The sequence below is a fragment of the Sus scrofa genome, chromosome 2, assembly GCF_054392235.1.
Source record: "Sus scrofa isolate SSC_HxYL_T2T_F1_AM1 chromosome 2, Sscrofa_HxYL_maternal_Yorkshire_Landrace_v2.0, whole genome shotgun sequence".
Lineage (NCBI taxonomy): Eukaryota > Metazoa > Chordata > Mammalia > Artiodactyla > Suidae > Sus > Sus scrofa.
The window spans coordinates 74,301,050-74,373,138 of record NC_139384.1 but is presented as its reverse complement, the minus strand read 5'-3'; the positions used below and the strand labels follow the sequence as shown (position 1 = coordinate 74,373,138).

At 39.6% G+C, this 72,089-nt stretch overlaps 1 protein-coding gene across 50 annotated transcripts; it reads right to left on the bottom strand.

The window, feature by feature from the left end:
* Positions 1-19,462: 19,462 nt before the first annotated feature.
* LOC100516957 (adhesion G protein-coupled receptor E2) lies at positions 19,463-68,163 on the bottom strand. 50 transcript variants are annotated; one of them, XM_021083634.2, is made up of 21 exons: positions 67,538-68,163; positions 64,078-64,134; positions 63,640-63,759; positions 60,968-61,117; positions 59,990-60,043; positions 59,567-59,701; positions 52,753-52,908; positions 52,011-52,280; positions 51,086-51,132; positions 50,889-50,966; positions 50,299-50,476; positions 46,571-46,678; positions 46,169-46,389; positions 45,807-45,986; positions 31,947-32,144; positions 31,427-31,662; positions 30,240-30,306; positions 29,744-29,835; positions 28,787-28,955; positions 28,591-28,701; positions 19,463-21,689 (listed from the first exon to the last, which is right to left on the bottom strand). In XM_021083634.2, exons 1-21 carry the CDS (start codon positions 67,653-67,655, stop codon positions 21,462-21,464), a joined length of 2,973 nt encoding a protein of 990 aa, XP_020939293.2. In that variant the 5' UTR covers positions 67,656-68,163; the 3' UTR covers positions 19,463-21,461. The 50 variants fall into 50 exon arrangements, 34 of the variants coding, with proteins under 34 accessions (XP_020939293.2, XP_020939295.2, XP_020939294.2 ...); XM_021083636.2 differs by having other exon boundaries at positions 67,604-68,163; XM_021083635.2 differs by having other exon boundaries at positions 68,053-68,163.
* Between the last annotated feature and the right edge of the window lie 3,926 nt (positions 68,164-72,089).

Genomic DNA, 72,089 nt, shown 5'->3' with positions numbered 1-72,089 from the left:
TGCTGTGTAGCACTGAGAACTATGTCTGGGTAGTTACATCCCAACACAACAATGGGAGGAAAAACTATGTATACATGCATGTGTAACTTGGTCCCCATGCTGTACGGTGGAAAAACATTTTTAAATAATAATAAATAAATAAAAAGGCAAGTCATTCTGAGTCTAAAGAAGTGCCTTTGAAGCAGGCTCAATCCTCAGAAGCAGAAATTACTATTCTTTGATCAGATTTGAGGTGTTAAACTTGCTCTTTCTATTTATTTCCTGCAATTCCTCTTTATTTGACTTTAACCCTTTATACAACTTATATAACTCACTTGTTGAAGCTTTCCACTCTTTCTGGTGTATAGGCAGGTTCCTCATTTGTTCATTTTCCTACTTTCACCAGTTTTTCCCAACGTTAGGGCAGAAATACTAAAAAATATATGTACATATCCATTTATTTCATGAGGCAACATAGATTACTTAAGAATAATTACTTCTGGAATTTGCCATTGTGGCTCTGTGGTTAATGAATCCAACTGGGAACCGTGAGATTGCAAGTTTGATCCCTGGCCTTACTCAGTGGGTTAAGGATCCTGCGTTGCTTTGAGCTGTGTCATAGGTCGAAGATGTGGCTCAGATCCCACATTGCTGTGGCTCTGGCATAGACTGGTGGCTACAGCTCCGATTAGACCCCTAGCCTGGGAATCTCCATATGCTGTGGGAGTGGCCCTAGAAAAGGGAAAAAGCAAAAAATATAATAATAATAATTTCTCCTCTGGAGTTTTCTGGTGTCTCATCAGGTTAAACATCTGGTGTTGTCTCTGCCATGGCTCTGGTTAATGCTGTGGCATGTGCTCCATCCCTGGCCCAGGAACTTCCCCATGCTGCAGGCATAGCCAAAGTAAATAGGTAACTTCTTCTCACAGACTGTGATTGCCAAGGTTAAGAGTGTTAGGGGAGGGATGGAATGGGAGGTTGGGGTTAGCAGATGTAAGCTATTATATATGGAAAAGATAAAAACAAGGTCCTACTGTATAGCACAGAGAAAAATATTCAATGTCCTATGATAAACCATGATGGAAAAGAATATTTTAAAAGAACGTATATAAATGTATAGCTGAATCACTTTGCTGTTCAGTAGAAATAAACACAGTAGAAATCTACTCCATTTCAATAAAAATGAATTAAATAAAATTAAAGAATAATTTCTTCTCAGACATGTATTTTCCCAAATATACTTTTCTCTAGGTTTCCTCGGAGAATAGTCATGACCTGTTCAAACTTACATTGAAAAAAACACGTGACAACTAAGCTCATGTAAATTCATTTCGGTGAAAATCTGAAACCAAAATTTTCACTTTGGGTCAGTAATTCTTTTCTGTTTCATAACTTCCATGCTCTTACTGACAACATACATTTTACATCCAACTGGTATCTGGATTTTATTATCTTATTCTACTCAGGGTCCACAATGCCTACACAATCAGGAGCAAAAAGTAGTTTTCAAATATACATCTTCCAGTGGAATCTACATGAAAACTCATATCTGAATAAAAGGATTGTCCTAATATTATCTTTGTGTCAGAGATGACCTTAACATGAAGAAAAAATTTTAAAAAATTTTAAATCATATATTTTATTACTATGAAAATATTTCACAAATATTTCAGAAAATATTTCTTTTTCATGCCTGGAACAAACCTCTGTAGAGTCACATGATAATAGTTACTGAAATAATCTTGAAAAACAGAAAAATCTTAAATTGTATCTCCAATATCAGAACACTTGGTAAAAAAAAATTTTTAAGTAACAGATTATTACAATTGCTGTTAATTATTGTGTCACTTAGCTAAGCTGCAAACAAGTGGTCCTAAATTAAATGGTTGAATATAATGCCTTTATTATTGACTTAGATTATATGGTAGGGAGTTATTCTGATATCTGCTTGAATATTCATGAGTCTTTAGTCAGCCATGACTCTCCACATTGTGCCCGTAGCTTATTCATGATGTTGTATGAGACTACGGTTCCTTTCTGCCTTGAACCAATTTGTGTCAGTTTACTCTACTTATATGTGTAGGTTAATCTTATGGTTTAGAAAAAAAGGAGCTTATCGAATATGAATTGTCTCGATTTAATGCCACTGGTATTATAGTCCACATATGGCATATTGCTTTCTATCCAATTAGAAGACATATCTCCCATCCCTATAAACTGTGATGCAATAGAGCCTACCTTGAGTCTTAAATTATGACGTCTTTTTAGTTAATTTATTGTAGCATAACAATATGCAAAAATTGCACATGTTAATATACTAAATTTGCTGATGAAACCTTACAAAAATTAAGTATACATATTGCTTATTTTCATTGACATATAATTCAAGAAAATGCACAAGAGTTTTAATTAACTGGTTTTATTATACAAAGGGATACCTCATTTTGCTATGGTTCACTCTATCTTGCTTCATAGATACTGCTTTTTTTAACAAATTGGAGATTTGTGGCAATCACTCATTCAGTTTTGTTAGTGCTATCTTTCCAATAGCACTTGCTGATTTTGTGTCTCTGTGTCACATTTAGGTAATTCTCACAATATTTCAAATGCTTTCATTATTATTATGATGTTATGGTTATCATGATTAATGATCTTCAATGTTATTATTGCAACTGTTTGATGTATCCATGAACTACACCTATGTAATACAGTGAATAAATGTGAGTTCTGACTGCCCAAGAAAACATATATTTCCTGATCTCTCTGCCTCTCCTTCTATCTTTCTTTTCCCTGAGACACAAGATAATGAAATTAGTCCAGTTAATAACACTACAGTGGCCTCTAGATGTTCAGGTGAAAGAAATCCTCATGTCTCTCAGTTTAAATCAAAAGATAGAAATAAATAAGCTTAATGAGGAAGGAATGTCAAAAGCCGAGACAGACAAAAAGTTAGTCTTCTTGCACCAAATACCTGGCGTATTTATTCAAAGGAAAATTTCTTGAAGGAAATTATAAGTGCTAGCTACAGCAATCAGAAAAGAAAAAGAAATAAAAGGAATACAGGGTTTTTTTTTTTAAAGTAAAATTCGTACAGTATTTTTCATGTAAAAACATCTAGTTTTATATTCCTATTTTGGATCAGTGGGTTGAAGAACTCAACTAATATCCATGAGGATGCAGGTTCGATCCCTGGTTTCACTCAATGGGTTAAGGATCTGGCATTGCCACAGCTGTGGCATAGGTCACAGATGTGGTTCAGATCCTGCATTGCTGTGGCTCTGGTGAAGGGTGGAAGCTGCAGCTCCAATTCAACTCCTACCCCAGGAAGTTCAATATGCCACAGGTGTGGCCCTAAAAGGAAAAAAAAAATCTATTTTCCGCAAAAAATAATTTGGTTGTTTTTCAGATGCATTGTTGATTTTGTAGGCCAAAGATGCCGATGTCCAAACATCTTAAAAACCATAAGAAATGTCTTTCTCAGACAAATACTGTATGATATCACTTATAACTGGAATCTAATATACAGCATTAATGAACCTTTCCACAGAAAAGAATATCATACACTTGGAGAATAGACATGTGGCTGCCCAGAGGGAGAGGGAGGGAGTGGGAGGGATCAGGAGCTTGGGATTAACACATGCAAACTACTGCTCTTGGAATGGATTTACAATGAGATCCTGCTGTGTAGCATTGAGAACTATGTCTAGATTGTTACATCGCAACACAACAATGGGAGGAAAAACTATGTGTACATGTATGTGTAACTTGGTCCCCATGCTGTACAGCAGAAAGAAAGAAAGAAAGAAAGAAAGAAAGAAAGAAAGAGAGAGAGAGAGAGAGAGAGAGAGAGAGAGAGAGAGAGAGAGAAAGAAAGAAAGAAAGAAAGAAAGAAAGAAAGAAAGAAAGAAAGAGAAAAACAACCCACTAGCAAATCATTAGAATAAATGAGAAAATTTTTTTAAAAAAAGAAATGTCCTTCTCAGTGTATCCAAAATTATAAATGTTCTCATCATGGTCTTAATGATATTTTGGGAGTATTGTCTTGCTTCAGAAATACATTAAAATGGATGAACGTCAAAAGATTTCTTGGTACAATGAAACAGTAAACATTGATCAATTTATTGCTAGATTTTTTTTTTGTCTTTTTAGAGCCACGCCCATGGCATATGGAAGTTCCCAGGCTAGGGGTTGAATCAGAGCTGTAGCTGCTGGCCGACAGCACAGCCACAGCAATATGGGATCCAAGCTACATCTGCAACCTACACCACAGCTCACAGCAATGCCAGATTCTTAACCCACTGAGCAAGGCCAGGGATCGAACCCATGTCCTCATGGGTCATGGTCATGTTTGTTAACCACTGATCCATAATGGGAACTAAAAAAAAAAAAAAAAAACCTAGATTTTAAGGCACCTGGTATCTATGAAAATTTTTTTATTTTACATTACGTATTTCTGAATCCATTCTCCTGTGTGTATGTTGTTTTATTCTTTGGTTTATAGATTTGTGCAATATCTGGTACTAATGGGTCATCATCTGGACTAGGGTCACCAAGTAGAGAACACGAGAACAAACAGACAATGAAACTTTTGATACAGCCAGGGGCTGGTGACCTCTGTGACCTCGGGATATTAAGCAAATGCTTCCATTACTCTTTGTGTTTGAATGGTAAATTTTTGCTGTGAAAGCAATCTTTGATGGTTTAAAAGAATAGTCTGTCGGTGTATGTACAGTGAAGAAAGGACTCTGCCTTGATATGTGCTATCAGGAGGCTCCATAATAGTTTCTTGCCTGTAGAACAAGTCATCTCCCACAAGTCCAGTGGAAGAATGAACAGGTGGGTCACTTTGTAGATCACTTAATTACTTCTGAATCCACTTCAGCACCATGGGTCAGGGAGGACATCAGGGACACTGGCCAACACAGGGGCAGCTGCAGAACTCAGGAGCATGGGATCATCACAGGTTCAGCTCATCAGCTACCAGGCTGGCTCAGCCTGTTGGGTCCCTGGCTTCCTGCCCTCTCACTGGCTCAAGGCATCAGTGCTTGTTTTTAAGGAAAAATACTGTATGTGTTGCCTAAGATGTCAGTTTTAAAAACCTGTAGTCATATTTCATTCTCTTTAGTTCACTTTATAATTCATATTTTTTTACTCTAAAGACTAAATATATTCTATTCACATGTATGTCAACTTATTAATTTTTTCCTGTGAACAGTATTGAAAAACCCCAATAGCTAAGGATGAAATGAATTAATTCTCTCCCTTGTCTTAGGGTATTTTGTAGATTGGCTACAGATTTCTTAAACCTGAAATGATCTTTACACTGTAATTCTCATTATACTGATTATGGAGAAACCCTTGTTTTGAATTTGTTATGCTTAACTTTATTACATGTGAATTATTTGCACTTCTAAGTAGAAAGAAGTGACATGGAAACAACCCAAATATCCACTGACAGATGATTGGATTAGGAAGATGTGGTATATATACACAATGGAATATTATTCAGCCATAAAAGAGAACAAAACAATGCCATGTGCAGCAACATGGATGGAACTGTAGACTCTCAGAAAGAGAAAGACAAATACCATATGATATCACTTATATCTGGAATCTAATATATGGTGCAAGGGAACCTTTCCACAGAAAATAAAACAATGGCCTTGGAGAATAGTCTTGTAGTTGCTAAGGGGGAGGGGAGGGAGTGGGGTGGATTGGGAGCTTGGGGTTAATGGATGCAAACTATTGCCTTTGGAATGGATTAGCCACGAGATCCTGCTGTGTAGCACTGGGAACTATGTCTAGTCACTTATGATGGAGCATGATAATGTGAGAAGAAAAGAATGTGTACATGTATGTGTAACTGGGTCACCATGCTGTAGAGCAGAAAAAAAGTTGTATTGGGGAAATAATTTAAAAAATAAAATAAATACCAAAGAAATTAAAAAAGCAAAGTTGGAAGTCTCCCATGTATTTATTTCAAACCACATTACAAAGCTATAGTAATCAAAGTAGCATGGTATTAGCATAAAGATGGAATATAGAAAAAGGGAACAGAATAAGCACCCATATATTAACCCAAGCATATGTGGTCCAATGATATCCAAGAAGAGCCTCAGTCTGGGGAGTTCTCATGTGGGTTCAGTGGGTTAAGGATCTGGCATTTTCACTGGAGTGGCTTGGGTCACTGCTGTAGTGTGGATTTGATCCCTGGCCCTGGAATTCTGCATGCCACGGGTACAGCAAAAATAAATTGTTTTAAATCACTCAATTTGAAAAGAACAGTCTATTCAACAACTTGTGTTGGAGTAACAGGGTGTGGACTCCTACATTACAACATGCACAAAAATTAACTGCAAATTGACCACTTAACCACAAGACCTAAAACTATAAAACCCAAAGAAGAAAACAGAGAAAAAGAGTCTTTGTGTTATTCTTTGCAATAATTTCTTGGATATTGAGAAATGCAACTCAAAACTACAAAGAGATATTACGTCACACAACCTTGGCAAGGATATAAAGAATTGGAACACATGTGAAGTGTTGACAGGAGTGTAAAAGGTGCAGCCACTATAGAAAACAATATGAAAAATTCTCAAAATATTAAAAATAGTTACTATGTGATCCATAAATCCAAATTCTGGATATGTATCCAAAATAATTAAATGCAAGGTTTTGAAAAGATTTCTGTCCACCTTTATTCATGGTAGCATTATTCACAGTAGTCAAGAGGTGGCAGTAACTCAGGTATCTAATGATGGACGAATGGATATACAAAATATGATATAAAAATGCAATGGCATATTATTCTGCTTTAAAAAGGAAGGAAATTCTGTCATATGCTACAACATGGACGAACGTTGAGAATATTATCCTAAGTGAAATAAGCCAGTTAGAAAAGGGCAAATGCTGAATGATTCCACTTATATGTGATATCTAAAACAGTCAAATTCATAGAAACAGAAAGTAGAATGGTGGTTTCCAGGGACTGGGGAAAAGCGGTTATGGACAGTTGTTGTTTATTCAGTGTAGAGTTTCAGTTTTGCAAGATGAAAACTATGAGGATCCACTGTCCAACAAGAAATATATATATATATATATATATATATATATATATATATATATATATATATATATAAAACACACTTATTTTAAAGTTGTTTTTAAAAAAGGTAAAACTACAAAAGGGAATGTTACTCCTTTTTTTTTTTTTTAGGGCCACATCTGCAGCATATGGAAGTTCCCAGGCAAGGGGTCAAATCAGAGCCACAGCTGCTGACCTATACCACAGCCACAGAAACACCAGATCCAAGCTGTGTCTGTGACCTACCAGACCTTAACCTCTGAGCAAGACCGGGGATTGAAACTACATCCTCATGGATACTCGTTGGGTTCATTTCCACTGAGCCACAACAGAAACTCTGAAATGTTACTCAGTTGTACTTTATTAAGATGAAGGATTTCTTCGACTCATCAAAAGACACCACTGAGAGAGTAAGAATGAGGATGTAGTTTCAATGCCAATATCCAAACTAGAACACCAAAATACACAAATAACTCTTGTGAACAGAAAATAAATACAACCAAAGGGAAAGTTGAGAAAAGCCTTTCTTCACAGAGGAGGATATACAAAAGATGAATATATGTTTTAAGAAAAATGTGAAACATCATTAGTCATCAGAAAAGGGAAAATGTAAACCGCAAGGAAAGCTCTAAATGCAATGTAGCTTCTTGTATTTGATTCTGAAAGAGGAAATAAAATCAGTGGGAGGAAATGGTGAAATCCAAATTAGGTCTGCAGTTTACTTAGGGGTAACATATTTCCCATGGTTTTATCAATGTTCATTTATTTTTTGCTTTTTAGGGCTGCACCCATGGCATATGGAAGTTCCCAGGCTAGGGGTCAAATCGGAGCTACAGTTGCCAGCCTACACCACAGCCACAGTCACAGCATCGAGGGATCCAAGCCACATCTTTTACCTACACCACAGCTCAGAGTAATGCCAGATCCTTAACCCACTGAGGTAGGCCAGGGATTGAACCAGCATCCTCATGGATCCTAGTTGAGTTTGTTAACTACTGAGCCATGAAGGGAACTCCCCAATGTTAATTTATTATTGACAAAATTATTATAGTTATGTAAGAAGTTACACAAAAAAAAACCTGAGTGAAAGACATATGGGAATTATTTATACCCTCTTTGCAAATGTTCCGTACATGTAAAATTATTCCAAAATTATGATTATTTGAAATTTTAACAAAATGAGAAGCTACCACACACCCACTACACACCCAAAAGGATAGATAAAATTTTAAAGATGGAATGTAGTAACCATTAGAGAACATGTGGGAAACTAGTACTCACATATTGATGATAGAAATAAACACTTGTAGGACCTCTTTAGAAAAATGTTTAGTGCATTTACCAAAATTACATCCACCCTCTCATCAATCAATTTCAATATTTTTTGTTGGAGTAGGGTTGCTTTACAACATTGTGTTAGTTTCAGGTACGCATCAAAGAGATTCAGTCATACGTATACATATATTAATTCTCTTTCACCTTGATCTCCCATATAGGTCATTACAGAATAGTGAGTAGCGTTCCCTGTTCTATACAGTAAGTCCTTGTTGGTTATCTATTTTATACATAGTAGTGTGTATATATTAATCCCCAACTCCTGGTTTAGCCTTTCCCCACATTTCCCCTTTGGTAACCATAAATTTGGTTTTAAAACCTGTCTGTTTTGGTATTGTAAACAAGTTCGTTTGTCCCATTTTTTTTTAAATTCCACATATATGTGATGTCACATATTTATCTTTCTCTGCCTCATCAGTTTTACTCTTATAAACCAAAAATAACTGAGGGAGTAAGTGCACAAAAATGATAAATGAGTGTTCATAGCAGCTTGATCTATGAAAATAAAAAGTAAAACTGGAAAAAATCTTAATGACCATGGACAAGATGAATACATAAATTGTATTGTTTTCATGGAGTGTTACACTGCAAAAAGGGGGCAAACAATAGTACATGTTAACACATGGGTAAATCTCACAAACATAACACTTAATAAAAGAAACCAGACACAAGAAACACATTACATTCAATTGTAATAGGTTAAACAAACAGGCATATTCTATGGACTTAGAAAGGAAAAACATGGTGACCTTTGTGGGAAAAAAAGGACAGAATATGCATTAAAAGGAGGAATAAGGGAGTTCCCATCATGGCACAGGGGAAACACATCTGACTAGGAACCATGAAGTTGTGGGTTCAATCCCTGGCCTCACTCAGTGGGCTAAGGATCTGATGTTGCCGTGAGCTGTGTTGTAGGTTGTAGGTTGCAGACACAGCTAGGATTCTGCATTGCTGTGGCTGTGGGGTAGGCCAGCAGCTGTAGCTCCAGTTGGACCCCTAGCCTGGGAACTTCCAAATGCTGTGGGTGCAGCCCTAAAAGGCAAAAAAAAAAAAATTAATTAAAAAAATAAAAAGAGGAATAGGAAGGGCTTCTTGGATAGTGTCCATGTTCTTTTCCTGAAAGAATTTTGATTATGTATGTTTATGATGTGATAACTTGTTAACTTGATACTTATAATACTGACACATTTAAAAATGTAGGATATATTTAAATTAAATTTATTTTTATTTATTACATTATTTTTATGTGTACAATATTATATTTCCACTTCTGTATATACTACAATGTGATGACCATTTGTTCTCCACACATTACCGCACAGCTGACTCCCTTTACATACTGCACCCTCCTCCTCCTCCCCTTGGTAATCATTACTTTATTTTATGTATCTATGTGTTTATGATGGTATTAAACTTTATTTCAATAATTTTAAAAAAATAAATAAATGAAATAGGCAAATCTTAGAAACCATGATTCATTACAATTAATACAAAACAATATAGAGAATTTGCAGCACTATAATTTTCTCCAAACTTATTGAGATATAGTTGACAAATAAAAATCATATATATTTAAAGTGTAAAACATTACACTTTGACATATATGTACATTATGAAATGATTATCCCAATCAAGGTAATTAACATATCCATTGCCTCACATAGTTCCTTTTTGAGAACAAATAAGATCTCCTCTCTGGGCAAATTCTAGGTGTACAATTATTAAAAAACCATAGTGTACATCACAAGAACTTATTTTCCCTGCATAACAAAAACTTTACACTCTTTAAAAAACAAGATTTCTCCATTTCCACAATTCCCAGTACCTGGTAACAACCAGGAATTCCCTGCTTCTAGGAAGCGGAAATATTTTTTAATTTCATGTATAAGTGAGGTCATGAAACACTTATCTTTCTGTGTCTGGAATATTTCACTGAGAATAATGTCCTCCAGATTCATCCATGTTGTCAAAATTGACAAAATTTACTTTTTAAGGCTGAATAATATCCCACTGTGTACCACTGTGTGTATGAGTGTGTGTGCCCAACCTCTGAACAACATGGGTTCAAAGGCACTGAGCTCACACAATCAAAAAAAAAGAAAAATGAGAAAATGAGAAGGCAAAGGAAGTGTCAATTAAAAGAGCAAGAGAAAAGCCCTCTTGAAGAAAAAAAAATAGAACACAAATACGAAATCTGCCAGATAAAGCATTCAAAACATTGGTAATAAAAATGTTAACTGGGGGGAAGAATCAAGATGATGGAGTAGTAGGACATGGAGCTCACCTCTTCCTACAAATACAGTAAGAATATATCTACATATTACAACATTGTAAATCAGCTATACTTCAATAAAACTTCTAAAAATGAAGAAAAAAAGCATATGTCTACAAATGGGACAATTCTCCACAGAATACCTACTGAACACTAGCAAAAGACTTCAAACACCTCAAAGGATAAGAAATAGTTCCGTGTAACCAGGAAGGATGGTAGGAAAAAGAGGAGGAGGGGGAGTGGGATGCATATCTGGGAGGTAGCTGAAGGAGATAAACTCATGCGCCCTGGGAAGCCCTTTCTCTGATGGGGAAAACAGCTGGGACAGAAAAACAGCTTTGGAGGCTCAGAGGAAATAACAACAATTTGTTTGTGGCAGGCAGGACAGAGTAAGACCTACACAGATGGCCCATGCCACTAACTTGCACACACAAGCCTAAGATGCATGACCACTGGTACAGGCAGGGCCTGGGTGTTGGAATGTGGGGTCAAGAAAACAAACCTGGTGAGGAGGGATTTACCATCATGGCTCAGTGGTAAGGAACTCAACTAGTATCCATGAGGGTGCAGTTCAATCCCTGGCCTTGCTTAGTGGGTTAGGGATCTGGCATTTCCATGAGCTGTGGTGTAGGTTACAGATTTGGCTCAGATCTTGCATTGCTGTGGCTGTAGCATAGGCCAGAATCTATCTACAGATCTGATCTGACTCCTAGCCTGGTAACCTCCACATGCCATGGGTGCAGCCCTAAAAAAAATAAATAAATAAAACTGGTGAGAGGACTTCTGTTGGCTGCATGGAGACAGCCTGGAGGAGCAGGAGTGTGGAAAACTGCAACTAGGAATGTTTGCAGAAGTCTGGGCTGCCTTGTAAACAAAGCACCATTATTAAGTGGCATGCAAAGAGTGTGACCGCCATTGGATCCTCTTTTCCCATGCTCCTGCCCTGCCACCAAGGTGTCTAGAAAAGGCTCCTGCCTGGGTGAGCATGTGCACCCCCAGGCGCTGCCCAGTTGCCTCCCACAATCTGCTGGGGTCCAGCCCCAGCAGCCAGGAGACGAGGAACAGGAGGAGGGGCTACAAACAGGCGCGGAAAGAATTGGAGCCAACTCCCTCAGCAAGTGCTGCAGATGACCCGTTTATTGAAAGGAGAGCATCAGCTTTTATACATTTTACTTTTATGCATGATTATACAAACAACAATATATGTTAATTTATTATTCCAAACTATTCTTTTAGTTTTAGATTTTAAATGAAGATTACGTACAAACTGTACTTTTATTCTTAAAAAATAAGTAAATAGCAAGCAGAATAATAGGTATCTAATTTTTACTTTAACAATGATTTGGCATAAGGTGATAAATATTCTTGCCTAAGCTACCTATTGTGCTCCTCTAGCAGGCATGAATAGCCATTGATGGGGAGCAGGGTATTCACACGTGGCTTGCTTTCGAGGTCAGGCTGACCTCAGACCATTAGCAGGTTGTGCGAACATAAACTGTCTTAAATAAACCTTATCTATTATAAAAAGCTTTATTAATTATAAAATTTATATATCAAAAGAATCTTGCCAATTATAATAATAATTTCCACCTGCTGGGTCCCAACAGGTAGCGTTTATTGTGAAAAAACAATATGTCTGGTCTTATAATATCCACAATTGTTGGGCCATGGGCAACACCCAAACCACCCCCTAATCTGTCTCCATGGGGACGGACCAGAGTCCAACAAAGATCTCCAGGCCTACGTGGCAGTTCTGCATAATATTTACTATTACTCCTCTGAAGGGAAACTTCCCATTCTTAGGAAAGTTCTTTATGCATGGTTCAATTGTTTTCAACCTATTTAACAAGGGCTTAGGTTTATAAGTAAATAATGGCCCATACTTGGGTGGAAGCTCAGGAATTTGAGAAAGTTCCCACATTATGAGCCAAGAATGACTCACAACACACATAAGCATCAGACAGAAAAGAAGCGCAAGAATAGAAGAGGAAACATATTTCAGAAATTTTTACTAAACAGGATCAGCTGGGGGATTCTTCGAAACTGCTTTGCAGCTTCAGTTTCTTCAGCATCTGCTGTAGCTTTGCTTACAGTTAGGCCTCACGCAGGATTATTCTTCTTAGCCACTTTGTGGCTCCCAGCAACAATCTCTGGCTGCTGCCACTTACATACTCCCACCTGGGTGGGCTGAAGCATGCACCCTAGATGCCACTTTGCTCCCTCTCACCTGGGCAAGAGAGCTTCAGTTATATCAGAAGCAGACACTGCTGTTAGGTTGCCCATGCACAGAGGTGGGAAGGAAATCACACCGGAGTCTCAAGGACCAAGTGACTTGGGAAGAAGTGTTGAAATCTCTCCTTGTGGATACGTGAACTATAGATTTTTACTTTCCCTGCTGTCTCAGTAAATTCAGTGCCTGTGGCGTATCCAAATGGCCAGTGAGTGCTCCCACAGCTGGGACAGGTCTAGCATTAGCAGCTGTGGGTTTCATGGGCATGTACACATGGAGGCTGGGCCAGGCAAGTGTCTGAGATGCCACCATCATGCCCACAGTGGGCCCAGGTCCATGAATACTAAAGTTCTGTGACCTGACCTCAGTGGATCTGTGCTGGTGGCCTGGTGAAAATGCCTGAGAGACACGAGGGCTCATTGTCAGCATAGACATGGTTGAGGTGGGGCCAGTGGCAGTGACAGCAGTGTATTTTATGAGTTCAGATAGCAAGTGAAAGTTGAGAAAAGAGAGCACATTCACAGCTCCAGTGAAGGAAGAGTCAGTAGCTCCTCTCCCAGGGGGAGCACTCAAATACCACCTACTTGCACCACCAATCACGGATGCACCTCAGAAACATCATTTCTGAGGGTTTCTACACTCACAATTAGGGAGAAGATGCTGCCCCTCACAGGCTGTGACAACCATGGAGCATAGAGGAGCCCCACTTAACATCCAGTGCAGGCTCTGTTCACAAAACCTCAGTCACATGTTGTATCAAGGGGATAATGTCCAGCATACACTGAGGAAAGAGATGGTAGGAATCCATGCTAAAAACAGCCCTCATGGCAAAAAATATAAAACACACGCTGGCTACACACTGACGTTCCACGTAAAAATAGCCCTCTAAAACAATCTGATGGTTTGGTATTGGGAGAAGGAACTCCCAGAGCACTTAGTGTTGCAAGCTGGTGGGACTTGAGTGTAGGACATCCACAGAGCTGGGGAAAGCAGGGACTTCACTCTTGGAGAAGCCACACAAGATTTCATGAGACACACCACAAAGCAGTAACTCAATAGGAGCCTAAGCTAGATCTTCTTACAGGTCCAGGAGGATCTCCTGGGGAGGAGGTTCAGCTGCAGTTCACCGCAAGGACAAGAACACTGGTGCCAGAGGGCTCCAGGGATTGCTGATGAACATGAGTTCTCTCAGATGTCTCTGTTATGGCAAGTAAATCTGGCCACATCCAAGAGACGGCAGACTCCAGTGCTGGAACACTTCAGGCCAAACAACCAGCAAGATAGAAACACAGCCCCATAAATCAGCATGGCTGTTCAAAGTTGACCTGAACTCACATCCACTTCTTCTTTTTTTTTTTTTTTTTTTTTTTTTGTCTTCCTGCCATTTCTTGGGCTGCTCCCACGGCATATGGAGTTTCCCAGGCTAGGGGTCCAATCGGAGCCGCAGCCGCCAGCCTACGCCAGAGCCACAGCAACTCGGGATCCAAGCCCTGTCTGCAACCTACACCACAGCTCATGGCAACGCTGGATCGTCAACCCACTGAGCAAGGACAGGGATCGAACCCGCAACCCCACGGTTCCTAGTCGGATTCGCCAACCACTGTGCCACGACGGGAACTCCTCACATCCACTTCTAAACACACCCCTTGAAATGACCCAGCTCCACCCACAAGTGGGCAGGAACCAGTCCCTCCAAATAGGAAGGCTAAACAAGCCTCTGGAAAAATCTCACCTACCAAAAGGAAGACACCAGAAACAAGAGGAACTATGACTCTGCAGCCTTTGGAAAGGAGGTCACAAACAGAGAAACTTAGACAAAATGAGATAGCAGAGAAATATGTTTCACACAAAGGAACAGAATTTTTAAAAAACCCACAAAAACAACTAAATGAAGAAGAAATAGGCAATCTACCGGAAAAATAATTCACAGTAATGATAGTAAGTAAGGATGACCCAAGAATTGAAAAAAGAATGCATGCACAAACCAAGAAGTTACAAGAAATGTTCAGCCAAGAGCTAGGTTTAAAGAAAAAACACATATGAACAATGCAATAAGTGAAAGGAAAAGTACACTAGAAGAAGTTAATAGCAGAAAACTGAAAGGGAAAAATGAATAAGCGAGCTGGAAGACAGAGCAGTGGAAATAAATGCTATGGAAAATAGTAAAACAAATTAAAATAAATGAGGACAGTCAAAGAGACCTCTGGGACAACATTAAACATGACAACATTCACATTAGAGGAGGACACTGAAGGAGAAGACAGATAGAAAGAATCTGAGGAAATATTTGAAGACATCATAACTGAAAACTTCTGTGACATGGGTAAAGAATCATTCACTCAAGTCCAGGAACTGCAAAGTCTCACACAGGATAAATCCAAAGAGGAACATGCCAAGACACATATTAATCAAACTGACAAAATTAAAGAGAATCAAAGAGCATTCATTCTAAGATAAGGAACAAAGCAAGGATGTCCACTCTCATCACTTTTATTCAACATAGTTTCAGAAGTCCTAGACATGGTAGTCAGAGAAGAAAAAGAAATAAAAAGAATCCAAATTGAAAAGGAGAAGTAAAAGTCAATGTTTGCACATGACATTTTACTATACATAGAAAATGCTAGAGAAGCGCCCAGAAAACTACTACACCTCATCAATGAATTCAGCGATGTTTCAGGATATAAAATTAATACACAGAAATCTCTTGCCCTCCTATATACTAAAAACAAAAGATCCGAAAGAAATTACATCAACAATCCCATTCACTCTCACATCAAAAATAAAATGCTTAGGGGTCTCTTCTTCTCCTTCCCAGCTGTGCTGGGAGCTGTTTGCTTTCCTGTTATGAAGACTTGCTTGCTTGCTCCCTGTGTGTTCATGAAGTTCATTCTTTGGCTCCCTGAACAAGAACCCGGATTCTGGTAACATCTTCCAGTGTCATATTTTGGGGTCTCGTCCAGGATCCAGATCCAATACACCAGCAAGCACAGGGTAAGCAGCAGTCAACTTGTGCTTTTGCTTTCTGCTTTATTCAGTTTCATTTGCCTCTGAAAGGAGGGTAAATGCGTGAATGAGTGTGCAAGCCTGAGATGTGTCCTGGACACAAAGCAAATGTGGAGTCCCCATCCGCAGTTCTGTTTTAGCTCCTGAGGGACCTCATAGGGCTAAAAGCAGCCCTCCTGAGTCCAATTGAGCTAGGAGTCTGGTCATGGTTTTATACCATCCTGCCACATGCCAAAAAGCACCAAATGGAGTGTTCCGAGAGAGATAGCCAGAGACGGATGAAGCAAGTCATGAGGCAAACTTTGCTTCCCATTCCCCCACCCTGAAATCTCCTCTCTATTTACTCTAGCCTTTGAAAAGCATTTGTGAAATTACAGGTCACCATATTTCTGAAGGTTAGCAATTTTTGAAGTGCATGTGAGAAACAAAAATGTTGTTTTTGTGAGTTCTTGAAGGGTGAGTTAAGAGTAACCATCTCTGACCCCTTACAAGACTCTTGACTCCACCTTCACTGCTTCCTACAGCATGTTAGAGACAGCATTTCACAGTAAATTATGTTAGTTGAGTGGCTGGGGTCCAATTTTTTTATGGAAATCCATCTTTTATTGGGGTCCCTAAGAGGACAAGATGCAAGGAGACCTCTTGCACTGTGTGGGGGAGGGGGGAGACATAAAAGGCTTTATGGCCAAAAGTCCTCATAATCCAGTTCTGTAAGCTTAGGGATTTTCCCTGGGCATGGTCAGTCTTGCTTTTTGCTATTTACTTTCACCCTGGTTGGAGAAACTGACAATGGATTCATCCAATATACCTATTAACTCTAGCTTAGGAACTTTCCTAACATTAATAGAGGGACGTCACAGTGAGCGTCTTAGGATTCCGAACCTTGGGACACCTGCATGTCTGGGTTAATTCACCTCTGTCCAGAGAATGGTAATGGACCGACACTATGGGAGAAAAGGCTAAACTGGTAAGGGAGTGGTTAATTCCAGCTAAGCTAAGGTTGGATGGGACATTTTACCACTAATGTCTACCTGCTCCTTACAAGAGAGGGGATGCCCTCACATAACTGAGAAAGGACAATAGGCGCTGGACACTGGTCTTTTCTCTTTTTCAAATGGGAGCCACATCCTCGAGCCTGACTTAAGGCTCAACAGCAACTCCTCTGACATGTGCCTTGAAAAATGGGAAAATTTGACCCTCAGGCTCCAAGAAAGAAATGTTTAATTTTCTTATGCATGAAAGCCTGGCCTCCATATAACCTGTCAGATGGAGAGTGATGGCCATCTGAGGGCTTTCTGGCTTATAAAACTATTCTCCAATTAGACCTATTTTGTAGATGAGAAGAGGTGCTTTATATTCAGATCGTCTTTACAATGAGGGAAGACACTAAGCTGAGGAAGGCTTGTGGATATCCCCAGTGCATTATACCAAATCCCTCAGGGCCAAGGTGCCCACCGAGTCCTGGCTAAATTGGGTCAGACCCTCCCAAAGTTAATCGGCCTTCTACAATACTACTCAAGGCTCCTCTTCTCCCCTTCCAGTGCCAAAGTTATATACCTCTTTACTCCCTTTGCAAGAGGTAGCAAATGGACAGTGGGGACCAATGCAGGTCCATGTGCCTTTTTCTCTTCAGGATTTAAGGCAGATAAAAACAGATTTGGGAACCTTTCCTGATGATCCAGATAGATACATCGAGGTGTTTCGGGGTCTCACGCAGTCCTTTGAGTTAGCCTGGAAGGACATCATGTTACTACTAAACCAGACATTGACTCTAAGTAAAAAAATAAATAAATAAGGTCTTAGGAAATGCTCATGGCTGGGGAGATGAGTGGTATGCTGTAAATGCCAGAGGCAGATCAGAAAAGGAATGAACCGGATTCCCCACGGGGTGTCAGGCAGTTCATGATAGCATGCCTGGATTTGATAAATCCATGTGTTTCAAGTGCTCCTACTCTTTAAGTTTACATTACCTTCCACCTTCAATTATTTCTGACAAGAAGTAGACAGAAATCTGTTGTTTCCCTGCATGTGACATATCAATTTTCTCTGGCTGCATTTGAGATTGTCTCTTTATCTTTGATTTTCAGCACTTTGATTATTATATGCTTAGTTGTGCTTTTCTTTTCTTTTCTTTTTGTCTTTTTTTCCTTTTCTGGGGCTGCTCCTGTGGCATATGGAGGTTCCCAGGCTAGGGTTCGAATTGGACCTGCAGCCGCTGGCCTACGCCAGAGCCACAGCAACGCAGGATCCGAGCCGTGTCTGCAACCTACACCACAGCTCATGGCAACGCCAGATCCTTAAGCCACTGAGCAAGGCCAGGGATCAAACCCACAACCTCATGGTTCCTAGTCAGATTCGTTCACCACTGCACCACATGGGAACTCCAGTTGTGCTTTTCTTTGTATTTATTATGCTTAGGGTTTCTGAGCTTCTTGAGTCAGTAAATTACGTCTTTCAATAAATGTGGAGAATTTTTCCATTTTCAACTATTTTCCACTCTGTTTCTCTCTTCTCTTTGAATACCAGATATTTGGAGTCTTGGAAAAACTCTAAAAAACATTACTTTTAATGCAGAAATATATATTTTTCCTTGCACAGTAGATTATTTGTAATTTTCTAATTTAACTGGCATGAATGGCTATCAATGTGCACTCATATATTCATAAAAGGGCTTATATTTTGGACTGGGTTATGGTCTTTTGTAAAGACTCTGTGAGCCTGGTGGTGGGATCACAACCAACACAAGAAAGACCATGTTAATGCAGAAGTTTCAGGGGGCAAATTAGGGGAGAGAAGAGAAAGTGGGATGCCACAAGAGAAGATGTGGGCCCCAGCCAAATTGCTCTACTATTTATTTTTTTAAATTCTTTTTTAAATTTAATGATTATTATTTTTTCCCATTATAGCTGGTTTACAGTGTTATGTTAATTTTCTACTGTACAGCAAGGTGACCCAGTCACACTTACATATATATACATTCCTTTTTCTTACATTATCATGCTCCATCATAAGTGACTGGATATAGTTCCCAGTGCTATACAGCGGGATCTCATTGCTTATCCATTTGTTCTACTTTTTTAAAAGGCTAATATTTTAAGAGAAGTTTAAGATAAATAGCAAAATAGAGAAGAGTACAGTGATTTCCCATATCCTCTTGCCTCTAGACATGTATAATCTCCACTGTTATTAACATCACTAACCAGAGTGGTACATTTGCTACAGTTGATGAATGTATATTGAGACATCATAATTACCCAAAGCCCATAGTTTATATTAGCGTTCACTCTTGGTGTTCCACATTTTATTGCTTATATTTTTTTTAGCCTTTTACTCTTGTAAATTTACTGCAAAAAAAAACCTTCTTGTAACGATCTTTCTATGAACAAAAAAGTTTTTCTTAAAGGTATATCAAAAGAAGCAGGAATTTGGGGTGTGTGTGTCTTAAATTTTTATAGGAAGTAAAAATTGCTGAATAAAGTGTTTATATCAGTTTATCCTAGAGCCATATGGGAATATCCATTTCACCCTGATCTAACCAATACTGAATGTTATTCAGCCCTTTAGATTTTTTTTTTTTAGTAATACATTTTTAGATTTTTTTTCCCACTGTACAGCAAGGGGGTCAGGTTATCCTTACATGTATACATTACAATTACATTTTTCCCCCACCTTTTGTTCTGTTGCAACATGAGTATCTAGACATAGTTCTCAATGCTATTCAGCAGGATCTCCTTGTAAATCTATTCGAAGTTGTGTCTGATAAGCCCAAGCTCCCGATCCCTCCAGCTCCCTCCCCCTCCCATCAGGCAGCCACAAGTCTCTTCTCCAAGTCCATGATTTTCTTTTCTGAGGAGATGTTCATTTGTGCTGGATATTAGATTCCAGTTATAAGTGATATCATATGGTATTTGTCTTTGTCTTTCTGGCTCATTTCACTCAGGATGAGATTCTCTAGCTCCATCCATGTTGCTGCAAATGGCATTATGTCATTCTTTTTTATGGCTGAGTAGTATCCATTGTGTCTATATACCACTTCTTCCGAATCCAATCATCTGTCGATGGACATTTGGATTGCTTCCATGTCCTGGCTATTGTGAATAGTGCTGCAATGAACATGCGGGTGCATGTGTCTCTTTTAAGTAGAGTTTTGTCCGGATAGATGCCCAAGAGTGGGATTGCGGGGTCATAAGGAAGTTCTATGTATAGATTTCGAAGGTATCTCCAAACTGGTCTCCATAGTGGCTGTACCAGTTTACATTCCCACCAGCAGTGCAGGAGGGTTCCCTTTTCTCCACAGCCCCTCCAGCACTTGTGATTTGTGGATTTATTAATGATGGTCATTCTGACTGGTGTGAGGTGGTATCTCATGGTAGTTTTGATTTGCATTTCTCTTATAATCAGCGATGTTGGGCATTTTTTCATGTGTTTGTTGGCCATCTGTATATCTTCTTTGGAGAACAGTCTATTCAGGTCTTTTGCCCATTTTTCCATTGATCGATTGGTTTTTTTGCTGTTTAGTTGTATAAGTTGTTTATATATTCTAGAGATTAAGCCCTTGTCCATTGCATCATTTGAAACTGTTTTCTCCCATTCTGTAAGTTGTCTTTTTGTTTTCTTTTGGGTTTCCTTTGCTGTGCAAAAGCTTTTCAGTTTGATGAGGTCCCATGGGTTTATTTTTGCTCTAATTTCTATTGCTTTGGGAGACTGACCTGAGAAAATATTCATGATGTTGATGTCAGAGAGTTGTTTTGCCTGTGTTCTCTTCTAGGAGTTTGATGGTGTCCTGTCGTATATTGAAGTCTTGTATCCATTTTGAGTTTATTTTTGTGCATGGTGTGAGGGTGTGTTCTAATTTCATTGCTTTGCATGCTGCTGTCCAGGTTTCCCAGCAATGCTTGCTGAAGAGACTTTCTTTTTCCCATTTTATGTTCTTGCCTCCCTTGTCAAAGATTAATTGACCATAGGTGTCAGGGTTTATGTTCGGGTTCTCTATTCTGTTCCATTGGTCTGTCTGTCTGTTTTGATACGAGTACCACACTGTTTTGATGAGTGCGGCTTTGTAGTATTTCCTGAAGTCTGGGAGAGTTATGCCTCCTGCTTGGTTTTTGTTTCTCAGGATGGCTTTGGCAATTCTGGGTCTTTTGTTGTTCCATATAAATGTTTGGATTGTTTGTTCTAGTTCTGTGAAAAATGTCCTGGGTAATTGGATAGGGATTGCATTGAATCTGTAGATTGCTTTGGGTAGGATGGCCATTTTTACAATATTGATTTTCCCAATCCAGGAACATGATAATGTTTGGCAATATTATCTCCTTGTTTTATTAATTTCATTATTTTTATTACATGTATTTTTAGCATGTTGCTTTTCTTTTTCCAATAATTACCTATGAATTTCTGTCTCCAATATTTTGTTAGCCTTGTTATTATTGAATTTTAGAAGTTCTTTGTACATTGTAGATATTCATTACTTATTAACATTGAAAATATTTTACCTTGCCTCCAGGCTTTGTTAATGGTGTTTTTTTTAATCATCCATTATGTCATTTCTTAGGGATGGTTCATTTCAGTGGTTTATGTTTTCCTTTACAAGTCTGCAGCGTGGAGGTCAGTCTTCTTGCACCCCATGCTTCATAGGTTTTAGAGCAGAAACTTCCTGTTGTGTGGTAGATGAACAGCATGCTAGGATTCAGCCCCCTTTCTGCTAATTTCCAGAAGTTGTTATCCTTAGGGTCTGGAAACTGGAAGTTTGAGGCTAGAGGAGTCTGGGAACCAGAAATCCTGACTTCCTGTAATGGAAACCAGAGACAGTGGATATACCCTAAATGGAATCAAAATTGCAGTATTGGTCTTCTGGGGATGCAGGGGCATGGCTCAGGAATCCAAGGCTTAGGCATTGGGTATTCTGAGAACCTGGGAAATAGTGGCTTATGTGAGAAATTGGAAGAATGTAGAGCTTAGAAAGGAGCTGGAAAGAGTCAAAGATTGGGGGACACTATTATGGACCTGAATTTTTTTTTGTCTTTTTAGGGCTGCATCTGTGGCATATAGAAGTTCCCAGGCTAGGGGTTAAATTGGAGCTGTAGCCTCCAGTCTACACCATGGACACAGCAATGTAGGATCTGAGCTGCATCTGCAAACTAGACAACAGCTCACTTCAACACAGGATCCTTAATCCCAATGAGCAAAGCTAGGGGTTAAACCCGCATCCTCATGGACGCTTGTCAAGTTCATTGCCACTGAGCCACAATGGGAACTCCTTAGGCTGATCTGATCAGCTAGATGGCAGTGGAGTCCAGATGAGAAAATGTGAAAGAGTGATGATGAAAAGGGCTAGGTGGGAAAATCTGATGCGGCCCTATAGAGAACTGGGGGAGAAAAGGATAAGGTTAAGGATGAGGAAGCTAAGACATATGCTAGGAAATAATTTGTCTAAGGTGAATAAATGGGAAACAGATGAGCTAGTGCTTAAACTGAGGTCAGTACAAACTGAATTTCCCAGTTCTGAAATTCCATGAGGGTGTGATAGGAGGCAAACTAGGATTACTGCTTGGGCCATTGTTTAGTAGTTCCTTGGGACCCTTGTTTTTAGGAGGTTTGCATATTGGACAAATACTGTGAACTGTCTTCTTCAGAAAGTAGAGATTTTTAAGCAGTGAAGTCAATATAGCATATTGGGTGTGACTGGGTGTTGTTTACAACTTCTCTTCCTTTCACATCCAAAGGATATTGTATGCTTTGGGAGAATTAATGGTTTCTGGGGGAGAGATGAGTAATTGGTATGGAAAATACAAACACACCAAAAAATTGTAAACTTCCCCTATAATCCAGAGAAGGAATCCCCTCTAGATGTGAACACTTAAGTGAGAAGCGGCTAATTATCCATATATACGAATTTCTTTCTTTTTTCTTTGTAACATCTTAGAGTTTTATTTTTATTTTTCAAATCATAAAATATGATTTTTTTGTTAAAGGAGTTAAACAATGTATGTTTGCAGCAAAACATGAAAAGAGTTCCCTACTCCACAGCTGATTTCTTCAACACATGGGCACATGTGGACATACATTTTCTTTCTTGCTTACAAAGGTACTCATGATTTATACTTTGTAATATACCTATTAATTTCTGTAAATTTTAATACAAAGACATGTATGTATCTACCTATTTAAAAAATCTTGAATCAAACTATCCATAAGATTCTGTGACTGATTTTTTTTGCTTCATGTTTTTTTCCCAGAGTTATGTTTTTGTCCTACTGTATTTGAACTCTGATTTGTTTAACTGCTCCTTCTTAGCAAATATTTTAAAGAAAGAATCACAAATTTGGAATGGATTCCAGCTGATTATTTGATAGGTTTATGGACTTGCTCTCTAGAGTAGAGAAGGGCAAAGATCCCATATCTGTCTTGAAATCCTTGCTTGCTATTACCCTGGTATGCAAAAAGCAAGGCCCATGATCGACTACAGAACACAGGGCTTCAGTGTTGGGAGGCAGAAGAAGTTGAATAGCTTAAGAATTCTTCTTAAGGGGAAGGGAGAAGGTGAGCCTATAAATATTCTTATCTTATGGTTCCCCCTCCACCTACAGCATCATGGCCTTGCACTAAGGTGAGAGCAGTGGCTCCATATAATCACACATATAAGACTTGGGGAAAGTGGCACCCCAGAGCTGCCTGTGTTCCAGACTACTTGCTCTTCTTTATAAATTTTAATGTTATACTTTTTTTTGCATTTATCTTTATCTTCACGTCAAACTAAAAATAAGTAGTTATTAAAAAAATTGAACTGTTTATCCAAACATCTAGAAATTTCTTATTCTTTATGCCATTTATTGTGAAGTACACAAACACTATGTGCTTATGCTGTAATTTTAAATACTGCATCACAAATGAGAGATACTGCCAACTTTCTTCTAGACCTCTATCCCAATCCCTGTACCCTTAGCAGAAATATTATTCATTATGAATAGAATGTGTATTCTTCCTTACAGATTCAAAGCAAATCCTTATAACTTTTAAATCACATTAGTAGTAATATATTCTTGTTGCAACATCTCAGATATAACAAAGAAGATACTAAACCTTTAATTACTGCCAGCAAACATAAGCTCTTGACTTTGCAAATCTAAAATATACATTACTCTTTTGAAGAATAATCTAGATAACACTGTGCATGTTATGTTTCAGGTTGCTGTTTTCTTTCACATAACAATGTACATGGGCGATATCTTCATGTCTTTATAGAAGCTATGCTACATTTGCATTTTATTCTTTTTAACTTATACAGATAATACCCCCATTTATTTTGTCATTCATTATGAGTTGATGGTTACATATTTAAAACAAATTAAGAAAAATTTCAATTAAAAATTAGAATCTAAGTAATTGAAAGCACAACCAATTGAAAAATTTTGATGTTTTACATCTGAAAAATCATCCTTTTCCATGAAATCTAGGGAACTTCAATTATTAGCAATATACTGCAATGCAATAACTTCCCAATTTTGATGAAAGAATATGTTATATATGTAAATAAAACTTCAAAAAAGTGAAAAAGCAATATACACTTTTTTAAAACCCAGATCAGCTTACACAGTGTGAAGATGTAGAGACTCTATTGACAGGGTTCTGATTTTATGCTGAGGAAAGTGTTTTATTTTTATATGTAAGCTCTGTGAAATCAGAAGCTAGATCTGTTTTAACTTATGTGCAGCACATGGTAAGTAATAAAATACATTTTTTCTAATGAATAAATTAGTAATTTTAGAAATGGAGAGTAAGTTGAAGCATGATGTATGGAGACCAACTGTCCTAGGTTGCCTGTAATGCAGGTGTTACCTAGGAGATAAACCAAGAAAAACTTGGTAAACCAAACTCGTTCTTTATCCTATAAGTAGATATCTGAACCTTATTGCCTCTCATATGGTATTTTAAGATAATCATTTCGGCTCATTTTCCTTGTCATATATCTTCAACTTGAAGAATTTCTTTGTAGCAAAGCAGTTGAAGCAGACGATTTAATCCAAGGCAACTGGGGAATTGGGTAATAGGTACTTGACTGCTGGAAGTGAGGTGAGCATACCATATGGAGCAGAAAACCAGAAAACTCCAGTAACTGAATGTGAAACCTTCCCTTTGTCCTTTCTTCCTCAATGGAGCCTCGGAATTACTTGTAACAAACATGAAAAATTATTTTTTTTAACTTTTTGCCCAAAGATAACAGTTCAGAATTTTCCTCATCATCTGCCATAATAGATCATCTTGTTCAGCTGCTGACTTAATTATCCTGAGAAAGAATGTGTAAAAAAGGTACTACGTTAAAAAGTGCAAGACTTTTACACTGAAAGTCATAAAAGATTATCAAAAGAAGTCAAAGAAGATCCAAAGAAATGGGAAAAATCGCATGTTCATGGATCGGAAGACAATTTAGTTAAAAAGGCAATATTCCCCTAAAGTGACCTACATATCCAAAACAATCCTTATCAATATCTCAGTTCATTTCTTCTCAGAAATTAACCAGCACATATGAGAATTTATACAGAACTTCAAGGGATCCAAAAGAGCTAAAATAATTTTGAAAAAGAACAAATTAGTGCAGTCAATCTCCCAATGTCAAATTTACCACAAAACTACAGGAACCAAGAGAGTTGAAAGGAAGAGCCATGTTTTCAGATGAACTTATTTTGACAAGAGTGTCAATACAATTCATTGGGGGAAAGAACATTTTTTTTCACTAAGTGACAATGGGAGAACTGCATGTCCACATGCGAAAGAATGTGGACCTCAAACAAAATTAGAAAACTCAAACCATTAAAAAATTAACTTCACATGGATCATAAATCTGTATGCAATTACTAAAACTATAGAACTCAGAAAAAACATACGTGTAAATCTTTGTGATCTTGTATTAGGTGATTTCTTTTAAGATACGACATTCAAAGTACAAGTGCACAAAAAATAGATAAATTGGACTTCTTCAAAATTGAAAACTTTTGTACATCAATAGACATGGTCAAGAGAGTGAAAAGTCAGCCCATGGAATGGGAGAAATTAATTGCAATCACACATCTGGTAAGAATATGTATCTAGAATTAGAATTCTTACAAGTTATCAATAAAAGAAAAATGACTCAGTTAAAAATATGGAAAATATTTGAATAGATATGTCCCTGAAGAAGGGATGCAAAAGGCTAGTAAGCACATGAAAATGTGCTCAACGTCAGTGGAGATTAGGGAAATGGAAATCAAAACCATGATGAATGATGAAAAAACATTGCACACACATTAAGTTACAGAAAAAGCAGTAAGAAGCTTTGATAAGGATTTTGGGGAAATTTGAACATATTTTGTTCTTGCTCCTAGTGGCAATGAAGAACCATTTGGGGGACTTTTATGCAGGGTGGTATATAATCATAAAACTTTTTGAGGTGGTAACACTGACTTTTATGTGGAAAACCCCTTTGACTGGGGAGAAGAGTGGAGGGGGAGAGCAGTTTGAAGGAATTGCAATCAAGCCAAGGGAAGATGGCAGCTGGAACTAGGAAGAAGGTGATGAAGATGGTGTCAACAGATAGATTTATGAGCTACTGAGGAAGATACAATAGCACACTGTAGCAATGGGTTTATTTGGGTGAGACAAGGTAGGGGAAATGATAATGTCAAAGATGTTCCAAGTCATGACTGGGTCAATTATATGAATGGAGATGTCACTCAAAAAGATGAGAGAACTTGAAAAGGATTATGTTAGTAAAAAATATGGTAATTATTGTTATGACCAGGTTGACCTGATTCTAAGACAAGTATATGTATGAAATAGACAACTATGAAGAGTGATCTGGTGATGACTGGTAATTCAGGGCTAGAGAAACATATCTGGGCATTGCTCCTTCTGCATGGTGCAATGAGACTCTGTGAATGAGATTGCTTAGGGTATGTGTTGGGGTAGAATTTTTTCTGGAGTCAACGGGTAGAGTAGATGAAATAAAAGAAGATGAAGCAATCAGAGCTAGGGAGATTGGAAGAATTTCAGGGAGTGCTGAGACAGGTACAAAAAAGTTGTTTCATGATGGAGCAGGTCCAATACTACCAAGAGATACAAAAAATGGTTATTTCATCTGGTGATGTAAGGGTCATTGAAGGTTTAGAGAGTGCTGTTTGGTGAAACGATGAAGGCCAAGGCCAGTTTTGAGTGTGTAGAGGAAGAAGAGGTATAATGTTTAAGAAGAGAAAGACTTATCATGTTGCAATGAAGGTGGAACTGTTGATAAGGTGAAGAGTGCATAAGGTGGAGAGAGAGAGAATGTATGAACAAGGAAGTAAAGATCTTGGGAAGTCAAGAGGGTCAGGAACCAAATGTAGGTGGAGGGATTAACATGTAAGAAGTATATTTTGTCTATCTGTGGTAAGAACATGGAGGGAGGAGAGAATGAACCAGATGCCAAATGCCTGGTGTTTTTGAGAGCACAATGCCGACCTTGTTTTTCATCCTGCTGACTTGATTTTCTTGTGAAGAAGTTGGTAGGAAAATCTGCTTGGAAGAGGAAGGAGGTTGAAGGAAGAGACAAAGATTGGATATTTTTGGAAGGGACAGGTGTAGAGAGTGGACAAGCAAGTGGATGAAAATGCATAAGGTTTGCAGGCAGGGTGGTGGGCTCATGAACAAGGGGAGAAAGGATTGGCTTAAGTCCTTGCACAATTAATGTTGACTCTGTAGATCAAGTGCGAACATAATAAAACTTGCCTCCAAGTTTTTTTGTTTGTTTTTTTGGCAGCACACATGGCACATGGAGGTTCCTAGGCTAGGGGTAGAATTGGAGATGTAGCTGAAAGCCTACGCCACAGCCACAGCAATGTGGGATCCTAGCCACATCTTTGACCTACACTGCAGCTCATGGCAATGCCGGATCCTTAACCCACTGATCGAGGCCAGGGATTGAACCTGCGTCCTCATGGATGCTAGTCAGATTCATTTCTGCTGAGCCATTATGGGAACTCCTTACCCCCAAGTTCTGGAGTGAAGGACATAGGCATAAAAATATGAGAAATGTTCTTGTAAAGCATAAAATGCAAATGCTTGATACAGTCCACTTTGTGAGAATCTCTCATGTGTTTCTCCTTGGTTTTCCATTGTTTGGGTGTGTTCCAAATACCAGGAATATTTGCACACTTTTGAGGAAATTCTCCAATCCAACTTAATCTTATTTCATTTTATTTTGTGACCATAACAACAGTTGTTTCTTGTTCTTTATATAGAGGGGTAGTGTGGGTGACATGAGCTAAAGGATTGTTGTATGACCCTGAATAGCTTGTAGATCCTTGTTTCAGGTTATGAGTTCATGCTTCTTGAGCTTACCAAAGCAACACTCTGTGCTTCTGCAAGTATTTTGTGTCTCCTCACCAAGTGAAATGAAAAAAACCACGCAACATGTTACACAGAATGGGTGCTCAACCCGAGTGGGGAATAAGAAGATAGTTATGTACAGGAGTCCAAGTGAGCCTTAAAACACAATGAGCAGAAGCAGAGGAAGACTTTCTTTTATGACAGAGAAATGCTTCAAGTGAGTCTAAGTGTAAACCAATGTGAGCCATCGTAGGGTATGACATGCTTTATACCTAATTGTCCAATGTGTTATGAATCTACTGCTCAATGGATCAGTTAACAAAGTGCTCTGGGAGGAGTGCATGAGCTTACCATACTGTGTTTAGAGGGATCAGATATAGTCTTGCTGGAAAGCGTGTACTCCTCAGACTCAGTTTTGGTTTCCTTGACTCTTTTGTACCATTTCCTGTATTGATCTCGGACCTGTAGAAGCAAATCATGCTCTGGGTCAGCTCACTGAGAGGAGTGAGGATGAGAAGAGTCCTGAGTGGGAGTCAGACAGCAGTACCTGTTGGCTGAGGAGGCAATACACCAGGAAGATGAAGACGCCCTGCAGGCTATTGATGATGGTGAAGAGGTAGGCCATGACGTGGGCAGCTGGCCCCACCTGCAGGATTCCCAGACACCATGTGCATCCCAGGATGAAGAGCTGAGCTGTGGCTTTAAATGTCAGCACCCTGAGTAGGAGGAGAAAGGAGGCTCATGATAACACCCAGAGCAACACAATAAAGGCCATTTCTTCTTTCCTCCATGGGTGCCTCTGACTGAGTTGTGGCCACTTTGATCTTTACTGTCAATGATTCTCTAAAATAAATTCTGTTTGGGTCCAGGGTGGCTTTTTAACTTGGACTGAAGTTGTAGTGAGACTTCATAATGTGGGTTTTGGTAATATCATGATGTTACTTGCATATTTACAATTTAAATCAATTGACTTTACTGAGGATGTTTTGTTCACCTTACTGTGTGCTGAGCTTTGTGCATTATAAATAACAAAGGCAAGATTTCTGTTTTCTCAAACCTTAGAGTTTAGTCTCTTAGGAGATGTGCTATGTGGATAATGAACTTGATTTCACCAGGTGGAGCAGTGGGTAAGAACAGAGGGAAGAGCATGTATCATGTTTTGGACACAAAAGGACATGCTGGGTTCTGGTCAGTTATATAATTTCCTAAAAGGTTAATAAAGATGTAAATGTTCTCAGGACCTTTATCATAGGCCATGGAAGTATCAGAATGAAGTCAATTCTCTGTGGCAGAGCTAGTTTCATTCTCGAATTATAGACGAATGGAATTTTTTGGCTTTGGTTTCAGCAGCAAAACATAGTATCTGAGCTGGCTGCCCAGGAGGGTGGCTGCAAATCCCTGCTCAAGCCCCCACTAGAATACTCATTAAAAGTTATCAGGAGCTGGGCACCACGTGTCCTGTCTCCTGGATCATGCTTTTCATGGGGTGTGATGTGTACTTCACCTAGTGTTCCGGAGAGTGGACACATCATTGTTGAGTGAGGAGAGCTTGTTTTTCAGAATCCAGAAGGTTATAAGGAAGAAGACTAGATTAATCTGCAGAAACACCATAAGACATATTGAATTCATCCACCTTTGCTAACCTTTCCTACTGGTTCATCCAACACCTAACCCAGCAGGTGGGGAGTTTTTGTATTTCACCATGGTCATAGAAAGCCAGACCAAGCTCCTAGTAATTTAAACACATTCTTGTCCTGTAACAAGGTGGCCAACTTGTCCCAGTTTGCATGAGAACTTCCATGTTTTAGCATTGAAAGTTGCACATCTCAGGAAACCCCTCCATCCTAGTTTGAAAATGGAAATTCTTGCATCCTGGGAACCCCTCATCCCTCAACAAACTGGAATAACTGGTCATCCTTCCTGTAACCTTCCTTATACTCCTGTTCTTTGAGTGGCCCTCAGCTTGGCAGGAGGAATGCTCTGTGTCATCCATTACTCACAGAGAAGATGGTGCAGACAGGACCAAGAAAGGTCCATATAAATCCTTCTTCTGTGTGGAGCCAGCATCTATGAAGGAAATGGGAGGAGATTCAAGAATATTTTGGCCTGAGTAGTCAAAGCATTAGTCAATAAACCTATCCCACTTTCCCCCAATTTTTTCTGCCTCTATTATTATTATTATTACTTTTTTGGTGAGAATATTTCACATAAGTTCTACCTGCTTGGCAAATTTTAGGTATACAATATTATTAGCTAGAGGTGCTAAGTTCTATAGTCCATCCCCCAAACTTATCTACCTTGCATAATTTAAAGCTTGTATATGCCCTTAATGCTGATGAAGGTCCATCTGTATACTTATTCCCAATTCATTGAGCTACATACATTGATTATATACAGCTTTTACATATCAGTCACCTTAAAATGTGGTTTATAAAAGGTAAGTTCCTTTTAAGTATCTCTTCTAAGTTTTGGCCCTCAGACCATTGAAAATAAACTGTTTTAAAGAAAAATAAAAGTAACATAGAAAGTAATTTATGCTTTATTGGACAAGCGTAGAGTTTTCCCTCTCATATCATGATCCATACTTGGCTCAGAACACCCAGTTGTGATTACGATAGAATGTTATTTGTCATCAGGGAGTTCCCAGCTAAATGGGCAAGTGGACAATTAGACAATAGATGATGAGTTTTATGATGAAGTATGAGGAACTATGGGAACATGTAACTGGCTCCATAACCTAGTTTGGGTTATAGAAGATTGAGATATTGAGAAGGGTTCCCTGAGAGAACTGAATGGTCTTTAAGCTGAGATGTGAAGGAGGAGAAAGACAAAGTATGATTTCATACCAATAAACCAATAAATGAACAAAACAAGCCACCCCTCCTCCCTTATTTCAGAGAACAGACTACTGGCTATAAGAGGGAAAGGGATGGGTATGTGTGGAGGTGAAATGGGTAAAGGATCAACGGTATGGTGATGGTGATGGATGGAAACTGCTCTTTGGATGGTGAGCAAGTTGTAGGGTGTACAGAGGTAGAAAGAGAATGTTGGACACATGAAACTTATACAGTTTTAGAAACCAATGTTACCTCAATAAAAAATAACTTAAAAAATGAAGTGGTATGTTGGTACTATGATGGCCACAGTTATGCTGGGGAGGATAAGAACAGAGGGAATGTGCTTTTACCGGCTGGATGTTCCATAGAGATGAGGCCGGGTTGCTGCAGATATGGTCACAATCACAGCCGGGACTCCATAGCCCACAGGGAACATGAGCTTCTTCATGAACCTGTTCACACTGGAGTAGTTGACCACCATCAGGTTGCGTGCAGTGAGGAAGAGGTGCAGGCCCTCCAGCAGCATCCAGGTGAAGGAGGCCAGGTAGAGATAGTGTAAGGCACCTGCGATGATGCTACACAGCACCTGGGGGAGCAGTAAGGTGTTACAAGGAAAGGTTTTAAGTATGGGGCATGGCCCCAGAACCTCCTTTATACCTTGCCACTAGGGAGAATGGTGATGTATATGAAGGGGTTGTCAGTGGAGTGTCTATCTTCTAGTTGTGTGTGTCACTGTGAAGTTGGCTACTTACCCATCTAACCTTACCTAGATCCCAGGCCATTTTTTTTAAAGGTGTCCAAGGCAGCATGACTTCATGAACTCAGCATCCCCTGGGGCAGGGCAGTGGCATTTTGGGGCAGTATAAGTACCTTGATCTCAGTTCTGTCGATGGCTATTAGGAAGAGCAGGTGGGCCAGGAAGAGGCAGATGGAGAGCTGCAGGTGGAGTGAGGTGCTGGTGTTCTGGATGGGTTTGCACAGCAGGAAGGTGAGGGCCGCCAGGAGGAGGCACAGCAGAGAGAGGGTCAGCCCGATGTAGGTGATCACATTGAGTGAAGTATTCTCTTCCTGGGACCCAGCGGAGAGCAGATCACCATCACACTTTCCTGCTCTTGGGTAATGTCCCTTCCACCATTTTTATTTTTATTTTTAGGCAAAGGATAATCAGGAATGGAGGATCCAGCTAAATTTGTGATATTTAGAATGTTAGACTCCAGGTTTAGAATGTTAGTTTTAGGGGTCTGAAATGACTATTTCTCTTCTTGGAGGAATTGAAGTACAGGATAGTCTTTAGTCAAGACAAAGTCCTGGTACTCACAAGCATTTATTTTCCAGTAGACTTTTGGGCATTTCTAAAGTTTTGGTCCCCCTGAGAAGTTCACTGAGGCGTGAGGCTCCACACGTGGAGCACCATCCTTCATTCCCATCATGTGCTGATGTCTCTACCTGGAGACTTGATGTCCAGGTATCAACTCCCCAGCATGGACTCCAGTGATCTCATCTTTGCAATACTTTTTTCTTGGTGTCACTAATCCTTAGAGATTTAGAGCTTCATAGTTTGATAAAGGGGGAAACGCTTACACTTTGGCAATGGTGTTGGCTAAAAATTCCTATTTTCTGCCTCTTTTTGAAAATCGCCATAGATCCATGAGGAGAATGAAAAGAAAGTACCCACCAATGTCATTTCAGTGAAAGTTGAGCAGAGGGAGGGAGGGAGGGAGAGAGAAAGAGAGAGAGAGAGAGAGAGAGAGAGAGGGAGATAGAAAACAGGCAAATTACAAAGAAAATGGAAGTAAAAATGTTTAAAGTAGATACATCTAAATAAAGAGCAATTGGGTATTGTTGGTATATTTTAATTTTGGAAACATCTATCAGTTTGACTTTGTTTAGGAGTAAAGTGTTAAAAAATAAATCATGATTTTGAGAAAAAAAGGGTGTATACATGTATGTGTAACTGGGTCACAATGCAGTGCAGTAGAAAATTGACAGAACACTGTAAACCAGCTATAATGGAAAAAAATAAAAATCATTATATACATAAAAAATAAAAAAAATCATAATCTGTCCAGTTGATTTTGATGCATCATAAATTTTGAGAATCTTTGGTTTCACAAATAAAATAAAAAAGAATCCCCCAAATCCATGAGAAATATAAGAATAAGCAAATGGAAAAATATACCTAAGTTGTGAAAAAGTTTTTCCAGAGGTGGAAATACTAATGTCTCCTAGATAAAAATGTTCCATTCTACTAATCATAAAAAAGTCACATTTTTCCCCTAGATAATATATTTAACTCTTAAATGTGTAAACATGGAAAAAATTGATAGTCACCTTGGGGGAAGGGTGTAATAAACACACACCTTTATGTAAAACTGAATGCAGTGTTCACAGGTATGACTTAGATGTGCTGAAATTTGGAAAACTCTATTAACATGCAATGATGAATTTGACCCAGCATCCATCCTAACTGCATATTCAAACACAACAACAGTGAAGTAAGTCTAAACATTGCATCATTATTGGTAATAGCAAATGATCTAACAAAAACATCCACTGTGAGAGGCCTTGATATATAACGTACAGCAAATTCCCCCTACGGAATGCAATGTGGCCAAAGAGTGATGGAGAATCTCTTTGTAGAATCAAAGGACTAACTTACCAGGTGTGTGAAAAAAGGACAAAGGAAGAAATACAGAATTATTTTTATATGTATAAAATATCCATAAAAATGTTCAGGAGAAACTAAAAACTTTGCTTGTTGGAACCAGAGGAACTAGGTGTATGGTGTTGGGCTTGGGATGGAGAATCTTCAGTGTTCACTCTCTTGTTCTATTGGGATTCAAAACTTAACTATCTTAACTCTATAATAAATAGGAAGCAGTATATAAGTAAAAGTATGAATATCGCGGTATTTAGTGACATGGCTGTAGGTCACATACCCTTAGAGTATTGGTCAAAATTCTGGGGGCTCTTATGATGTCTGACCATTGCTGGGATACTTTTCATGCCTCATTTCATGTGGGTGCCACATTTATTTCAGTAAATACTCTATTCCTTGAAATCTCCAGAGAGTTTTTGGTTTGGGTGAGCCAGAAAATTTACCAGCTCCCATGGCTAGGTGAGGAGGCAAAGACAGCTCCTGACTCTCCTGTACTCACTAGCTCCCCTGGTCCCCTTTCACCTCTGCCATCATCAAAGTTCCCTTCTGCAACCCATGAACAGTCCAGTCCAGAAGACACTCGTGGTCAGCAGAAAAATATACCCCCCTCCCCTGGGGTACACATGAACAGTTCTAGCTTTGAAGTCAAACACCCATCTAGGTGCTGCTGTGAATTGATTTTGCAGATGGAATTCAAGTTCTACAACTGACTTTAAGAAAAGTCTATCATTCTCTGCAGTCTAATAGACACTGAGTTCAAAAAGGAGGTAATGATTATACTGAAGGAATTAAGAGCAGATATGAACTGTAATGCAGTTTACTTTAGAAAGGAGTTAGATATTATAAGGAGGAGGTAGGAAAAATTAGAAAATTCATTTGCAAAGACACAAGCTGAGTTAAAGGAATTGAAGAGAAGAATGAATAATGCAGAGGAATGAATAAGTGACTTGGAAGGTATAATAATGGAAAGCACCCAATCAGGACAGCAGACACAACACCAAAGGAAAAAACATGAAAGCAGTATAAGAGATCTATGGAATAATACAAAATAGGCCAATCTACACATAATAGGTATTCAAGAAGGAGAAGAAAAAGGAAAAGGGATTGGAAATATATTTGAAGTAATTATGGATGAAAACTTTCCAAATATAAAGGAAATAGACATCAAGATACAGGAAGCACAGATGGCCCCAAACAAGTTGAACCCAAACAGATCTATACCAAGATATATTATAATAAAAATGGCAAGATTAAATATACAGAGAGGATTATATAGGCAGCAAGAGAAAAACAAAGCACTTATTGTAAAGGAACCCTCATAAGGCTATCATCTGATTTTTCTACAGAAATGCTACAGGCCAGAAGAGAGTGGCAAGATATATTCAAAGTTCTAGGAGTTCCTGTCGTGGCGCGGTGGTTAATGACCCAACTGGGAACCATGATGTTGTGGGTTTGATCCCTGGCCTTGCTCAGGGGGTTAAGGATCTGGCATTGCTGTCAGCAGTGGTGTAGGTTGCAGATGTGGCTCGGATCCCTCGTTGCTGTGGCTCTGGCGTAGGCCAGTGGCTACAGCTCCAATTGGACCCCTAGCCTGGGAATCTCCATGTGCCGTGGGAGCGGCCCTAGAAAAGGCAACAACAACAACAACAACAACAACAAAAAAGACAACATTCTAAAAGGGGAAAATGTGCAGCCTAGAGTACTCTATGCATAAAGAATATAATTTAAAATAGGAGAAATAAAGAATTTCTCCAACAAACAAAATATAAAAGAACACAGCAATACTAAAACCACTATAAAAGAAACTGAAACGTGTCCTCTAAATAGAAAAAAGAAGATATAGGATAGAGGAAATCGGAAATGCAAAGTAATCACTTAAATAAGTCAGTATACAGGGCTAAAAGGAAAAAAGCCCACATATTTGTAAAAGTGACGATAAACACAAGGAACAACAAAAGGATGAACATGATGATGTTAAAAAAGGACTTCAAAATCATAAAATGTGGGATGGAAAGTAAGAAAATCTAGACGCTTTTTATTTGGGATGTGTTTGTGCCTCTATGACTATCAGGCTAAAGCAAGCAATATAAGAAGGGGTTAGCATACTTGAAAAACAGGGCAAGCACAAATCAAAACCAAATAATACATTCACAAAAACTAAAAGTAAGAGGACACATTCATAAAATAAAAGGAAATTATCAAACCAGAAAAGAAAGGAACAAAGGAGAAACATAGACTGAACTGGAAAACAAGGTTTAAAGTGGCAATAAATAACATATTTATTAATAATTACCTTAAATATCAATGGGCTGTATGCTTCAATCAAAAGACAGAGAGTGGCAGACCAGATTAAAAAAAAAACAAGAACCTACAATTTGTTGCCTACCAAGAGACTCATCTTAGGGTAAAGGACACAAATAAATTGAAAGTGAAGTGATGGAAAAGTATATTTCATGCAAATGGAAATGAGAGGAAAACAGGAATTACAATACTTATATAAAAAATAGACTTTAAAATGAAGGCCATAAAGAAAGACAAAGAAGGACACTATTTGTTGATAAAAGGAATATTTCATGAAAAGGATATTACAATCGTCAATATATATGCCCCTAACATAGGAGCACCCAAATACATACAACAAATACTAACAGACGTAAAAGGAGAAATTGACGGGATCGCAGTAATAGTAGAAGACATTAACACCTCACTCAGGTCAATAGTCAGATCCTCTAGATAGAATATCATTAAGACAACAGAGATCCTAAAAGACAATAGAACAGTTAGACTTAATTGATATTTTTAGGACATTGCATCCAAAAAAACCCAGAGTATGCATTCTTTTCAAGTGCACATGGAACATTATCTATGATTGACCACATACTGGGGCACAAAAATAACCTCAACAAATTTAAGAGTATAGAAATTATTTCAAATATCTTCGATGACCACACTGGCATGAAACTAGAAATCAACCACAGGAAAATAAATCAGAAAAAACTAACTACATGATAACTAAACAGCATGCTATTAAAAACCCAATGGGTCAATGAGGAAATCAAAAAGGAAATTACATAAAACAATGAACACAATCATTAAAATCTATGGGATGCCACAAAAGCAGTTCTTAGAGGGAAGTTCATAGAGATACAGGTCTTCCTCAAAAAAGAAGAAAAACCTCAAATCAACAACCTAACATACCACCTAAAAGAATTAGAAAAAGAAGAACGAGCAAAACCTAAAATTAGCAGTAGGAAGGAAATCATAGATCAGAAAGCAAATCAATAAAATTGAGATTAAAAACAATAGGAAAAAATCAATAAACCAAGAGCTGGTTCTTTGAAAGGTTATACTAAATTGACAAACCCCTGCCAGACTCAAAAGAAGAGAGAAAGAACCCAAATAAACAAAATAAGAAATGAAAAAAGAGAAATCTCAAGTCTGGGAGATATGCTCCCTACTTTGCTTTTTTATCCTTAGGCGTGATTTGTCAATTCTGGGTTTTTTTTTGTGGTTCCATATGAATTTTTAGATTGTTTGTTGTAGTTCTGTGAAAAGTATCATAGGTAATTTGATTGGGATCACATTAAATCTGTAGATTGCTATGGGTAGAATGGCCATTTTTGCAATATTGCAATGACATATTAGAAAGGGAATATAAAAAAAAATACCTTTTAAAATCACACCCCCCAAGGACAAGATGGCAGAGGAGTAGAGGGACACGCTTGCCCTCTCCCACAAACACAACAAAAAAAGCACATCTACAGAAGAAATGACTCACACAGAACAGCAACCAATCGCTGGCAGAGGAACTTAAACTCCAATAACGGCAAGAAGTTTGTGACATTATTGGGCAGAACGGGAGAAAAGAGGAGAGTGAGAGAAGGTGAATCCGAGTGGGACGGGCGCTCCTGAAAGGGAACTGCGGAGGAGAAAGGGATCCCGCACCCTGGAAAGTCACCTACTGGGGGAAAGATCAAACGAACCGGAGGAATCTCCAGATGCAGAGAAGAGTGTAGCAGTAAGTAGGAGTACGGAAAAGCCGATCAAGAACCCAACGGACCATCTGAACTACGGGCACAGTCACCAAAAAATTGAGACGCCTGGGTGGGGGCTGGGCACCGAATCCTCAGCTCCAGAGGTTAGTCCCCGGGAAAGGGCCGGGGGACCCCTGGGTGGGGGCTGGGCATCGAGACTTCGCAGCCAAGGTTAATCCCTGAGAAAGGGCCTGGGGATGCCTGGGGGAGGGGGCTGGGCACCGAGACCTCAGCTCCAGAGATTAGTCCCCAGGCTAGGGGGGCGGGGCAGAGCAGAAACTGCTTGGGAGGTCTAGAAACCATTTGATGGGGCAGAGACTGCCTGGGAGAGGAGAAAACAAAGCTGTCGCAGAGGAAGGGAACAATACTCTAGGGGCGGGGAAGTGGAAAGCCCCATCAGAGGGAACCTAGGAGAAGAGCCTGGTCTGTGCCCGTGCTGGGGAGGGGAGAGAAGAATGGGTGGGTCCCCATAGAATACCCCCCACGCCACAGCAAGCTTACAGACCTGCTAGCTAGCAGAAAGCTGTGCTTCCCAGTGCATCCCCTCCCCCCACCCTGCCACACCCTACGCTCTCACCGGACCTGGGGCTGCCTGCCATCCAGGAGGGCTGGCCTCAACAATTGTATGAAGCCTACCACCGCAGGGGCTGTCCCTGCACAGGCCTGCTTGCCCTTTGGAGGGGCTACACTTCCGCAGAGCAGCACCAAACACCACCAGCCCCCGAGAAAAGGCCTGCAGCCCAGAAAAGCTAGAACAAGCTTAGCCAGGCTGTGAATAGATCGGACTAATTCTTGGACGGTTTTTCTGAGTCGGGTTGCCCCGGGGAGGAGCCTCTTGGGTCTCCAATGGCCCTGCTACCCGCCCAAGCCTCCAGGGGGTGCCCCACTCCCGTAAAATAACTGCTCAGCACCACCAGCCCCCTGGAAGACCCCCTGCAGCCCAGAAAAGCTGCAACAAGCTCGGCCAGACTGTGAAAAGATGCGCCTACATTCTCAGGCTGTCCTTCTGAGTTGGGCTGCCCTAGGGAAGAGCCTCTTAGGTTCTCAGTGCCCCAGATAGCTGCTCCAGCCCCCAGGGGGTACTGCATTCCTGAGGAACAGCTGCCCAACACCGCCAACCCCCTGCAAGAACCCCACAGCCTAAAAACACCAGAGCAAGCTCTGCATGACCAAGTGAAATCTGCTACCATCGTGGTGTGGACCTCCCAGTCCTTTCTGCCCTCAGGAAGCCATCCTTTGCTTCAAAGAAACACTGTTCGCCCCATCAACACTCCAGAAAAGCCACACTGCCTCAAAAAAGATTGACCAACAATGCCAGCCCTCAGGAAATATTCCACGGCAGTGACAAGGCAAACACTGCCCAATAACGGAGAGTACAACTCCCTCAGGAGAAAGAAAACAACTAGCAAGATGAAGAAGCTGAGAAACCACCCCCAGTCAAACCAACAGGAGAACTCACCTAAAACAGTCAACAATGAAACAGATCTCTGCACTCTGACAGACCTGGAGTTCAAAAGAGAAATAGTGAAAATACTGAAGGAATTAAGAGAAGATATGAACAGTAATGCAGATACCCTCAGAAAGGAACTAGAACATATAAGAAGGAGCCAAGAAAAACTAGAACATTCATTTGCAGAGATGCAAACTGAACTAGGGGCAGTAAAAACCAGAATGAAAAATGCAGAAGAACGAATCAGTGACATGGAAGATAGATAATGGAAATCACTCAATCTGGTCAACAGACAGAAAACCGAATCAAAAAACTGGAAAGCAATATAAGAGACCTATGGGATAATATAAAGCGGGCCAATCTACGCATAATAGGAATCCCAGAAGGAGTAGAAAAAGATAAGGGGATGGAAAATATATTTGAAGAAATTATCGCTGGAAACTTCCCAAATCTAAAGGATACTGAGTTCAAGATACAAGAAGCACAGAGGGCCCCAAACAAACTGAACCCAAACAGACCCACACCAAGACACATCATAATAAAAATGGCAAAAGTTGGTGATAAAGAGAGGATCCTAAAGGCAGCAAGAGAAAAACAGAATGTTACCTACAAGGGAACCCCCATAAGAATATCAGCTGATTGCTCTACAGAAACACGACAGGCCAGGAGGGAATGGCAAGGGATATTTAAAGTGCTAAAAGGAAAAAATATGCAACCTAGAATACTCTATCCAGCAAGAATATCATTTAAAATAGAAGGGGAAATAAAAATTTTTTCCAACAAGCAAAAACTTAAAGAATACAGCAACACAAAACCCAGGTTAAAGGAAATATTGAAAGGGCTTCTCTAAACCAAAAAGAAAGGAAGGAAAGGGAAGAAAAAAAAAAGAAGAAGAGGAAGAACTAGGACTGAGGAAACCGAAATCAGAGAGCAGTCACTCAAATAAGCCAGCATACAGATTTAATCATGAACATGCTTCAAACAAAATAAAATTAAAAAGAAAAGAATAAAAAAGAGTCATCAAAACCATAAAATGTGGGCAAGGGATGTTAGGAGGTAAATAACCCTTTTTGTTTGTATGTATGTCTCTCTTCTTAATTTTAATATAGTAATGAAGTGTTTGAACTTACAGGACCATCAGGCTAAAACACACAATTATGGGAAGGGCTTAGCATACTTAAAAAACAGGGCAACCACAAGCCAAAACCAAATATTGCATTTGCAAAAAATGAAAAAAAATACACTCAAGCAGATAATAACAGGAGACCATCCAACCAAAAAAAGAAAAAAAAGAGAAAAAAAAAAGAAAGGAAGAATGGAGAACCATAGAATCAAATGGAACACGAGGTTCAAATAGCAATAAATAATCATCTATCAATTATCACCTGAAATGTCAATGGACTGAATGCCCCAATCAAAAGACACAGAGTGGCTGAGTGGACGAAAAGGCAAAAACCTTCAATATGCTGCCTACAAGAAACTCACCTTAGGACAAAAGATACGTATAGATTGAAAGTGAAAGGGTGGGGAAAAATATTTCACACCAATAGACATGACAGAAAAGCAGGAGTCGCAACGCTCATATCAGACAAAATAGACTTTAAAACAAAAGACATAAAGAAAGACAAAGAAGGACACTACTTAATGATTAAGGGATCCATCCAAGGAGAGGATGTTACTATCATCAACATATATGCCCCAAATATAGGAGCACCCAGATACATACAACAAATATTAACAGACATAAAGGGAGATATTGATGAGAATACAATCATAGTAGGAGACCTAAATACCCCCCTCACATCAATGGACAGATCCTCTAGACAGAAAACCAATAAAGCAACAGAGATCCTAAAGGAAACAATAGAAAAGTTAGACTTCATTGATATCTTCAGGACACTACATCCAAAAAAATCAGAATACACATTCTTCTCAAATGCTCATGGAACATTCTCAAGAATCGACCACATATTGGGACACAAAGCGAATCTCAATAAATTTAGGAGCATAGAAATTATCTCAAGTTTCTTCTCTGACCACAATGCCATGAAATTAGAAATCAACCACGGGAAAAGCAAAGAGAAAAAACCTACCACATGGAGACTAAACAACATGCTACTAAAAAACCAATGGGTCAATGAGGAAATCAAGAAGGAAATTAAAAACTACCTTGAAACAAATGATAATGAAGACACAACCTCTCAAAATCTATGGGATGCTGTGAAAGCAGTGCTCAGAGGGACATTTATAGCAATACAGGCCTTTCTCAAAAAAGAAGAAAGATCCCAAATGGACAACTTAACCCTCCACCTAAATGAATTAGAAAAAGAAGAACAAAAAAGTCCTAAAGTCAGCAGAAGGAAGGAAATTATAAAGATCAAAGAAGAAATCAATAAAATAGAGACTCAAAAAACAATAGAGAAAATTAATAAAACCAAGAGCTGGTTCTTTGAAAAGGTGAACAAAATTGACAAACCCCTGGCCAGACTCACTAAAAAGAGGAGAGAAAGAACCCAAATCACCAAAATTATAAATGAAAAAGGAGAAATCACAACGGATACAGCAGAAATACAAAAAACCATAAGAGAATACTATGAACAACTATATGGCAACAAGTTTGACAATCTGGAAGAAATGGACAATTTTCTAGAATCTTACAGCCTGCCAAAAGTGAATCAAGCAGGAACAGACCAACTGAACAGACCCATCACTAGAAATGAAATTGAAGAGGTCATAAAATCACTCCCTACAAATAAAAGCCCAGGACCAGATGGCTTCACAGGTGAATTTTATCAAACATATAAAGAAGAATTGGTGCCCATCCTCCTGAAACTCTTTCAAAAGGTTGAAGAAGAAGGAATACTCCCAAAGACATTCTATGATGCCACCATCACCCTCATTCCAAAACCAGACAGAGATACCACCAAAAAAGAAAACTATCAGCCAATATCATTGATGAATATAGATGCAAAAATTCTCAACAAAATCTTAGCCAACCGAATCCAACAACATATCAAAAAAATTATACACCATGACCAGGTTGGGTTCATCCCAGGTTCCCAAGGATGGTTCAACATATGCAAATCAATCAGCATCATACACCACATTAACAAAAAAAAGTCAAAAATCATATGATCATCTCAATAGACGCAGAAAAAGCATTTGACAAAGTTCAACATCCATTCATGATCAAGACCCTCACCAAAGTGGGTATAGAGGGAACATTCCTGAATATAATCAAAGCCATTTATGACAAACCCACAGCAAATATACTACTCAATGGGGAAAAACTGAAAGCCTTCTCACTCAAATCTGGAACAAGACAGGGATGCCCACTCTCACCACTGCTCTTCAACATAGTTTTGGAAGTCTTAGCCACAGCAATTAGACAAACAAAAGAAATAAAAGGCATCCATATAGGAAGAGAAGAGATCAAACTGTCACTGCATGCAGATGACATGATACTATACCTAGAAAACCCTAAGGACTCAACCCCAAAACTCCTTGAACTGATTAATAAATTCAGCAAAGTAGCAGGATAGAAGATTAACATTCAGAAGTCAGTGGCATTTCTGTATACCAGCAATGAAACATTAGAAAAGGAATACAAAAATATGATACCTTTTAAAATTGCACCTCACAAAATCAAATACCTCGGAATACACCTGACCAAGGAGGTAAAGGACCTATATGCCGAGAAGTATAAAACTTTAATCAAAGAAATCAAAGAAGACGTAAAGAAATGGAAAGATATTCCATGTTCCTGGATTGGGAAAATCAATATTGTAAAAATGGCCATACTACCCCAAGCAATCTACAGATTCAATGCAATCCCTATCAAATTACCCAGGACATTTTTCACAGAACTAGAACAAACAATCCAAACATTTATATGGAACAACAAAAGACCCAGAATCGCCAAAGCCATCCTGAGAAACAAAAACCAAGCAGGAGGCATAACTCTCCCAGACTTCAAGAAATACCACAAAGCCACAGTCATCAAAACAGTGTGGTACTGGTACCAAAACAGACAGACAGACCAATGGAACAGAATAGAGAACCCGGAAATAAACCCTGACACCTAGGGTCAATTAATCTTTGACAAGGGAGGCAAGAACATAAAATGGGAAACAGAAAGTCTCTTCAGCAAGCATTGCTGGGAAACCTGGACAGCAGCATGCAAAGCAATGAAACTAGAACACACCCTCACACCATGCACCAAAATAAACTCCAAATGGCTGAAAGACAAATATACGACAGGACACCATCAAACTCCTAGAAGAAAACATAGGCAAAACACTCTCTGACATCAACATCATGAATATTTTCTCAGGTCAGTCTCCCAAAGCAATAGAAATTAGAGCAAAAATAAACCCATGGGACCTCATCAAACTGAAAAGCTTTTGCACAGCAAAGGAAACCAAAAGGACAACAAAAAGACAACTTACAGAATGGGAGAAAGCAGTTTCAAATGATGCAACTGACAAGGGCTTAATCTCTAGAATATATAAGCAACTTATACAACCCAACAGCAAAAAGACCAATCGATCAATGGAAAAATGGGCAAAAGACCTGAATAGACATTTCTCCAAAGAAGATATACAGATGGCCAACAAACACATGAAAAAATGCTCAACATCGCTGGTTATAAGAGAAATGCAAATCAAAACTACCATGAGATACCACCTCACACCAGTCAGAATGGCCATCATTCATAAATCCACAAATAACAAGTGCTGGAGGGGCTGTGGAGAAAAGGGAACCCTCCTGCACTGCTGGTGGGAATGTAAACTGGTATAGCCACTATGGAGACCAGTTTGGAGATACCTTCGAAATCTATACATAGAACTTCCTTATGACCCCACAATCCCACTCTTGGGCATCTATCCAGACAAAGCTCTACTTAATAGAGACACGTGCACCCGCATGTTCATTGCAGCACTATTCACAATAGCCAGGACATGGAAACAACCTAAATGTCCATCGACAGATGATTGGATTCTGAAGAAGTGGTATATATACACAATGGAATACTACTCAGCCATAAAAAAGGATGACATAATGCCATTTGCAGCAACATGGATGGAGCTAGAGAATCTCATCCTGAGTGAAATGAGCCAGAAAGACAAAGACAAATACCATATGATATCACTTATAACTGGAATCTAATATCCAGCACAAATGAACATCTCCTCAGAAAAGAAAATCATGGACTTGGAAAAGAGACTTGTGGCTCCCTGATGGGAGGGGGACGGAGTTGGAGGGATCAGAAACTTGGGCTTATCAGACATAACCTAGAATAGATTTACAAGGACATCCTGCTGAATAGCATTGAGAACTATGTCTAGATACTCATGTTGCAACAGAAGAAAGGGTGGGGTTAAAACTGTAATTGTAATGTATACATGTAAGGATAACCTGACCCTCTTGCTGTACAGTGGGAAAATAAAAAAAACAATAAAAAAATAAAAAAAAAATAAAAAAAATAAAAAAATAAAAAAAATAAAAACACCCCCCAAAATTAAATACCTAGGAAGAAACCTAAGGAGGTGACAGACTTATATGCTGAGAAATGTAGAACATTAATCAAGGAAATGAAAGAAGATTCAAAGAAATGGAAGGATATACCATGCTCCTGGATTGAAAGAATTAATATTTTAATTTAGGCATTTAATTTTGGGGGTGTGTTTTTTATATTCCCTTTCTAATATGTCATTGCAATATTGTAAAAATGGCCATTCTACCCAAAGCAATCTACAGATTTAATGTGATCCCTATCAAATTACCTATGATATTTTTCACAGAACTAGAACAAACAATCAAACACTTATATGCAACAATAAAAGACCCAGAATTACCAAATCGATCCTAAGGATAAAAAAGCAAAGTAGGGGGCATATCTCCTAGACTTCAGACAATATTAAAAAGCTACAGTAATCAATACAGTGTGGTACTAGTACAAAAACAGACATACAAATCAATTGAAGAGAAATGGAAGATAGTATGAGTAAAAGAACATATATATGTGTATGATCAGTCGGGTCACTTAGCTGTACAGCAGAAATTGACGGAACATTGTAATCAACTATAAAAAAAATTAAAAATGAAATGAAATGAAAAACAAAAATATACATGGACAAACAAACAAAGAAATATATGGTCTAGATGGGCTTGACTTACTCAGAAGAGCTCTTAAGTGATCTTGGCTCTTCCTGGTGAAAAGGATTCTAAGGACAAGAGAGTTTTGATATAAGGGATCTTCTCTTGCTAGTCTCCAGATAGCATCATGTAAGAAGGAATGTGGGCAGCCCCTAGGAGCTCAGTCTGGTCCCCTTCTGACAGCAAGAAAAGAGACTTCAGTTCTTCTACCACAAGGAACTGATTTCTGCCAGCTTTCAGGGAGCTTAGATGAGGACCCCAAGCTTCAGAGGAGAGGCAAGACTCGTAATACCCTGAAAAGACAGCCCATTTTTTGACCAGAAGAAACTGCAAGGTAATATAATTTTTTTTCTTTTTTACTTGATACATGTGTGTGGATATGTTACACAGCAGGAGATACTGAATGCAGCCCCTCTCAGGGCTCTCACCTGTACTTCGTAGTGAGCCATGAGGATGGCAAAGCTGCTGAGGTGGGTGCACTGGCAGATGGTGCTATTGTCTTTGGTGCCCACCATCTTGCAGCCATTGGTGGCCCAATGACCACTTCCATTCTGGCTATTCTCCCAGAAGACACAGAACACTTTCTGCCTTGGCCCAAGGGTCACTGACTGTAGGAAAAAGAAATGGGTTTGAGCTAGTTGTTCTAATGCTCAGAAATGATCACCCAAAGCTTTCTTATGGAGGGCTTTCCTGAGGGCATGGTGAGCTCCTGAAGGAGAACCCTGAAGCCCAAGACTGTGCAGGACTCAGGGCTCTTCCACACCCACAGCTCCATCCCACCAGGACTCACATGCTGAAAGATGAAGGTAACTGGGGAGTTGAGGTTCTGTGTGTTATTGAGGTTGATAAAGGCGGATACCACATTTGACAGCAGGATGGGGGAGATTTCCTGTCTCAAGACCATTTGTGACTCATGCAGAACTATCTCCTCCTCAGTATCCAGGACCAAAGAGACATTGGCAAGCAATTTTCTCATCCCTGGTGTAGAGACAAGGCCCACCACAATAGGACCTGCAGGACAGGAGCAAAGTTGACATCTTGGGGTGCCCAACATGACCTCTTCTTTAGATGGACTCTTTCATTTTGCCTCCGATATACCGCAGTTCTAGTTAAACTTCATTTTTTTGGTCACATCTTTGCAAACTTGTCCCACTGTGAAGCCTCAGTGTCCTTTATCTCCCTTAACTGTTACCTGAATCACTAGATTCGTGCAGTGTATCCCAGGTCAGCAGCATCTTTGTCTGATTTTGAGTCAAGGTGATAGTCCTATCTTCTTCCTCCATAACCTTCAGGGAGAATTCTAAAAGTTAAAGGGGTTATACAAGGAAGTTAGGTTAATAATTGTGTGAGTAGTGTTTGACATAACACTGTTTTATGCATATATATTCATATATAATATAATACATAAATACTCTCTATATTACATAAGATATTATACATAAATGATAGTTTTATTTGTTATATGTAATAACATTTTTTTCCCTTTAGGGCCACATCTGCAGCACATGGAAGTTCCCGGGTTAGGGGGTGCTTGGGTTTGAATTGGAGCTGTAGCTGCCAGCCTATGCAACAACCACTGTGGGTCCTGATCTGACCTTCATCTGTGACCTAAGCCATTGTGCGATTCTGGATTCTTAATCCACTGAGTGAGGTCAGGGATCAAACATGCATTCTCATGGACACTTTGTTGGGTTCTTAACCTGTTGAGCCTCAAGAGGAACTCCTGTTATAAGTAATAACATATGATACATATAATGCATGTTTATCATTTGCATTTACAATGGATCATAACACTATGAGCAATCATTCAACAACATGTTAGGAAACCTAGATGAAATGGAAAAATTCCTAGAGACACACAAAATGCTAAAAATCATATAAGAAAATAGAAAATTGGGGAAATGAGAAGAGGGCAGAGTAGTAGGGTTTCAGGCTCACCTACTCCCACAAATACATTGAAAATACATCTACATGTGGAATGATTCACATAGAAAATTTGCTGAACCCTGGAAAAAGACCTCAGCATTCTGATTGCACAAGAAAATCTTCATGAAACTGGGTAGGGTATAAGATAAAGAAAAAAAGGAAAAGAGAGAAAATGAGAAAGGAAGTGGGATGGGACTTGCACAGATAGGAAGGAGCTGGTACAAAAGAAAAGCTTCTGCACTCTGGGAAGTTCTCCCACCAGCCAGGAGATCAGCTGGAACAGATGAGGAACTTTAGAGTCTTGGGAGAGAACAAAGGAATCAATCTGAAATAATTAAAATGAAAAGAGCCCTCCAAAAATGGTCAGTGCTACTGCTCTGAACTTCCCAATCATCTGCTGGTACATGCAGGGTTTGGTAATTAAAACTCAGGCTTTGGAGATCATACTCAGAGAGAGAACTGGAACTGGCTGAATGGGAAAAAGCTGGCATTGGCGGCAGAGCAACTAGAGTCTAGGGCTATTACATTTGAGGATTAAAGCTGAGGAAACCCAGATGGGCTTGGGGGCCAGGCACCATTGTTTGGGGGGTGCTGGAGGGAAGGGGTGGGAGCCTCCACTATGGCCTTATTCTCTGGGCATGGTCTCAGGAGGCAGGACACTATGGGCTCCACCTCCAGGAGCCATAGCAGGAGGAGCTGCTGGCTAGCAAAAGGAGGAAATCATAAAGAACTACCATATGACCCAGCAATTCCACTCTTGGGCATATATCCAGAAAAAACTTTCATTCAAAAAATACAGGCACCTGTATGTTCATAGCAGCACTATTCACTACAGCCAAGACATGGAAACCACTTAAAAGTCCATCAACGGTTGAATGAATTAAGAAGATGTGGTATATGTCTATACAATGGAATACTACTCATCCATTAAAAGAATGAAATAATGCCTTCATCAGCAACATGTATGCAACTAGAGAAGTGAAATAAGTAAGTAAGTCAAAAATAGAAAGATAAATACCGTATGATATCACTTACGTATGGACTCTAACATACGGCACACATGAACCTATCTACAAAACAGAAACAGACTCACAGACATAGAGAACAGACTTATGGTTGCCAAGGGAAAGGGGAGAGGGAGGGGGATGGGCTGGGATTTGGGGATCAGTAGATGCAAACTATCATTTAGAATGGGTAAGCAATGAGGTCCTACTGTATAGCACAGGGAGTTATAATTAATCTCTGGGGATAGATCATGATGGAAGATAAGGAAAATTATACATATGTGTGTGTGTGTGTGTGTGTGTGAGAGAGAGAGAGAGAGAGAGAGAGAGACAGAGACTGGGCCACTTTGGTGTGCAGCAGAAACTGGCAAAACAGTGTAAATCAACTATATTTTAATAAAAAATAAACCAATGAGACCTAATTAAATTCAAAACCTTTGCACAGCAAAAGAAACCAGAAAGACAACCACAGAATGGAAGAAAATCTTTGCAAATGAAGCAACCAACAAGGGACTAATCTTCAAAATATACAAGTATAGTATACAGTTATATCAATAAAATAAGCAACCCAATTAAAAATGGTCACAAGACCTAAACAGACATTTATCTAAAGGAGAGACAAATCAAAACTATAATGAGGTATCACCTCACACCAGTCAGAATAGCCATCATTAACAAGTTTACAACTAACAACAAATGCTAGAGAGGGTGTGGAGAAAAGGGAACCCTCTTCCAATGTTGTTTGGAACTTAAGCTGGTGCAACCCCTTTGGAGGACAATATGGAGGTTTCTTCAAAAACTAGCTATAGAACTACCATATGATCCAGCAACCCTACTCCTGGGCATATGTCTAGAGAAGACCATAATTCAAAAAGATATATGCACCCCAGTGTTCACTGCAGCACTATTTACAACAGCCCAGACATGGAAGAAACCTAAATGTCCATCAACAGAGGAATGGATAAAGAAAATGTGGTACACTGATACAATGGAATATTACACAGCCATAAAAGCATGAAATAGTGCTGTTTGCAGCAACATAAATGGACCTAGAAATTACCATACCAAGTGAAGTAAGTCAGAGAAAGGCAAATATCCTATGAGATCACTACTATGCGGAATCTAATAGAAACGATGCAATAGAACTTAGAAAACAGAAACAGACTCAAAGATTTCAAAACCAAAGGGGAAATGTGTGTGTGAGGGGGAGAGGGATAAATTTGGTGGTTAGGATTGATATATACATACAACTATTTATAGAATAGGTAATGGGGACCTACAGTATAGCATAGGGGAATTTACTCAGTACTGTGTGCAACCCATATGGGAAAAGAATCTGAAAAGGAATGGATATATGTATTTATAGAACTGATTTACTTTATTGTAAATCAACTGTAATTAACACTACTTTGTTGGTCAATCATATTTCAATAAAATAAAAAAATAAAAAATACTGTATGACATTATTAACTATTGTTACCATTCTGTACATTACACCATTAGGACTTATTTATTTTATAACTGGAAGGTTGTACCTTTTGACACTTTCCCACTTCCTGGACTCTCATCCTGGTCTCTGGAAACCACAAATCTGTTCTCTGTATTGATGAATTTGGTGATTTTTTAAATCTCATATATGAGGGATCTTATGATATTCATCTTTCTCGGTATGATTTATTTCAGTTAGCATAATTTTTTAAAATTAATGTATTTGTTTGTCTTTTTAGGGCTGCACGTGTGGCATATGGAAGTTCCCAGGCTAGGGGTCCAATCGGAGTTGTAGCCCCTGGCCTATGCCAGGGCCACAGCAACGAGGGAATCAAGCTGTGTCTGTGACCTACACTACAGCTCATGGCTATTTTTAAAGTTTTATTTTTATTTATTTAGAACTTGAGACACAAGCTCTGGTAACTTGGCTCCAGTGAGGCTATGAAAGGAATGAGCCCAGAATGGGCAGAGGGGAAGCCAGAGGGCGGTCCCAGGTACTTACCTGTGCCTGCAGATGAAGTGAATGTCGCAGACCCATTGTGCAGGGCCTTGCTCAGCCCTCTTAGGACATTCTCCAGGCCAAAGAGCAGGTTAGTGGCCACAGAGTGCTGCTCTGTGGGGGCCAGGTTTCCCAGGTCCCCGGGGCTCTCCAGCATTTCATCCACTTCCTGTATGACTTCCTAGAGTTGGGGGGATGAGAACATAGATCCCATGCACCAGAGAGGCTGCATGAAAACGGTACCCACTCAGCCACAGAGAATGACCCTAGAGACTGGGTGGTAAATGTGGTACCAGATGGAATTCCCTGGGTGGTCATTGCCCCTGGAATCCAGTAATTCAGAAGCCAATCCTGGTCATGAGTGCCAAGGATAACTTAAGTCCAACATCCAGAAATAGCAAGGAGAAAGGTCATAGTAGGTGCACATGGTGTCTATCCCAGCACAAATACCTCCTTCCCCCTCTTCTGACCCACCCTGGGAAAGGTGGGGCCTCAGAACTGTGTGTAATTATGTCAGGGTGTCGTCTCCTCCCAGATCAAAGCTTCCCCAGGGCTCTATGAGATGTCTCTACCTCCTGTGGTCCTGGCCTTACCTGGACAGTGCTCTGGACAGAGGCTGAATTGAAGTTTCTACTCAGATACTGGACCCTGTCAAAGAAGCGGGAGAGCCTCTGGGAAGAAGGAGATGAGGGTGTCAGAGAGATTTATGTGAGGGTGGGGGAGCCTGGGGGAAATGGGTAGGCTGTGCAGAGGGATTTCATACCTCCTGGTTTCTTCTGGGGGCACTCACCTTGCTCTTGACTCTTGAGGGTGCAGCCCAGGTGGGGAAGATGATCCCTGCAGGGCACAGGATGGCACTTAATTAGGTGTAGGTGCACATGTGTGTTTGTATGTCTGTCTATGTGTTGAAGACAGGGTCTAGGGTCAGATCAGACCAGGTAGCATCCCAGACATTAATCCCTGAATATTTGGTTATTCAACCTCTCCATTTTGGTATAGAGGCATCTGGAAGACCTCATTGTATCCTTCCTGGTGAGTAGGAACTTTTTCCTATTCACATGGGGGCTTCCCTAAGTGAGCGTGGTGGCCTAGATGCTCTGTTGTCCAGATGTGGATGGACTCAACCTGAGTCCTACCAGTCTGTCAGCCCAGGTGTGGACATCATGGCCACCCATGTTCTATCCTGAGCATTTGGAGAAAGGCCAGAGTGGGTTGTCTTGGGAAGTGAGTGCAGGAGAAATTCTGCATTTCCCAGCCAGGACTCATTTTTGCTCCCAATAATGGCCTTTGTACTTATCCCCAGAATGGCTGCTCACTGGCTGAATTCTCTTTGGAATCTCAATGACTTTTTCAGGGACATGCTGTCCTATCCATACTGACTCTGACAACTCAATAGAGATAGACCCAGAAGTGTACCTGATCTAGGCTCCCCAAGGATGAAACTATAAGGCAAGAGCAGGGAGAATGAAGAAGATGCTGGAAAGGCCAGGACCATCCAGACAGTGGCACTATATCAAGTGGGGAAGTCCTGGGTGCCTTTTTTTGATCCCCAGGGAGGCATCCCCTGCACAAGCAGGAAGTGGTGAGAATCCACGCATGAGGAATGTCAATGGTGGGTGAGGGCAGGCTGGCTGGAGTGGGGAGAAAGGTCTGATGGGTGAGGGGTAGCAGGTGTTTGTGTCATATGGGCCCTGTGCTCCACCAAGGATACAGACCTTTGGCTTCTTGCCAGTGGGGCTTAGCCTTCTTCTGTCCCCCATCAGTCTGGCCCCCCATGGAGCCTGGTTTGACCTCCTTGGGAGAGGTTTGGCCCTGTGGCAATGGTTCCTTATGATGATCTCTGTTGCTGTCTGGTCCAGATGGGAGCCTCTTCTGTTTATCCAGATCTCCAAGTGTGTATGTTGGGGTGTTCTTGTCATCCTGCTCAGGTCTGACACAACATTTTTCTGAGTCCTGGTCCTTTGTGGTATTCTCAGGCTTGACAACTGAAATTATTGAGATGTATTAGGGCAGAACTTTGTGTGGGAAATAGAGACAGAGTGGTTAAGAAGTAACGTCAGGTTGCTGGTGTTTTTGGCAGGGACTGGGTTGCCTTGGGAAGGTGGGCACCCTTGGACATCCCCACTCCGTGGTTTGAGGTGTGAAAGAATGCCTGGTATGGCAGAGCCTGTATGGGCTTCAGTGGGGAAATGTCTCTCCTGGTAGTTACTGATGATGGTTAAGAGGATATTTATTGTGCTGGAACCAAATGGGCTATGACCTCCTGGGGTACTTTGAATGACATCCCTGTCTTTTGTTTTGTGAAAATAAGATGCCAGGGGGTCAGATGGATATTTCAAAATTCTGGAAGTGATACTTAATGTTCAGAGTGGATGTGTGACTGAGTAGGTGTCCATGCCAGCTCTTTGATACATTCGAAGTCCACAGAGGAGATAGAAGACACAGGTTGGCTCTTACCTTGACATGTGTTCTCACTTTCTTTCCTGAACATCGTTGCCCCAGAAACAAGTTGGTATCCTGGGCTGCATGTGCAGTAGTAGCTCCCATCTGTGTTCCAGCACTGTGCAAATTTTCCACAAGACACCGTGGAGGGGGGTTCACACTCATTGATGTCTGGAACACAATAGGACAATGTTAACCTCGTGATGGTGTGAAGGCACATGGTAGAGGCTGTGGTCTCTAGCCTGATCCTATCATGAGGACTGGACAGACTGAGCTCCCAGGAGGTACTCATCTTTCTTCAGAAAGATTGCTGACTTCTATGCTCATCTCTCCACACTAGCTGACCCAAATGGACCTGAATTTATACACTTGGCTGCTTCAGGATGGGAAAAGCATGATGGAAGTCTGCACCCCATTTCTAGGCCTTGAGGGGTAGATAGAGGCACTTACTGAGGTTTCAGCCCCTCTCCTATGGTGCTCTTTGCACTATCATGGCTCTGTGTGTGTTGTCCCAAGGTGGGTAGTGGCAATGAATTATGCCCTTAAGTGGAGGGAGTCATGGCCAGGCACTTTCCAGTGTGAAACTCATTATTTACAATTTAGGATAAATCCAGGAGATCTGGCCCCTTGCCATTGATGGCTTTGACCTACTATTACTCACTGGGCCCAAGAATACCCCCAAATCCTCATCAATGTCCCAAAGTTAAACCTTTTCAAGAGGGAGTCTTGCTGTCTCCACCCCTGGGGGAAGTCCTCACTGATCTAATGCAGTTGGGGATTTGAAATCATTAAGCAGTACAATTGTTCTCACAGCTGAGTCACTGGGTATTTTCTGGCAACTTCGGTGTCTCTGTTCTCTGAACATAAAAGGAAAGATGCTCATGAGTCAGATTGCCTTTGAGGAGCTCAGGGAACCACAAAGTAAGGGCTGAAAACTAATGGCCAAAAAGAACAACAGTTTAATAAGCACGACAGACACAAGAATGAATCAAAATGAAGACACAGAATGTTCTACTCTGTACTTTCTGATCAGGGAATCAAAGACTTTAGGACCTTGGACTCACAACATTGTGGTGAGTCAGGGCAGACAACTGTTTTCCCTCAGATCTGAGTTCTTTCTGCACCTGCAGATTTAGTTTATTTCTTTCTTTTTTTTTCCCACTGTACAACAAGGGGGTCAGGTTATCCTTACATGTATACATTACAATTACATTTTTTCCCCCACCCTTTCTTCTGTTGCAACATGAGTATCTAGACAAAGTTCTCAATGCTATTCAGCAGGATCTCCTTGTAAATCTATTCAAAGTTGTGTCTGATAAACCCAAGCTCCCGATCCCTCCCACTCCCTCCCTCTCCCATCAGGCAGCCACAAGTCTCTTCTCCAAGTCCATGATTTTCTTTTCTGAGGAGATGTTCATTTGTGCTGGATATTAGATTCCAGTTATAAGTGATATCATATGGTATTTGTCTTTGTCTTTCTGGCTCATTTCACTCAGGATGAGATTCTCTACTTCTATCCATGTTGCTGCAAATGGCATTATGTCATTCTTTTTTATGGCTGAGTAGTATTCCATTGTGTATATATACCACTTCTTCCGAATCCAATCATCTGTTGATGGACATTTGGATTGTTTCCATGTCCTGGCTATTGTGAATAGTGCTGCAGTGAACATGTGGGTGCACGTGTCTCTTTTAAGTAGAGTTTTGTCCGGATAGATGCCCAAGAGTGGGATTGTGGGGTCATAAGGAAGTTCTATGTATAGATTTCTAAGGTATCTCCAAACTGGTCTCCATAGTGGCTGTACCAGTTTACATTCCCACCAGCAGTGCAGGAGGGTTCCCTTTTCTCCACAGCCCCTCCAGCACTTGTTATTTGTGGATTTATGAATGATGGCCATTCTGACTGGTGTGAGGTGGTATCTCATGGTAGTTTTGATTTGCATTTCTCTTATAACCAGCGATGTTGAGCATTTTTTCATGTGTTTGTTGGCCATCTGTATATCTTCTTTGGAGAAATGTCTATTCAGGTCTTTTGCCCATTTTTCCATTGATCGATTGATTTTTTTGCTGTTGGGTTGTATAAGTTGCTTATATATTCTAGAGATTAAGCCCTTGTCAGTTGCATCATTTGAAACTATTTTTTCCCATTCTGTAAGTTGTCTTTTTGTTTTCTTTTGGGTCTCCGGAAACTCTTTCAAAAGTTTGAAGAAGAAGGAATACTCCCAAAGACATTCTATGAGCAACCATCACCCTCATTCCAAAACCAGACAGAGATACCACCAAAAAAGAAAACTATCGGCCAATATCATTGATGAATACAGATGCAAAAATTCTCAACAAAATCTTAGCCAACCGAATCCAACAACATATCAAAAAAATTATACACCATGACCAGGTTGGGTTCATCCCAGGTTCCCAAGGATGGTTCAACATATGCAAATCAATCAGCATCATACACCACATTAACAAAAAAAAGTCAAAAATCATATGATCATCTCAATAGACGCAGAAAAAGCATTTGACAAAGTTCAACATCCATTCATGATCAAGACCCTCACCAAAGTGGGTATAGAGGGAACATTCCTGAATATAATCAAAGCCATTTATGACAAACCCACAGCAAATATACTACTCAATGGGGAAAAACTGAAAGCCTTCTCACTCAAATCTGGAACAAGACAGGGATGCCCACTCTCACCACTGCTCTTCAACATAGTTTTGGAAGTCTTAGCCACAGCAATTAGACAAACAAAAGAAATAAAAGGCATCCATATAGGAAGAGAAGAGATCAAACTGTCACTGCATGCAGATGACATGATACTATACCTAGAAAACCCTAAGGACTCAACCCCAAAACTCCTTGAACTGATTAATAAATTCAGCAAAGTAGCAGGATAGAAGATTAACATTCAGAAGTCAGTGGCATTTCTGTATACCAGCAATGAAACATTAGAAAAGGAATACAAAAATATGATACCTTTTAAAATTGCACCTCACAAAATCAAATACCTCGGAATACACCTGACCAAGGAGGTAAAGGACCTATATGCCGAGAAGTATAAAACTTTAATCAAAGAAGACGTAAAGAAATGGAAAGATATTCCATGTTCCTGGATTGGGAAAATCAATATTGTAAAAATGGCCATACTACCCCAAGCAATCTACAGATTCAATGCAATCCCTATCAAATTACCCAGGACATTTTTCACAGAACTAGAACAAACAATCCAAACATTTATATGGAACAACAAAAGACCCAGAATCGCCAAAGCCATCCTGAGAAACAAAAACCAAGCAGGAGGCATAACTCTCCCAGACTTCAAGAAATACCACAAAGCCACAGTCATCAAAACAGTGTGGTACTGGTACCAAAACAGACAGACAGACCAATGGAACAGAATAGAGAACCCGGAAATAAACCCTGACACCTATGGTCAATTAATCTTTGACAAGGGAGGCAAGAACATAAAATGGGAAACAGAAAGTCTCTTCAGCAAGCATTGCTGGGAAACCTGGACAGCAGCATGCAAAGCAATGAAACTAGAACACACCCTCACACCATGCACAAAAATAAACTCAAAATGGATACAAGACTTCAATATAAGACAGGACACCATCAAACTCCTAGAAGAGAACATAGGCAAAACACTCTCTGACATCAACATCATGAATATTTTCTCAGGTCAGTCTCCCAAAGCAATAGAAATTAGAGCAAAAATAAACCCATGGGACCTCATCAAACTGACAAGCTTTTGCACAGCAAAGGAAACCCAGATTTAGTTTCTAAGGCCCCATATCCAGGCTGTGGGTGTCAGCTCTAAGACACGACAGGATTTGGGAGGGATGCACAATGGAAGGATTCATGTTCAGCTTCTACCTGGTCATTGGAACTTCCTTCTCTATTCTTATATGGTGGTGATAGTTGGAGATCTGTCTTAAAGTTTGACTGTGTGGGGTGGAGTCAAGTGGGGGAGAGATGGAATGGAGGTTGAGGAGGAGAAGATATGAGGATAGGAAAGTCTTCAACCAGAAAACTCTGCTCCCAGCAAAGATCTGAGATCCAGTAATATTAGCTGGAGGATCTCCTCTCCATGTTCAACAGTCTACAAATTTCTGTGAGACACACTCATGCAAACGCACAAAGAATTCCTTAGGAATTTCTCTAGGGTCATGGAAGGGCTAAGTGTTAGTCACAAATCTGTTTTTCCTTATAAAATTTACTTTTCTTCCAATGTTAAGTAACACATAGATACTTAAAAAATGAAGAAAATGTAAAAAAAGAAAACAAAGAAAATTGTCCTTAGGTCCACTGGACAGACTCCTAGAAAATTTTAGTTATACATTTCATTGTCTCAAATATATTAGGAGTATTTTTACTTATTAGCAATAAGCATGCATCTAAAACTACTGAGTAGATGAAGAGTATTTATTGTTGTAAAAAATCATATAATTTTATCTTCCTCCCACTTTTTAATTGTTTAAATTATAAATAACATAAAGTTTACCTCTTAACCATTTAAAATAATGTTATTTCCTTTTATGATTGTGTGGTGTTGAAAAATAAAGTATTTAGCTTTAGACCTTGAGCTTGGTTCTACCACTTTATTATTAATTGTTTGGATAAATAAATCAAAATATTTGTGGTCAATTGTGATAATTTAAAAATGATATTACTTTGAAACCATAACATTCCTAGAAGATAACATACGGGGTAAACTTTTTGACATTGGTATTGGAAAATATATTTTATATTTGGCTCCTGAAGCAAAGGCAACAAAAAAAGAAATAAATAAGTAGGACTACACCAAATTAAAAATTTTCCAAATAGTGGAGTAAACCATCAACAAAATGAAAAGTCAATCTACAACTTGGGAGCAAATACTTGAAAATCAAATATCTGACAAAGAGATAACATCCAACATACAAAAAGGACTACACAAACTCAATAGAGACAAAGTAAAAAAAAAAGTCTAATTTAAAAATGGGGAGAGGATCTGAATATATATTTTCCAAAGACTTCCAAATGGCCAATAGGAACATGAAAAACTTCACAATATCACTAACAATCAGAGAAATGCAGTGAAAACCACCATGAGATAACGCTTCACGCATATTAGAATGGATATTATGGAAAAGACAAGAAATAACAAGTGTTGGCTAGGAGAGGAGAAAAGGGAACACTTGTGTACTGTTGGTGGGAACAAAAATTGGTATATATACTATGGAAAACATTATAGAGTTTCCTGAAAAAGTTAACAATAGAACTACTATATAATTCCACTTATGGGTATTTATCTGAAGAAAATGAAAAAACTTACTTGGAAAGATATCTGCACCCCCCCATGTACATTGCAGCCTTATCTACAACATTCAAGTCATAGAAAGAACATAAGTGTCCACTGAACATGAATGATAACAAAAAAGTGGTATATATGCAGTGGAATATTATTCAGACATTAAAGCAAAGGAACCTTTGCCATTTGTGACAATATAGATGGACTTTGAGGGCATTATGCTAAGTAAAATTAGTCAGATGGAAAAAGTCAAATGCTACATGATCTTGCTTGTATGTGGAATCTAAAAATCCCTCGAACTCATGGATACAGAGAGTGGTCATTGTTGGTGGTGAGGGTTGGAGGTTGGGCAAAATGATTGAAGGTGGGAAAAAACCCACAATCTTCGCTCTGCTTGCTTCCTGGGTCTGCTGTGAGGACTGAGGTGGGAACCATGATTGTGAGTGGGCAAGCGTTCTTGGAGAACTTGAGCTACTAAAAGAACCTGAGCTTCATGGGCCTAGGAGTTTCTTTCCTTTCACTGGTGCATTATTTACCCCATTTCTTTGTGCTATAAAAAATAGTAACCATAGTAATGATGCTAATAGCCTGCATTTTTTGATGATTTTCTCTGTATTAATACTTTACTTTTTCCTCAAGAAGGTAAATATTAAATCTCAGTCCACTGGCTAACTGTATGTCCTCTTTGAAGAAATGTCTATTTAGGTCTTCTTCCCATTTTTCTTTTTTTCTTTTTTATCTTTTTGCCATTTCTTGGGCCGCTCTCGTGGCATATGGAGGTTCCCAGGGTAGGGGTCTAATCGGAGCTGTAGCCATCGGCTTACACCAGAGCCACAGCAATGCTGGATTCTTAACTCACTGAGAAAGGCCAGGGATCGAACCCGCAACCTCATGGCTCCTAGTCGGATTCGTTAACCACTGAGCCATGACGGGAAATCCTTCCACCCATTTTTTTCACTTGGGTTTTTGTTGTCACTGTGGTTGAGTTGTATGAATTGTTTGTAAATTTTGGAGATTATGTCCTTGTATGCTGCATTGTTTGAAAAAAATTTTCTCCCATTCTGTGGGTTGGGGTTATTAGATGTAAATTGTTACTTTTGGACTGGGTAAGCAATGTGGTCCTACTGTACCGCACAGGAAACTATGTCCAGTCTTTTGGGTTAGAACATGATGGAAGATAGTATGATAAAAAAAAAAAACAACTCAGTCCTTGGATGTGGGATCAGTACAATGAATATCCCGAATATATAGACAAACAAAATGAAGCAGAGACAGGAAAGACAAGTTCCTAAATATCAGGGAGCCAGTGTCAGAGCTATACTTTGAACATAGGCAGCCCAGTTCTGCTGTGTAAGATCTCAACACTCCACCTACTAAAATCTTATTTCCTATTCCCCTCATACTTCCCTGAGCTGTTACCTCTCTCTTACCCTTGTTAAAATGCTTCTGTGCTGCTCTCAGGGATGAGGACTCTGGAGGCCCCACTATCTCCTCCCACAACTTTGGTATGCCACCCTCCCTCCAAGCCTCTGTACCGTCACAACTCTCTGAATGGCTGGTGATGATTTCTCCAGATGATGAATTGAATCCCAAAGTGCAGCGACAGCTATTAGCATTGACACATTTGGAGTTTGGAGGGCACCACTGGGCACATTCTGTGGGGTCAGAGGCTGTGGGGAGGAACCATAGTCAGAAGACCCAAGAAATAGAGGAGGCCAGATGCAAGCTGGAGGCCCAAAAGTAGAGGAGGGGAAAGAAGAGAGGGATAGCTACCAGCAGAAGTGGAAGAGTTCAGCAAAATCTGGACATTTGGGGAGGAAGTAACAGCTTCTCTTATCCTTAGAGGACCATCACTTGCAGAATAAGCCTCCCTCCCCTCTGTTGTTGGTGAGAGGACCCAGACCATAGCAGGCACTCTCCAGCATATGTCACTTATGGGGTTGGGTAGGCAGACTCACCTTTAAGCTTTTCAGCTGCAGTTTTCAATGTTATAATCAGCAGTGCCTCTAGACCTAGGCAGATAGACAGAGAGATTACAAAGAGGGGAGAGTTGAGCTCTGATTTCAACCACATATGCATTGGCCATCGCCTTCTTACTAGGTGGCTCAGGGGGTGCTGACGTGTGGGCCTCTGCTAAATGGGCTCAGTGTCCACCCTGCCCTCAAGTGGTATGGGTCAATATGGGGCCTGTGTTGACTTCCTTAATAAACTAAGGTTGGGCTAGGACAATGGTCCTCAGTGATGCACTCATTTTTTATTTGCTCCAGATAAGAGCTTCATTGAATGTACTTGGGTTAATCCACATCACCCTATCTATTCTGACATAACATCATCCCAGGCCCCAGTCATTTGAGTTGCCCACAGGCCTGTGAATTGAAATTATTGGGCAGGGGCAAGGTGGAACCTTGCATGGGGAAATAGACAAAGGCTTAGTGGCCAAGGAATTGGGTCAGGGTGCCAGATGTGGTTGTTGGCCAGGGGCTGGGCTGGCTGGGGAAGGTGGGCCCAGTCTCAAATCTCCCCCTTCCTGTTTCTGGACAGGATTCTTGGGTCTATCATGGCAGAGGAGTCTCGGAGGGCTCCTGACTTGGCCAAGCTTTTGTGAGCTCCAGTGGGGGAGGGTCTTATCCTGGCAGTCAGTGATGAAGAATACAGACAGTATATTGGAACTCATTGCACTGGAAGTCAACTCCTGCAGCATGTTGAATGCCAACCTCTCTGTTTGTTTTAAGAAAACAAGATGCTAGCTGGCAAGAAGGCCATCCCAAAATGGCAGAAGTGACATTCTGTGAAGGGTTCTGACCCTCAGGGTTTGGAGACAGGGGGGATATCAGGCAGATGCTCAGAACAGTTCTCTGTCGCTTGGAGAAAGTGGGCTGGGTGACCACAAACTTCATGAATGACGGGATGTAAGAAAGATGTGGATTCCTTCTTACCAGAGGTCATGCTTCTACACTCATTCACAAACATTTCATGAGAAAGAAGACTGTTTCCTTTTTTGCAAAGGGAGTAGCTCTCGTTAAAGTCCTGGCAGTCTATATGTATTTCAGAGGACACATTCCAGGATGGTCCACACTCATTGATATCTGGAACACAACAAGACAAAAGGTCACCTCCCAAATGTGTGAGTCCCCACAGGGCAGAGATATTGACCTCCATCCTGAGTTTGACACAAAGACTGGGTAGAATTCAGCTTCTGAGTGGCATTCCTGGGGCTGGTCTGGACTGGAGCAAGCTCCTCCAGAAAGCCTACTGGTTGCCCTGCTCATCTCTTCTCTGTCTGGGTCTGAAGGCACCTAGATTAAGACACTGCTGTGCCTGATGGGGCTGGAAGGAGGTCTGTATCCCCTTTGTAGGCCTTTTGGGGTAGACAGAAGCAATGGCTCCAGACCATCCTCTTGGTTGCTGTTTGTGCTATCAGGAAGCAGGGGAGACATGTCTGAGGGCTTTCCAGTATGACACCCATTATTCACACCTGAAGTAAAAACTAGGTGGTCAGGATCCTGCCTATTGCTCACTTCCACCTCCCCTTTACTCACAGTGGCCCTGGTACACCCCACAATCCTCATCAGGCACTCCACCAGCTCCCAGGGTAAGGACTTTTCATTATGCCCCAGGATGTCTCTGGAGGAGTCCTGCTGTCTCCAGCCTAGGGAAATCATATTTTATCAGAGTCTGTCATGGATGGTAAATGAGGAAGAAATAAGAAGCTGCTCACAGCTGAGTCATTGGGAATGTTTTCTGACATCTTATTTTTCCCTGTTCTCTAAACATGGGAATAAAGAAGCCATGAGCTAAGTTCCATTGGAGTAGTTTGGAGAACTGTAGACCAGGGGTCAGACACTATTGCCAAAGAATGACAACTTGGTAAAAATGCAGAGGCAAAATGTTCAGCTTTTGCACATTCCAAGCAGGGGATCAAAGAATTTTAGAGCATGAAATAATGTACAAAGTCATGATGAGTCAGGGCAGGCAACTGTCTCCCCCAGAGCAGAGTGTTTTCTCTGAACTCAAGGATTTCCCCAGACCCAAATTGTGGGTGAAGGTACCGGGACTTGAGTGTAAGGGGGAAGGATGTATACTTGAGAGATTCATGTTCAGACCCCACCTGGGCAATGGGACTTCCTTGTTTTCAGATGGTGGCAATGTCTGCAAATCTGTATTCAGGGCTGTTAGGTTGAGGTGGGGTGGAGTTGGGGGTAGCTGGGAATGGAATGATGTGTGTGGGAGGGGAGAGCATGAGGATGAGAAATTTCTTAACCAGACAAGTGTGCTCCCAGGGAGGGGACAGGATCCAGTTACATTAGCAGCAGAATCTCCTCTTCATGTTCACCTAGTATATAAATCTCCATGAGACACTCATACGCAAAAGCACAAAGGAAACTTTAGGATACCTTTTGGGTCATGGAAGGACTGTGCAGTTATCGCATCTTTTTTTCTCTGATAAAACTTACTTTTCCTTCAATATTAAATGACACACGTATACTTAGAAAACAAAGAAAGAGTAAAAAAAAGTGAAAACAAATAGAATCACCCATAAATCCACTACACAGCTTCCTAGAAAATGTTAGGAGTATTTTTCACTCATTTTTTAAAGCAATAGGTATATTTTTATTATCAATAATTATATATCTAATACTATTTTGAGTAGATGAAGAGTCTTGATGTCGAAGCTATTTTCTTTTCTCTCATTTAAAAATGGGAGGGGGAGGGAGTGGGAGGGATCGGGAGCTTGGGCTTATCAGACACAACTTAGAATAGATTTACAAGGAGATCCTGCTGAATAGCATTGAGAACTTTGTCTAGATACTCATGTTGCAACAGAAGAAAGGGTGGGGGAAAAATGTAATTGTAATGTATACATGTAAGGATAACCTGACCCCCTCGCTGTAACAGTGGGAAAATAAAAAAAAATTATTTAAAAAAATGGGTAAAATACCTAAAACAAAAATTTCCACCATAACAATTTTTTTTTGTCTAAAAAGAGGGCCATACCAACAGCATATGGAGGTTCCCAGGCTAGGGGTCTAATCGGAGCTGTAGCTGCTGGCCCACACCACAGCCACAGTAATGCCAGATCTGAACTGTGTCTGCAACCTACACCACAGCTCACGGCAACACCAGATGCTTAACCCACTGAGCGAGGTCAGGGATGGAACCCACAAATGCATGGTTCCTAGTTGGATTCATTTCTGCTGTGCCACGATGGGAACTCCCATAACAATTTTTAAGTATTATAATTTTCTTTTGGTGATTCTGTTTTGCTTTAGACCTGGATCTGTTTCTACCACTTTATTAGTTGTGTGACTTTGGAACAAGTCACTCAATCTCTTTGAGCTCAAATTTGATAATTAAAAAAATAAGGCTACCTTGAAACCTCATAAAACTATAAAATTTTCATAGCCTATAAAATTAAAAGAAAAAAAATTAACTCTCTATCTACTCATCATGCAAACCTGATTGCCCATTTCACTTATACATTCTTATTCTAAAGTCTCTGCTTTATTGAAAAGTGCCTCTGTGCTTCTCTTAGGGTTGAAGGCTATGGATGCACCACAATCTCTCCCCAAATTTGTGTGAACATTTCTACCACCCCAAGGCTCCATACCATCACAACTCTCCAAGGGGCCAGTGAATGTCACCTCAGATGAAGAACCAAATCCTGGAAAGCAACGGCAGTTATCGGCATTGATACACGGAGGGTTTGGAGGGCACCACCAAGCACAGGCTGCGGGCAGAAGATGTGGGGTTAGAGACATAGTCAGAAGGTCAAGGAATGAACAAACCTAGCTGCAAGCTGGAGGTCCAATAGTAAGGAAGGGAGTGGATGGATGGTTGGCTGCCATTGGAAGAGGAAGAGACAAAATCTCTGGGCATTTGGGGTGGCGGGGTGGGGGGAGACATAGCTTCTCTTATGTTCAGAAAATGTTCTCTGAGTCTTACTTGAAGAATACGCCTCTTTTCCCCCCTTGTCGGTAAGAGGACCCAGACCCCAGCATGTACTCCAGAGCTTATGTCACTAAAGGGGCTGGATGGGCAGACTCACATCTTGTTTCCAGGGCTGCAAATCCCAATGGCAAAAACAGCAGCAAGAGTCCTGAGGCTAAAAAAACAAAGATGACAAAGAAAGTAGAGTCGTGGTCCAGCTTCAACTCCTGTCCTCATAGCCATTGTCTCCTGAGAAGATGGCTCTTGGCCCTTCACCCTTCAGCTTTCCAGCAGCAATGCCCAGGCTCCTGTACTTTACTCAGAATTGAGAACTCAGCTTCTCACCTCCATCTTTTAGGACTCCTTGAGGAGTCCATTACCAACAGACACAGGCCTCATGGAACTTAGGTGCTGCAGGTAAAGGACAGAGTATACACAGACAGCTGATAGCAGAGGCACATCTTAGATACTCCAAATTCTACCAATAGAGGGGTTAAATTGTAGAGGAGAAAGTCCTTTAGACTGGTATGCTTTTGCCCATACTTAGGTTCTTTATTCTTTGGCAATGGCAGCAATCTTCTCTGAGGATTTCTCTTCCAGGATCACTCCTCTTATTTAACACTCATATTTCAGGGCATTGGAGTGAAAGAGCCCCCAGTTTGAGACCTAGCTCACAATGATGTCAGCAGGGCATGGAGCCCTGGAATCAAGAGATAGGAATTGAGGACAGATGGTGAGTAAGAACTAAGGCACCTGCAGGTAGAGACACTATCTACTGGTTAAATGGCTGCCCCAGGTACAACACCTGTGGCTTCTAGTGTTCCTTCCAAATGAGTTCCTGGCCCTCCTACAGTGCAGAGAGGACACAGACTTTCTCCTTAATCTCCCAGTTTGGTCCTGAGAAAATGAGTCACAGACCAAACTTGTGGTATAAAAACCACTCTGGGTGCAAAGGAATGAAATTTACCCTGCGGGCTGTAAGTAGACCATCTATTAGAGTCTCTCACCCCACTCATGTGAGGCAATGACCCCTATGAAAGTCTTTTCAGATTGGTGAGTCTGTACAGGATTTTCCCTCAATGGGTACAGCATTAAAAAATCTTATTCCACAAATGGTCACTGTATGCGGATGACATGATACTATATATAGAAAACCCTAAGGACTCTTCCAAAAACTACTTGAACTGATCAACAAATTCAGCAAAGTACCAGGATATAAGATTAACATTCAGAAGTCAGTCACATTTCTGTATACTAACAATGAAATATTAGAAAAGGAATACAAAAACACAATACCTTTTAAAATTGCACCCCCCAAAAATCAAATACCTGGGAATACACCTGACCAAGGAGGTAAAGGACTTATATGCCAAGAACTATGAAACATTGATCAATGAAATTAAAGAAGATGTAAAGAAATGGAAAGATATTCCATGTTCCTGGATTGGAAAAATCAACATTGTGAAAATGGCCATTCTACCCAAAGTAATCTACAGAAATGCAACCGCTATCAAATTACCCATGACATTTTTCACAGAACTAGAACAAACAATCCAAACATTTATATGGAACCACAAAAGACCCAGAATTGCCATATCAACTCTGAGGACAAAAACCAAGCGGGAGGCATAACTCTCCCAGACTTCAGGCAATATTACAAAGCCACAGTCATCAAGACACTGTGGTACTTGTACCAAAACAGACATACAGACCAGTAACAGAATAGACAACTCAGAAATAAACCCAGACACCCATGGTCAGTTAATCTTTGACAAAGGAGGCAAGAACATAAAATGGGAAAAAGAAAGTCTTTTCAGCAACTCTTACTGGGAAACCTCGAGAGCTACATGCAAATCGATGAAACTAGAACACACCCTCACATCATGCAAAAAAATAAACTCAAAATGGCTAATAGACTTCAATATAAGACAAGACACCATCAAATTCCTGGAAAAGAACATAGGGAAAACATTCTCTGACATCAACCTTACAAATGTTTTCTCAGGTCAGTCTCCCAAAGCAACAGAAATAAAAGCAAAAATAAACCAATGGGACCTAATCAAACTGACAAGTTTTGCACAGCAAAGGAACCCAAAAAGAAAACAAAAAGACAACTTACAGAATGGAGAAAATAGTGTCAAATGATGCAACTGACAAGGGCTTAATCTCTAAAATACACAAGCAATTTAAACAACTCAACAGCAAAAAAGCCAACCACCCAGTGGAAAAATGGGCAAAGACCCAAGAGACATTTCTCCAAGGAAGATATACAGATGGCCAACAAGCACATGAAAAAATGCTCAACATCACTGATTATTAGAGAAATGCAAACCAAAACTACCACAAGACACCACCTCACACCAGTCAGAATGTCCATCATTACTAAGTCCACAAATAACAAATGCTGGAGGGGGCGTGGAGAAAAGGGAACCCTCCTGCACTGTTTGTAAGCTAGTACAACCACTATGGAGAACAGCATGGAGATACCTTAGAAATCTTTACATAGAACTACCATATGACCCAGCAATCCCACTCTTGGGCATATATCCGGACAAAACTTTCCTTAAAAAAGACACCTGCACCTGCATGTTCATTGGATCACTATTTGCAATAGCCAAGACATGGAAACAACTCAAATGTCCATTGATAGATGATTGGATTAGGAAGGTGTGGTGTATATATACACAATGGAATACTACTTAGCCATAAAAAAGAACAAAATAATGCAGCAACATGGAACTAGTGACTCTCACACTGCATGAAGTAAGTCAGAAATAGAAAGACAAGTACCACATATATCACTTATATCTGGAATATAACATACGGCACAAATGAACCTTTCCACAGAAAAGAATATCATGGACTTGGAGAATAGACTTGTGGTTTCCAAGGGGGAGAGGGAGTGGGTGGATTATGAGCTTGGGGTTAATGGATGCAAACTATTGCATTTGGAATGGAGTAGCCATGAGATCCTGCTGTGTAGCACTGGGAGCTATGTCTATTCACTTTTGGTGGAGCATGGCAATGTGAGAAAATAGAATGTGTACATCTATGTGTAACTGGGTCACCATGCTGTACAGTAGAAAAAAATGTATTGGGGAAATAACAATTAAAAAAGAAAAGAAAAGAAAAGAAAAGAATCATATTCCACATATCAGATAATAAACATGGCTACTTTCATAAAAACCAGGAATCAATTTGCAACCAATGAAGACAACATAGAAGGAACAATTAACTTACTAGCAACAGGTATTATCCTAAATATTGAAGGAAATAAACACTAATCAGAATTAAGATAACTTTGTTAGTATGTTTCCCACTGGTTAACAGTTATTTTCCTTCAAATCATTTCATCCCACATAAAGCCTATAGCCTAAATAACAGTGTTTCTCTTACCACATTAGAGCTTTCAAATAGTTTATCTATTCTTCTGAAAAAAAAAAACATATTTTTTCAATTTGTCTTAGCCATAGTACCCATATATTTGGTCAAATACCAGTTTAGATATTGCTGTGAAGGTTTATTTTTTTAAATAAGATTAACACTTAAATCAGTAGACTTTGAGTAAAGCATATTACCTTCCATTATGTGAGTAATCCTTGTCCAACTGGTGGAAGGTTTTAGAGAAAAAAGACGAACCTTACCAGGAATGGGGATTTCTGCTTTCAAATTGCTTTTGAACATGAAATGCAACATCAGATCCTCCCTGGGTTTCCAGCTTGCTCCTTTGCATGCATGTTTTGAACTTTCCAACCTCTGTAGTCTTATGAACTAATTCCTTAAATAAAACTCTTCCTGTCTCCATAGATATACATCTCAGTGATTCTGTTTCTCTGGAAGAACTGAACTAATACTGGTAGTAAAGTGAGAATCTTTGTAAAGTTCTCAAGTTTGCACGAAGAATAAATTTCACTAGCTTTCTCTTTTGAAAATGACTATAAATGTGCTAATATCCTTAAAATGTTTACACTTGTCCCATAGAGATAGTTGGGAAACAAGTAAAATATCCTGACAAAGAGACAATATGCTCAAACTGGATAGAGAATCCTCACATAGATTTACTCGTATATCTCATTGTTATAATCCCACCTACCTGGCAGCAACCTTAAGTATCTATTTCTCATTGTGTGGAGACCAGCAAGCGCAGCCATGGAAGAAGTCTGATCTGGGTCTCTGTGTCTTGAAAAAAGTTTGTTTGTTAAGTACATCTTCTGTCCTAGAGGAGCTGATTTGTAAATTGCTGGTCTGGATTTTTTTTCTTCCTCCTAATCTGTCTTATGATCAACTTCTCAGAAACTGCAGTACTTTTTAAAAGTATTTGCATAGTATAAATAGTATTTGTACCAAATGTCCCTTGAGGTTAGTTTTTAAATATTTTCATATAGAGCTATGTGATCCTGTGTTATTAGAAAACCTCCCCATCATGAAGAAACGCTACTGGTCTTTTCACCCTATGAGGGCCTTAGGTCAGAGTGAACAGAATGATATATTTATTAATGGACACTTTAAAATTGAGGTATAATTGACATACAACATTAGTTTCAAGTGCAGAACTTAATTATTTGATATTTGTATATATTGTGGAAGGGTTGCCAAAATAAGTCTAGTTAACATCCATCACCACACATATTACAGTATTTTTTTGCTTGTGGTAAGAACTTTTAAACTTTGCTTTGTTAACGATGTTCAAAGATGCAATAGAGTATTATTGCCATCATAGTTGCCATGCTATACATTACAGCAGCATGACCTATTTATTTTATAACTGGAAATTTATACCTTTTGACTCCCCTCACCCATTTTACACACTTTCCCTCTCTGGTCTCTGTTCTCTGTACTTATCAGCTGTTTTTTTGGTCCTATCTTTCTTCTCTCCACATTTTAACCCTAATTTTATCTTACATACGTATATTTTGTTGTTGTTGGTTTTGTGTGCGTCCACAGCATTCTGAAATTCTTGGGCTAGGGATCAAAACTTCCTCACAGTAGTAACCAGAGCCATGGCACTGAAAATGCCAGACCTTTAACCTGCTCTGCCACAAGGGAACTCCATCTTTTAAAAATGTTTATTTTATATATATAGATGTTTACATATACTTCAGCAGAAGATGTGTTCTAACATAAAATTTTTCATGCTGCAAACTTTGTTCTCAACTTGTCCTTTAGTCATCAATTTCTTGGGGGTTTATTTAATGGCACTGCATATAAATTTACATTTTTCTTTTCATCTGGATTACACAACATGAAGAAATTATTATTCTCTGTTTTTATGCACATTTAGATGGCCTCCTGTTTCCCACTGCTGCAGTAATACTACAGTGAATATCTCAAAAACACCATAGGGAAAACATTTGTTATTTTCTTCAGAATAGTTATCATGTGGTTCTAATCTTGGGTTGTGTATATGTTTTATTTTATTTATTTTTTGTATTGCACCTTTTCTTTTTTTCTCTCAATGAATTTTGTTACATTTAGAGGTGTACAAGGATCATCACAACCCAGTTTTATAGCATTTCCATCCCAAACCCCAGCCTAACCCCCGACCCCATGTATATGTTTTACATTGTAAGAAATTCTGCAACTTTTCTATTTAATGGAACTGTATCAAATTACCAGGAGCTATAGGAGAGGTTAAACTTACTGTATGCAAGCAACACTATTGCTACCATTAATTTTTTTATGTTTCATTTTTAATATAAAATTTTTGTTGTCATTTGGCTTAAGTGACTTCTATGCCCTGGTCTATCATTTATCTCATTTAGAAGGAAATTAATAGAATAGGAAAGATACAAATATTAAGAAAGATATGAATATTAGTTATAAACTTACAAATATTAGAAAGTTATATTCATTATACATCTGTGGATAGGGAAAAGGTCAAAACTTCAAGATGATGAGTCAGTTTCTCTGAAGGAAGCACAGGTTCTTTGTTCAAAAGAATACAAGGCCAGTCTATATGATTCATAAAGAACCTTTCAACTTTACTGTTCTAAGATTCTATAAGACTAGGCTTTAAACATTAGGAGACTTAGGGAATCCCAGATGTCTTAGAATCTTGAAATTATTCTTTATCAAATATTTTCACTTTCCCCCAATGTGGTGGTAGATAATTTATCTTAATGTCAGACAAATTTGTGCTTCTTTCATTACCAGTGTAGTTGAGATTTTCATATATTTTTGTTTTTTCATGGTACTCTCTGTTTTTATGCACATAAAAACAGAGAGTACCATGAATTATGAATTATGTACTCATACCTTTTGCAAAGTTCCTATTTTATTCATTGTATTTACTTATTGATTTTAAATTATTAAGAATATATACACGTGTATGATGGTGTATATGCTTTATGCATGTATATCTATGTGTCAATTTTTTTTAAAGCAATGCAAAACTTTTAATTGTATCACGTCTTCAAACTCTGATTATGATGTCTTTTGTCACCATAATTTTTTTTTTACTGTAAACCTGTTACCTGCTTTATTTCTGAAAAAAGATAAAGGAAGGAGAGAAAATATTCACTTGAGGAGTTCCTGCTGTGGTGCAATGGAATTGGTGGCATCTCTGCATTGCCAGGACTGGCCCAACACAGCTGGTTAAAGGATCTAGCATTGCCGTAGCTGTGGCAGAAGTCACAACTGTGGCCTGGGAACTCAATATGCCTATCAGTGGGGCGGGCAAAAAAATTCACTTAAATTTGAGAGGCAGCTATGTTGGAAGCAATAGTATCAACACTTTTAAGCCTCTAAGAATATTCTGATCAGTAAGAGAGTGCTGATACTTCCTTGTTTAGAGATCTGAGCAGGGTCATTCATTTTCACTGGGATAAGAGAACAAAAACTCAATAGGATGGAATAGGATTTCAACACAGAAATTAGGGCCAGGTTACTCCTTTCAAATGCAGATTTTAACATATATATATATGTGTGTGTGTGTGTGTGTGTGTGTGTGTGTGTGTGTGAATATATATATGTCAGAGTTGTATTAGCTCTGGATTCAAACCTTCTCCTACGCCTAGCAGGAGCCCCAAGGACCTCAGGAACATGTGCATTATTAACCAGCCATTCCTTCCTTACTGAGATCTGATTACTGATAGACCTGCCTAGTTCACGGCTGCCTCCAGGAATAAGAATTGGAAATTAAGTTGGCAGGGAGACAGATAATAAGGACGCACCAGTCGAAGTGTTGAACACTATGCAATGGGTCCAGGATGACTTCCACACCCTGTTCACTGCACATTTTCTGACCTCTATGGTCAGAAGTATCTTGAAACACCAGGCTCACTTGATGATGCTACATGTTTTACTCACACTGATAGTAAACAAGGTAAATATCATTCCTATTTCAATTGTAATAAAAATGAAGTTGAGAGTGGTGTCACCATAAATGTTTACTTCTATTTCCATCCAGTTTTTAAGTTACTTACTGTATGGATTTTGCTTTAGTTTTGCAGAGGACACTGTCTTTCATTTCTAATATTTAAAAAATTTTGGTAGATTTTTAATATTCCTGGAATTTATTCAGTCAATTTTTCCTGAATGAATAACCTATTATCCTGATGTGATTTATTGGAGAGACTGCTGTGATTTCCTTGACTTCATGTGCCATCTTTTATATACCAATTTGAAATGCCATATCTATTGAACATTAAATTACTGTACATGACATACTCTTTATTCTGTTTCATTAATCTATTCCCATTCCCAGATAATACCATGTTTATAAAATGCTATAGTTTTATTTTTATAGATGTGATGATACAAGTCTCTGTATTTTATGTCAAAATACAAATCTGATTGAATAAGGAGAGACTTTAATCAGAAAGTCTGTTGCAATAGGGAGAAGGCTCTGATCTCAGAAATCTGTGAGAGTCTCAAAATCATACAGAAAAATGTTTGTCTTTTGTAGGGTAAAGGAGGAAGTAGGCAGAAATAAGCTTAATTTTTGAAAGGGGAAGCTGGACAAATAAGGGGAAATGATTTGTGATAGGAAATTGATCTCACTGTGGTCAGCTATTTCTTGGGAGAAACTGAAAGTGAGCCATTGTCTACTTTATTTTTGTGCTTGCTCAAGCTTGTGGCTAAGCTCAGATCAGGAGTCTGTAAGAAAAAGAGAAGTCTGATTAAAGTTTG

What these genes read in the sequence shown, in the direction of transcription:
- LOC100516957 (XM_021083634.2), bottom strand. Translation starts at nt 67,655, where the DNA reads ATGTTGCATTTCATGTTCAAAAGCAATTTGAAAGCAGAAATCCCCATT. An exon ending in TGCAGCTGAAAAGCTTAAAG is followed by an intron (nt 59,702 to 59,989) that starts GTGAGTCTGCCT and finishes TCCTCCCCACAG; the next exon opens with CCTCTGACCCCACAGAATGT. An exon ending in TCCACTCTCCGGAACACTAG is followed by an intron (nt 28,956 to 29,743) that starts GTGAAGTACACA and finishes CCTCCTACTCAG; the next exon opens with GGTGCTGACATTTAAAGCCA.